The 55661-nt window shown below is 43.1% G+C and overlaps 3 protein-coding genes across 4 annotated transcripts; all 3 read right to left on the bottom strand.

Moving 5' to 3' along the window:
• Nucleotides 1-1799: 1799 nt before the first annotated feature.
• Nucleotides 1800-8197, bottom strand: LOC307242340 (uncharacterized protein). 2 transcript variants are annotated; one of them, XM_080016766.1, is made up of 8 exons: nucleotides 7870-8197; nucleotides 6464-6612; nucleotides 5612-6221; nucleotides 4122-4809; nucleotides 3560-3633; nucleotides 3350-3449; nucleotides 3104-3222; nucleotides 1800-2842 (listed from the first exon to the last, which is right to left on the bottom strand). In XM_080016766.1, the coding sequence occupies exons 1-8, from the start codon at nucleotides 8077-8079 to the stop codon at nucleotides 2297-2299; spliced, it is 2496 nt and encodes an 831-aa protein (XP_079872892.1). In that variant the 5' UTR covers nucleotides 8080-8197; the 3' UTR covers nucleotides 1800-2296. The 2 variants fall into 2 exon arrangements, with proteins under 2 accessions (XP_079872892.1, XP_079872893.1); XM_080016767.1 differs by having other exon boundaries at nucleotides 4584-4809.
• Nucleotides 8198-9826: 1629 nt separating this feature from the next.
• Nucleotides 9827-15223, bottom strand: fam98a (family with sequence similarity 98 member A). Its single transcript, XM_080016979.1, has 8 exons — nucleotides 15084-15223; nucleotides 14302-14450; nucleotides 13422-13556; nucleotides 12826-13016; nucleotides 12609-12689; nucleotides 11861-11977; nucleotides 11545-11712; nucleotides 9827-11287 (listed from the first exon to the last, which is right to left on the bottom strand). The coding sequence occupies exons 1-8, from the start codon at nucleotides 15119-15121 to the stop codon at nucleotides 10538-10540; spliced, it is 1629 nt and encodes a 542-aa protein (XP_079873105.1). The 5' UTR covers nucleotides 15122-15223; the 3' UTR covers nucleotides 9827-10537.
• Nucleotides 15224-19942: 4719 nt separating this feature from the next.
• rasgrp3 (RAS guanyl releasing protein 3 (calcium and DAG-regulated)) lies at nucleotides 19943-35984 on the bottom strand. Its single transcript, XM_080016377.1, has 16 exons — nucleotides 35886-35984; nucleotides 35375-35525; nucleotides 35038-35106; nucleotides 31991-32122; nucleotides 29081-29228; nucleotides 28040-28213; nucleotides 26196-26312; nucleotides 24615-24893; nucleotides 24307-24387; nucleotides 23732-23845; nucleotides 23372-23487; nucleotides 22671-22818; nucleotides 21717-21753; nucleotides 21113-21262; nucleotides 20431-20783; nucleotides 19943-20044 (listed from the first exon to the last, which is right to left on the bottom strand). Exons 1-16 carry the CDS (start codon nucleotides 35953-35955, stop codon nucleotides 20036-20038), a joined length of 2148 nt encoding a protein of 715 aa, XP_079872503.1. The 5' UTR covers nucleotides 35956-35984; the 3' UTR covers nucleotides 19943-20035.
• Between the last annotated feature and the right edge of the window lie 19677 nt (nucleotides 35985-55661).

The raw sequence follows: 55661 nt of genomic DNA, 5'->3' as shown, positions 1-55661 counted from the left end.
TTTTTCACATTTTTCTCCCTTATTTGTGTAGGAATGTGAACATTAATCTTTGCAAAAAAAAAATATAATAATAAATAAAGGCAGACATCGTATTGTAGTATTGTATAGTATTTCAAAACGGAGTGTACTGCACCTTTATTTTCTCATCCATAAGGCCTGTGGCTCCTGGTGCCAGCTGGACTTTCAATTTGTTTTCTTCTGAGCTACAGTTCTGCATTCCCCCCAATAGATAGTACAGTTACAGTATAGTTAGTAGAACAACATTTTTGTACTTTCTGCATTTTTACATTAGTATCATTGACGTTCTGATAGCATCGCTGCAAGAAGAGAACATTCTACACCATTAAAAGGTCTAAAATATGATATGGCATACTCTGACAAGCCTTTCCTGTCGTCGTCCTAATTTTTCACAATTTCCTCATTCAAGCCAATAGAACTGCACTGAATCAAGCAAGCAGCATGCTTTCAGAAAAGCAGTTCAACATACAGTTCACAGTGGAGTGCTATTTTATCAACCATGAAACAGCACAGACAGTATTGCCTCTTGGCTGAGAATACATTTTATCGTAGCTAAGGTGTTACTTTTTACACACGTATGATGACAAATCCTGCTTACATGCTCTGTTGGGAATAGGTCCAGGACCACAGCTGGTACTGTTAGACAAGCCCTTAGGATGGGGAGGGGAGCTTATCTTCCACTTGGTATGATGGAACTTGCTAACGCATCTCAGCTTCAAATGCAGTTTTCCCATCTAAAACACAGCTCTCCAAAACTATTACAAATATACTGTCTATTGCAATCCACACTTCAAAAATACTCTCAAAGACGGGATCCATTTTCCTGCCGTGGATTAATCAAGTACTGCTGTACAGCCAGGTCAGCCCTTCCTCGACACAGAATTGAGTTACTTTAGATCAGTAGCATACTGTGTGTGGACCGGAAAATGACAACTAATGTTCAGATAATAATAATGTTGGGTCACATATTTTGCATTTATTGAACCAACGTTACGCAATCTAACATTATAGTTGAGTTGAAAACTCTGAATATTTCCATGAATATGGCAAGACATTTATTTTGCCTACAACTGAGGGGGCCACTGTTTTTCAATTCCAGATTGAACTTTTCATGGTTTTTCCCTCTTAAAGCACAATTCAAGTAAAGGATTGATGTGAACAAACTCCACAGCGGCTTTACTTCACAATCAACTCGATTGCGATGCCGTTTAAATTTGTAAAATTCGGTGTGAAATGTCACGGACGCTGGTAGGACCGGTGCCAGGTCGAGCCGCGTGGTCCTCATAACCACCGGAAAACATCCTGTGCCGAGGTCTTGCAGAGCATTTGATTACCAACTGTGCCTTTCAACGATCAGTTGGACCAATTTTAATGTTTTCTGAGCACTACATGAGTAAATCACTAAGCTCCTCTTTCCCTTTAGTGGATTAAGAACACTCAAACATTCAAAACTGATTTTATTGACCGGTCCTTTTTCAGTTCTGGCACGTCTTAACCCGACCGGAGACTCGACTTTTCAATCTCATGAACACGCTGTGTTGATTTGGGAGAAATGGCCAGGAAAAATAAATGGATTCAAGCTTTGCCTTGAACTAAATAAGGGTTTGCAAACAGAAGCATTCCGTTTGCAACTCCTCCACCGAAATATCCTGCTGGGGAAAAAAAACAACAAAAAACAAAGAAACAACAGTGGTAAGCAATATTTATGATTTTTATATAAACTCTCAGGTTTAGGGCTGTAGAACTATACAAATGGAAAAGACCGGGAGTCTGTCAGAGTTTAAGATGCTGCAGCACAGGACAGAATGGAAGCAAAATCCTAATTGACATCCCCTCCCACACAAGTCCAAGTCCCAAACAAAGCCTTGTTTGGGACTTGGACATAGAAGACATCTGCCAAATTTGATTAAACATTAAATTCAAGCTGTGAGGACATGTGGGAAACCTGCAACTAATGAAATATTTGTAACTTCTCTAAAAAAAATAAATAAAAATGTTGGACATCGTTCTACCAATCTTAGGCATTGGCAAGATTATTGCATTTTTACATTTCTTAAAATACAGACCATCATCTTTTCTCGAGATCTACCCTTCAATCTGATATCATGTCAAATGGATTTGGACAAAAAAATAATAATAAAAGGAAGATTTTTGGGGAGAGAAAATTAGAAATGTATCATCTTTAGCTCAAGTTCCATAACCTCATTGACAGCAAGGACTTTTAGAAGGACAAAATACACCAGAGAAGTAAACTGGTTTATCGTTTTGTAACTGACTGCTACGCCTTATTCACCTTCTTCTTCACTTTCTTCTCTTTCTTTTTCTTGTCCCTTTTCTTCTTCTTTTTATGGGACTTTGTCTTGTTAGATTTATCATAGTCATTGCCGGAGCTGCTCTCGTCCCGGGAATATCTCGTCTTGCCGTCCATATCTTCCTGTTTGACCTTCCTTTGTTTCCCTAACGTCTGTTCCACGTTCACCTCCTCCTTGACCAGAGGCTTCGGCCCCTGGGACACGGTGATCAGCAGCCTCTCCTTCTTCATCTCCTCTTTCAGGGAGATGTTCTCCACCTGGTTGACGTGGCCTCTGGGTGGCATGCTGTGCTGGGGCTCTGAGGGCCGGTGGTCCCTCTTCTCCAGCCTGTCCCTGTGGTGATCCCTGTGGCTTCCCGTGTCTCTGTGGTGGCTGGATTCTCTCAAGTCCCTCCGGTCTGCCGGGTGGTAGTGGTGGGAGTAGGGTCTGCTGGCAGCACCGATGCTAGTGCTGGCCTGATGGCACAAACGTCCTTTGTCCTCACCGACACACTGGCTGTCTGTATATTTAAGCTAGAAATAAACAAATGAAAATTATATTCTAACATCATGACAGTCAATTTGACAGTTGAAACAGTAAAAAACAAGAACGTTATCTCAATTTATCTATAATCTTGTCTCCATCTCGGTCTTATGATGATATGATGATGCTAACCTGTCAAATTGTAAGCAATAAACCTTATAGCAAGGATACTAATTTGAATTGAGATAAATAGCCATTTATACATAACAGCAACAACATTCGAAGCAAAGTAATGTTGCAGGGGTACTCACACTGCCAGAGTCTTTGCGGCGATGGCTCTCTATGTGCCTTTGGGCAGTTTTTAAGTCTCCAATGAATTCCTCACATTTCTTGCAGTAAAACCCAATCACTGGAGTCAAAAAATCGGATCCTGCAAATACATTTTTCTTTTCAAAAATGATCCATCAGCTGTCCAGGTTTTTTTGCACTGTGCCAGAGCAAAAACAAGACAAAAACCGGGAGCAGGGGGGAGAGTCACAACATTGAGAATATGGTACCTTCCTCTTTGAGCAACCCCTCCAGTTCCTTCGTTAAGCTCGCCATCTGTTTTAGTCTGGCTTGTTTATCGCTTTGTTTGTTTTCATCGTCCGTATTTGCCTGGGAAATGCACGTAAGCACAATTTCAGTAAAAAAAGGGTTTGGGTTTCTGAGTTTGGATGGCATATCAGCTATTAAGAAAAGGATCATTTCATTTGGGAAAGCATTACCTTGTGCTTGTCAGACGATTGCTGAGATAAGACGGTGACATGTGGATCACTTTTTGTCTGCTTCTCCTTTGTTGCTAGTGGGAGAAAGTAATGAGCAAAATCCAGTACTCAATATAAAAACCTTTGAACGTCACAGAAATCTTCCCCAAGGCAGAGGTTGTCATTCAGTCTCCCAACTAAATGGACAGCACATCTTGGGACAATTGGCATTCACCTAATCTTACCTTTAAGAAATGGGGGGGGAAAATGCACAGCAGATTGCGAGGTAACCATTAAGGAACTAAATCTGTTACAGCAATAAAGGTAGCATTAAAGCAGCACTATGTAACTTTTGGTATTTGACGCCCCTATAGTTTGAGTGCAGTTGCACGCAGTGTTACCAACGCAGACATAATGTCCAACTAGGTTACAAGCGCCCCTTGTACAGATTTCGCTGCTTCCCGGAGCCGTGGGGAGGGCCGGGGACCCCCTTCTACCGGTGTCGGTACCAGATGTTAAGGTAAACGAGTTACATAATGTTGCTTTAAGTGTTTCATATTTTGTTTTACACCTTTAATCTCACCTTTAATCAAGGACTGTAGTGTGTCCAGTGTGTGTCGTGCGTTGGCGTTTCCAAGTGCTGGAAAAGCTGCATTCATAGGCTCAGTCCTAGAGTCAAAAAGCTGGACAGGAGACTGTGTCTTCCCTTCATTCCCCTGCATATTTGCAATGGCCTTGCGGATGTCTGCAGTCCCCAAATTCAGGCCCATGTTTTTTAGCATGGCTTGGATCATTTGACAGTCCTTGATGTCAGAGGTGCAAGAGGAACCCTCCTGTTTGAAATTGTGCTCTGGTTTGGCCGTCCCCAAACTCTGGGAAGCAAACTGAAGGGGCTCCTTTAGATCCAGGAGATCACTGAGACTACTAAACATCGGCATCTTCGGAAAATACTGCTGGCTGCCAGCAGCAGAACTCTCTGAATGGGCATGCTGGTTTGTGGAAGGCTTTTCAGATTGTGGAGCCGTTGATCGGCTTATTTTGGTACCTCCATCTCCATAGAGGAATGACTCTTCATCATCTTCATCTTCTCCTTTTTTCTTGACAGCAGTAGACTGCTCTTGGGCGCTGGCTTGGAGCCAGGAGAAGTCACTTCCCACTCGATCATGGGGAAGAAGCACAGTGTCGCTTTCTGGTTGTTGGTCGTCTTGACTGAGACTGGGGGAGCTCTGGTCCGGTTCACTAAGGACTCTGTTCTTGAATTGATTTGAGGCCTACGCAGATAACAAACAGATAATTTTAAACATTTTCAAGCTCAATCCAGCATTTGCAAATGTCTTGCCTTTTCAGTTATTTTGTGGGGTCAAAAAAAAGGTCAAGTTTTATTCAAACATTTGAAACAGAATAGCTTCAGTTGTCATTTATTTGAATGTCCTTAAAATAATACAATTTTTAAACACCATGGTTTCTTGTGAAGCAAATAAAATCAACCTTGCCATCCAGTTTTAATTTGTTTCTTGAAAGAAAATATTTTAACTTTAAGTATTAAATTTATAACAATTAGCCTGTCATAATAAGACCAAATGAAAAAGAAAGAAAAAAAAAAAAAAATATATATATATATATATATATATATATATATATATAAAAATTTCAAAAAATTATATTTGATGCAACTGTAAATAGAGCTGTATTTTATCAGATTTTGAAATTGTGCCTGTCTTAAGGAATATTAGGACAATTCCCTCAATTTCAAATCAAACCAATTTTTGTCCCTTCACCGACACCACTTCCCAGTTGATCTAACTCCCTTGTGCAGCTTATATCACAGTTTCAGTAGAATGGAATTTCAATGGAGAATCCAAGGTTTTTCCAATATCTGGCTCTCTGTGGGGGCAATATCTCACAGGTTTAATACTATTGTATGGTATCCTGCTATTTTATATGAAATAATCTAAGGTCCCCCTACACACAGAAGCACTTAAATGTGTTGGCTCCCCCGCTTTCCAAGCAGAAATTATCCTAATGTCTACCCAATCATGTTAGGGATGATTATCGTGATAAATGAGACGTTACCTGTATATTAAGAAGGGCATCCTTGAGGGTGGGCAACCGGTCCTCCAAGTCTTTGCTATTCATTACAAGCTTCAGGCCTTGGATCAGAGCAGCAGCCCCTGTAGATGCATTGTCGCTGCAGCTCTGACCAGGACTCGTCTTTATCGGAGACTCCTGGATCCGACTTCCCGGACTACAACGTTTTCCTACACTGGGGCTTCTACTTCTGGCACGACTTTTGCTCCGTGGCCGTTTTTTCCCACGGCTCCGGCTTGTACTGCGCGCCCGGCTCTTACTTCTTCCTCGCCTTTTCACAGGACTGCGGCTCCGAGCCCGACTTTTACTCCTTGCTCTGCCTTTGCTCCGGGCCCTGCTTCTGCTCCTTGCCCTACTTCGACTCCTGCTGCGTACACAACTTTTACTTCGGGCCCGACTCTTGGCCCGGGTGCGACTGCGGCTTCTGCTCCTTGTCCTTTGCTTTTTGAACACAAGGTCACTTGAAACTGCTGCCCTCAGGGCACTTGCAGACTTAAATGCCTCAGCCAGGTTGTACGCCATATTGCCTTTGAGATGCATCGGCAATGGCTTGTTTGCTGCAATACATCTCAGGAATTCTTCACCAGCCCTCTCACTGTTGAATGAAATTCACAGATTAAAAAAATTAAATTCAAAATTAAATTTAAAAAAAACTGCACAGGGACTAGATTGCAGACATGGTTTATGAAATCATGGAGAAGAACGTTTATTTGTTAAAAATAGCGGATCACCCCTACTTAGCCAATTCAATTTTTAGGCCTATTACTATCCTCAAGTTATGTCAGGGGGTTTTCCTCAGTGAGGGTAAACAGAATACACAAACTTAAACATACACACCTGCTATCTTTGGCAAAATCTTCCAGAGTCTTTGGATTCCAGTGTGTGATTGGTAGGTTCTGTGCGTTTTGAGTAGGAAGAATCTGTTGGCTGCCCAATGAAATCACTGTACTACGGTCTATGGAGAAGCTGCTACAGTGTGGCTGAGTCTGGAAGTATTGGACGGAAGTATTAACATTCTTACACAGCATTATAGAAGGCAGACTTTTCTGACTTCTTTTGGTCAATTAGAAGTGTCTTTGTGAGGTTTTGCACCATGTCAGAGCAGTAAAGAAGCATCACACAAATCAGCAATTTCTCAAACATAGTTGACTTCGGAGGAGTACTAATTCACAACAAACAAGAAGATTTACAGATGTTTGTAAGCACTAGTTTCTGATTTAGCCAAGTGTCTCTTACAGAAGCAATGAAACAAGAGGGTCGATAAGAGATAATTGATGGGGTTCGAACTGAAAAATTAAATGCAAAAAAGTGGCACCAAATCACCTTTTTGCACAAACTGAAGCACGATCAATGTACACAACATTGCTGAGGTCAAACCCAATCAAGGCTAAAATACAGTAACAATTAAATAGCTCCATTGAAAGCGTATTTTTCTTGGATGATTTAAAACACCATAAAATGTCAAATAGAGTAAGCGCATGCGTTTAAATTCTTCAATATTGGCTAAATTCACAGAAACCGCTTGTACGGAATGTGATGCATTGTCATCGCATTTTTATAAAGGAAAAAGAGGGTAGTAAAGATGGCAGAAATTTGCTGTAGACACCAGTAACAGTGAAATGGATTCCTGATGACCATTTAACTTAAACATAAAGAAAAGGTCAAGGAATCCACTGTACGTACAGGTGTAAACAGTGGCATAAAGCAGGTTTAGTAGGAATGATACTGATACTGGTTTTGGGTCTGAAACTGTGCTCAGGTAGTAGTAAAATTGCTTTGACACATAAATCACAAATCCAAATTACTGGACACGTAAAATACATACTATGAGCTACATTTAGTTTAAACAACTTTGCTATTAAATAAGCCACTACAAACGTTGCGTGGAACAATATGTTTCTCAAACAAATAACAGTAATGGACGTTTAAAATGCTTCGACGTGTTGAACGCTTGTTTGCGACAAGCAGACTTCGACTTGACCGGTACAGTGCCGTGAAAAATAAGGTGTTGTCCTGATCGCCTCTATTATTATATATGTTTACCATTCCGTGTGAGAAATGTGTAATAATAGAGGTTGTCAGGAGGCACCAAGGCACAGTAGTTGATCGAAGCCTGGTGTGATCCATGCGTCTAGCGCACTCATCTACTGTAATGACATGTCGCGCTTGTTTTTGCTAGCTTGCCAACTCTGACTTTTAGTCGCATATATCTTCCACCAGGTAGTTGGTTGGTTGGTACGTACTCTGATGAAATGCTCACGGACGGGTCTGCTGTGCTGGAAGTTACTGTTCAGCTCCGCAGATGGATACGGTCCACAGGGCGGCGGTAGAAAGCTCCCGGGCGGAGGAACCCTCGGCAGCGGGCCGTAGGCGGTCCCGAAGAGGGAGCCGCTCGGCGCAAACTGTCCGTCGTTCGGAGGCATCTGTCCTGGGATTGGAAAACCGCGATACATTTCTTTTTTTTTTTTTTAACGGTCAGATCAACATGTTAATAACAGAATCACCGTTGGGGAATTAATAAAGCACCGCTTTTGGTAATGGTCACCGTGGCAACCGGGGACACGTTAGCCTAGCATGCAGAGTACTGCTCGTCAGCCAGACGCGGCGGAAAGCCTGGGAGGAAGTACAACTTTTACCTCACAGTCGGAGATTTTCAAAGTTAAAGCTCGTTTGTTTGTCTACGTGCATATGGATGGACACACACACACACACACACTCATATATATATATATATATTTTTTTTTCCCCATATACACAAACACATATACACCGATCAGCCACAACATTAAAACCACTGACAGGTGAAGTGAACAACATTGCTCATCTCGTTCCACTGGCACTTGTCAAGGGGTGGGATGTATTAGGCAGCAAGTCATCACTCATTGCTTGAAGTTGATGTGTTTAAAGCAGGAAAAATGGGCAAAGCGTAAAGATCCGAGCCACTTTGACAAGGACCAAATTGCGATGGCTGGACTACCGGGGTGAAAGCATCCCCAAAACTATAGGTCTTTTGGGGTGTTCCCAGTATGCAGTGGTTAACCAAGAGTGGTCCAAGGAAGGACAACCGGTGACAGGGTTATGGGCGTGGGGAGCGAAGTCCAGCCCGTCTGGTCCAATACCACAGAATAGCTACTGTAGCACAAATTGTTGATAAAGTTAATGCTGCTATGATAGAAAGGTGTCATAACACACAGTGCATCACAGCTTGCCGTGTATGGGGCTGTGTAGCTGCAGACCGGTCAGTGTCCATGCTGACCCCTGTCCACTGCTGAAAGCGCCTACAATGGGCACGTGAGCGTCAGAACTGGACCATGGAGCAATGGAGGAAGGTGGCCTCGTCTGATGAATCATGTTTTCTTCTACATCATGTGGCTGGTCGGGGTTAGGGTCCGATGCATCTGTGGGATGTGCTGGAACAACAAGCCTGATCCATGGGGGCCCCACCTCGCAACTTACGGGACTTTAAGGATCTGCTGCCAGATACCACAGGACACCTTCAGAGGCCTTGATGGGTGGTGGCCAAGTGCATGTGCGTCACTTACCTTATTAAGAGATGGCACCAGGATGCACTATGGGAAGGAGACAAGTTGGAGGAGGCAGTGTGATGCTCTGGGCAATGTTATGCTGGGAAAACCTTGGGTCCTGGCATTCATGTGAATGTTACATTGACACGTTCCACCTACCAATACATTGTTGCAGACCAAGTACACCCCTTCATGGCAACGGTATTCCCTGATTGCAGTGGCCTCTTTCAGCATGATAATGCAACCTGCCACACTGTAACAAATGTTCAGGAATTGTTTGAGGAACATAACAAAAAGTTCAAAGGTGTTGACTCTAAATTCCACAGATCTCAGTCCAATCAAGCATCTGTGGGATGTGTTGGAACAAGCCTGATCCATGGGGACCCCACCTCGCAGGAGGGATCTGATGCTAATGTCTTGGTGCCAGATACCACAGGACACCTTGAGAGCTCTTGTGGAGTCCATGCCTCGACAGGGTGTGTATGTGTATACATACATACTCTGTGTGTGCGCGCGCGCGTGCGTGCGCGCGCGCACACACACACACACACACACACACACACACACACACACACACACACACACACACACACACAGCAAAAAGTGAAGGCTTTAATTTACAATAAGATAGCAAATGTGACTAAACAAGAATAAATCTTAACAAAAACTGGTAGTATATACTTATTTTGAAGTTTATTGCTCATCTCATTTAATCTTCCCAGCAGTCTTTCAGACATCCAAATATTATTTACATTTTTTTTTTCCCCATCTATGAGCAGTAACGGAACAGAAAACCTAGTCAAATCAAATCCACTGAAACAAAATGTGAAACTGGTGACCTAAAGCTGTTTGTCTTTTTCAAGTACTTATCAAATTAAATAAACCTATGGGATTGACTGCCAGAATTGCACATGTACTGAAGATGTTAAACACAGGTCATACAAAAGGTGCACACACCCGGGAAGTTGTGAACATGCCGCTTCCATTCCCTTTCAAATAATCTCCAAGATAAGGCTGATTTAGTGTGAGAATGAGGTCAAGGCAGCAGAGGGCATCTAGCTGTTTCCAGCAAAACACTGTGGGTCTTAGTTGTGTTTACAAAGCTGAGCAAAAACATACACACATTAACACCCACATATCCTATGTAAAAAGACCACATTAGAAGGACCTTCTTAATTCAGTCATATTTCACAAAAAAAGGTTGTAGGCAGTGTAAAATTACCATGCATGTAACTCTGTATTCAAACTCTTGGGGTTGGTTTTCAAACCATGGTGAATTTATATTCATTCTGAAATGGTAAGGCATTTGAACTTATTTTCATGGAAAAAAAAAAAAAAAATAGAGCCCGTTGCTATGTAAACTGCTGCAATACGTTACACTTTGTTCTCAACTGGTGTAATGTCTGCCTTGACCAAAACCTGCCTGATTGTATTGCTGGCCGCCCTGTTGGAAGAACTGTTCGAACTGTCCTCCTTGGTTAAAATTCTGTCCCCCTCTCCCTCCCCAGCCTCCTCCTTGCCCGCTTCCTCGACCTCCCCTTCCTCTGCTACCTCGCCCACCCCTGCCGCCGCCACCTCCTCCTCCTCCTCCTCCTCCACCACCACCACCACCACCACCTCCTCCCCCTCCCCTCTCCTGGTGCCGACCACCGTCTTGATGGTAGTTGTCAAGGTAGCCGCCACCACCACCACCACCACCTCCTCGGTGCCCTCCGCCATGATAGCCAGAGTCCTGGAAGCCTCCTTGGTAGCTTGCTCCTCCGTAACCTCCTCTACTGGCTCCCCCGGCATGGCATCCGTCTTGATAGTGACCCTGGTTGTAGCCGCCCCTGCCTCCTCCCCCATCAGACCACCCTCCTTGCACCTTACCCCCTCTGCCACCACCTCCCCTCCCCCCTCTGTCTCCATACCCACCCCCTCTGTCTCCATACCCACCCCCTCCTCTCTCGTAACCTCCACGACCCCCCTGGTAGGATTGATCGTATCCTCCCCTGTTGCCAGTTCCACGCCCACCGCCCCCATAGTGCCCTCCTCCTTGGGGACCATCCTGACGCTTCTGCCAGGAGGGCATTTCAGGAGGAGGGGGCTCGATCTCGCAGGGTCGACCACCTCTGTCTGGCACACGGCCCATGAGGACCTAGTTTAAAAAAACAAAACAAAAATCCAAGTCCAAGATTTACCTTGTAAATTCTACAAAATGTCTTAAATTCAAACATAATCCCAATGTTTATAAACATAAATGTGTGAGATGGGATGGAAGAATGTTCATAAAACTTATTTGATCTGTAATTATGTGGCTTGATAAACCATGGTGAATCAACTGATCAATAAGAGCACAACGGCTCTTATATATTTGAAAATCACCAAAAAAACATTTTATATATTAGTATTAACCTTATTAATTGCACAAGCAGTCTTCTCCCTCATCTTGCCACTGCTTGTACGCAGAATTTTGGATAGGTCTTCTCGAGCTGCAAACAGGTGGGCAACAGAAACTTTCGTTTTCAGGCCTAGAGCACCACGCAAGGGGTGGTAAATTTTGGTCATCTTTTCCCTACGGGCCTGTGGAGAAGACAAAATATATCTTTTTAACCAAACAACATTTAAAAAAATATTATAGCAAGTAAGCATATTAGCTTATAATAAGAAAATGCTCAACAGATCAATAAGTCAACATCCATTAACCATAATGACATATTTTCAGGAGTACCTTGGCTTTGTCGGACCAACCGAATGACTGTATGGTCACATCCAGACGTTTCAGCAGCATCTCCCTTCTTACTTCATACTCATTCACAAGAGCTTGGTTAATGGCTTCAATTTTCTCCTGAAGGGAAGTACACAAAATCATTTCCAGCAATGCTTTCTTGCAAATTTGAGTATAACTCCAAACCCTTGGAAGTCATGGAATCGTAAAAATAAATCTTTCTGGTTGATTGATCAAGTCTTAATGTTTGAACAGTAAGACTTGAAATTTAATTTAGTAGCGAAGCAGCACATAAGAGATCCGATCGTAGGCTTGTGTCGATTGGCGAAAGGATTGTATATCGACGACTGGTTTTTCCTACGCCGATATTAAAGCTTCCACCACAAATTAGTTTTCAGAGTTCCCGTGAATGCAGCATCACTTCCGACACAAATAACAGTTTTCGGAGTGACTGTGAATGCAGCATTACTTCCTGCTGTCTCTCACCCCGATACAAACTTGGGAGTGCCTTCTAATCCACCTGAACCAAAGAGCCGTGTCCACTAGTTAATTGATCGCGGATGGCATCGCTCTCTTGAACGGATCTAACAAAAAAAAAAAAAAAAAAAGCTAAAATGGGTTGCCAAATAAATTTTGAACTCCCCACACCCTGGCAATCGGATTGCCTTTCGGCGATCTCGAGTAGCCATGATTGGAGGATATGAAAATAGAACCGCTCGCCTAACCCGATCCGAGCATTAAGTGTGTTTACCCAGTGAACGGGTCCAAGAGGCTTCTTCATAAGAGGTTCTCCTACATGGTTTGGTGAGACTCTGGATATGGCTTCCTTTAACTATGATAAGAAACGGAAAGAAAACAATCTCAAACATTTTCTTTTTTTTTTTTATAGACACTCAGAGTAGAATAACACCTTGTCAAAATACATTTTTGCATATATGTCCCACTTTTTCCACAACAGAACACATCACCTTCTTCTCAATTCCACTGAAGAACTGAAACATGGTGATGTTGGCAGGGGGCTTGGACATGCCCAGGGCGAGACAGATGCCTTTCAGCTCCATAAACACAGGGCTGCCCTCAGCCTCCTGGACCTGGGCCTCCTTCTGTGGCCTGTTTACCAGGATCATCCTGGATGCCTCCAGCTCTGACACCAAGAAAGCTTGTAGGGGAAAAAAAAAAACAAACATTAAAAAATAATATTATTATTATTTTAATTTATTTTATTTTATTTTTATTTATTTATTTTTTTTTTAAATAAATAAATAAATAAATAAATAGATAGATAGATAAATTACAGGTTTTACATTTCAATTAATTTTAGGTGAAAAACCCAAACTATTCCGCCGGGTACACCATGGCTTACACATTTGATACATGGTAATGGGCTCTAGCAAATCCATCATCATGGTTTATTTAAACCAAATAAATTCTGTGAGATCGAATGATAGAGTCGTATCATGGCCCTTCTTCTGCAGTATTATCTAAAAATGACTATCTAAAATCTCCTTGGTCTAGCCCCAAGGCTAGGTTCAAAACAAGTGTGTGCAATATGCTAGTGCCATACTTAGGAGAAGACAGCAGTTGGTCTTGTTCAGAAGCCTTTGGGTGACATCTCCGGTGGTGAGGATGGAGTAAGGGCAGACCAACTCCGACAGCAGACCACTCATTTCCAGCTGGAAGCCCTCGGCCTCACTTGGACCTGTGTTAGACAGTGACAAATAATTTGAAACTTTCAGCCAAGTAGCAAACATTTGGAGAGGAAATCAAATACAGCAACACACACACACACAAAACCTTTTTTGTAACATGTGCTGTAATATTCAGAGTAGTGTTTTAGTTGGTTAGCAAGCTAGTAACCATGCAATCAAACTATAAACTTTGCAACTGTGAACACCTACTTTGCAAAGACATGAGGAATATCTCACTGCCAGTTTTCAGTGTAACTAGGGCTTCTCCAGTCAGAGCTTTCTTAGTCATTCCAATAAGTGTACATGTTGTGGTTTCAGAACACTCTCCCTTTAACTTGTTTTGTTAGAAATACCAATATGGAAGTGATAATATGCGCTTTTGATACAATATTCTTTACACCAGCATGACTTGATGCCTGTGCAGCAGCCTCAACTGCTGTAATATAGTGGATTACCTGGAATTTAAGTCTCATAAGGCATTTGGACATGCACACATTTAGAATACCAAAATAAATCAGCATTTGCATGCCAAAATAAAAAATGTGTAAAAATCTAGTTGTGAGACATTGTATAATGAGATACAGATTAAAAAAAAAAATCGGAATAGAGCAAAGAAACACTAATTTACTAGACCATGAACATTTATTTGAGCTCCGTTAAATGTCTGGACCAAAGTGGTCTATGAGCATACTGGGAGATTATATCAACTGTGACCTTTTGATACAGACTTAAAGACCATAAATTGGTGTCTCTTACAGTTGGTTGCATGGACATTCTCCTCGAGTTTGCAGTAGAGTCGGAGTTCCGAGACGATCCAGGCACAAAGCTTAGTAAATTCAGGTGAAGCTGCGCCCTTCACCACAGCAGCATCTAGTGCCCCGTCCTCCAACAGAGGGCCCTGGTACCTGCAATGACAGCGCCACACTTAGGCATTGTAATAATAATAATAATAATAATATGCGCAGTCTAATAGTTGATGCCTTATCGCAGGATCCGGTTGGACCGCTGACACGTGTCCGTTTTGAAGGGGACTTAACGTAACACTTGCGTGGAGAACGATAAGCTTCCCGGCGACGCTTCCCAGTGTAGGCTTCACAGCCCATCACCACAGTCACCATTGTTAAGGCGGAGCCCACGATTATTACTTCTAAATCACTATCAATATTATAAATAATTCCGATGTATTATATTGTTGAATAATTCTAAAATATGCATTCAAATACGCATTACCCCTGGTTATAAATGTTAGTCAGAGGGTTTCTGGCACGCAGTACTCTCGGCTCAGGGCTGAACCCCAGCCTACCTCTTTAATTCATACTATTTCTACGGCGTCCGGACGATTCGTCCTGGTCAGGTTGACCAGGACGAATACGACAATATATTGTTTCAACAAAATAAGCAATTTAAGTTGCCAATGGACTGATCGAGTGCCCACCGTCAATCAATGCGAGTGAAAAACGTCGGAAAAATCAAAGTTACCGCTGATGGCGAACATTAAATCCCAACCAAAGCGAGATCAGACGTAGTTGCTTGCTCACCCCAGATCTTCGAGGGAGTCCAGAATATCATTCTCCATCCCAGTCTCTGTATATATATGAATATGTAAATAAACGTTACCGCAGCAGCTCAGGATTTCTTCAGATAAACAGTGATCACTGAAGCCAGCTCAGCTGCTGCCGCTGCTGCCGCTGCTGCTGCTGCTCGGCTGGCACGCCGGGGTCCTCGCGGCTCGTTCTGCAGTCTGCGCACGCGCAGGCGCTTGGGGCTGCCCGAAATGATGCCTACACAAATCGATTTCCTTTTTTTTTTTTTTCGTACGCCATCAGGCATTGAGCTGGATTATTACTGAATTACTCGGTCACATGTGAATAAAAATATATTGAAATGGCAATGAAAGTTAAAAAAAAAAATATATTTCTGGTTATAGTGGAAGGCACAAGTATAATGTCTGTATAATTTTAACCACTAGAGGTTAGTGTCCAACAACACATCTGCAAACGCTGACGTTTGGTTTGAACTGTTTATCCACCTTATTTAAATAAATGTTGTACATACAGCAACAAGAGAACTAGAATGGGAGAATTTGATTTGAATTCTATTTGGGCTACGCTCAAATACGGTGCCAGTGGCTGTACTGTGCCGCTCGCGTTAGTTGAATACAGGCCAGTTCAATTCAGTAATTTGAAGTATGCTTATTTCAAATGTTGACGCCATACTGACGCCACGACAACCAATGACAGGACTGATTTGTGGATCTGTGTCTGCAGAGACACGGAACCTATATGGCTTCACGGAGGGGTCAACGTAATGAACGTTCAGATCAAGCAACAGCGATCACAAAAAAGATGGCCCGGCACATGAGTCAGTTATAAAAAAACAAACCTGCCACAAAGGAAATACAGTGCATGGTTTATGCACTGTCTCACGTAGGGAGGCGGCCATTCCAATAAGAGCGGATCAAAACGTATTTAATCATTTGTTAAAAGATGATGTCGTGAATATATTGACAGGTGAGTGTAAAATGCCCGCATGGTATTTCTTCTGAGTAGGCAGGAGAGCCAAAATGTCCGGCTGTTTTGTTGTACACTTAGCTCGATAACGTCAGATAAACATTGAACAATTTAACTGGATTGTCCAGAGGGCGGTCCGTGTTTATATTCATCTGTGGAATTCCTTGGCGCGATCATGCAGCAACAAAAAAAAATTGGGCTTTGGAAACAATTTCTTTGAAAGCACATTGTCTGCTAAGTTAAACATTTTCGGGTTTATTTAAAAAAAATACACCATAGGATTTTAAATACTCTAGCTCGTTGAAATAAAACTATTTCCACTTATAGATAATTACATTATTTAAGAGGGGTCAAAGCAAAGGAAGTGTCTTTTCTGATATATTACAAGTACATATAACAAGTAGAAGAAGTCCTGCAAAGAGGTTCTGAGAAACACTGATGTTGTTCGGCAGAGACGATGACCCACATTTATCACAATGTGGATATTTCATTATGAGATATCTCACCGTTAACATAAAATAAAATCTGTCCCTTTTCAAATAAATACAGGTACATTTTGCACAAAAATACATCCCGGTGCTACTGTGACGACAGGGAGACTTGACCGCGTGTAATGCACTGAGGAGATTCCCTTTTATCCATGTGTGAAGGGATGGTAGGATGGCTACGGGGAATCCAGCACACAGCAAAGTCAATGCATTTCATTTGTAAAGACCTGAATCAAATGCAGAAGACCAAAAATAACGTCAAGGAATGCTATACAAGGCTTGTCATAAATAGAAATTGTGATGAACTGATCTACTTTAGTAAATACAGTATGATCTTCGGAGTAATGTTGACAGTAAAGGCCTTAAATATTTGTGTTTGAGGTTAAAAACTACTTTAAACTTGACTATGAGAGAAGAGAGAATTAGGTGTGTGTGTGTGTGTATTTCTATGTATGATGTATGAACATTTTGTATTGGCAAAGTGGTATTGTCGTGTAAAAACATGTGCAACATTTTTTCCTACTGAACGTTTAATTTTGATCAAAAATAAATTTCCATGTGTATAATGTAACGAGAAAGCAACACATAACTTAAGATAACTCAATAAGGCCTTGGGTGAAAATAGGCGAAGCTATCGTTCTTCTTTCTTTTAAAGATCAGAACTCTGGTCACAGCAGCGGTTTGGTAAACACACGTTGAGCCAAAGAATGCCTGCGGCTGATCCATTCTCCATCAGAAACCTAAAAACAAGAACCTTCGTAAACTGTGTTCTTATCTATTGTCCCCTGCACCCAAAAACTCTGCCATCCAGGACTTTCTCACCTCCCTATGCTCTGTATCTTCTCTCATGACCATTCTTGGAGACTTCAATATTCACACTGACAACTCATCTTGTCATTTCAATGTAAGTTTCTTAGTTTGAGCGTCCTGGTCTAAAGCAAGATGTTGCTGTCCTGTCTCACACCTAGTTGCACAGGTTTCGCCCTGGTCATCACAGACCCTATCCCAAGATACTAATAACAATTCTGGTAACCTCAAAGCATCTTTTCTACTATTGAAAACGAATAAGCCACAGCCATTTTCACGGATTGACATCACTGTGGAGCGGTGAGATGATTTCCCTGACTTTTCGTAACTAAGGCTGGCAAACCTTGCTCTTCGACTTCCAACGCTTTCTTCATGTTTCCTCGACCTTCATCCCCGGGGCAGTCACAGCCCCAGCGTCTCCCCTTTAATCCGGACCCCATTCTCTAAGCCTTGATGAAGTCAACACCTCCACTGTGAGTCCCCTGAGAACAAAAGTTGTCGTTCGCTCCCTTCGGTCTGGTACTGCATTGTATTCATTCCTCAAGGTAACTGTCGATATCTGAAGAGGTCCACCCTGGACTTATCAGCCACCTTCCTATCTCCAATATTTGTCCCACACCTTGGACAGGGCACTTTGCCCACCTCCTGTTTCCATCAAAACACTGGCCCTGGTCCAATGCTTAGTAGATATAGGAAGTCATAGCCTAGTTTTGATGATGATGATGACGACCGCTCCTGTTGATGAGTTGAAGACCTGACCTTTCCTACAGCAGAATGGAAGCAATACTGAGGTTGTCTTTGTCATCTATCTTCTCACCTCACTGGGTGACCGGAATATCCACTGGACAACCGCTTGTCACTCATCTGGATGGTAGAACTGGCCCTTGTCTGACTTTCAACAAACCACATTAAACGACTTTCCAAGGTTTTTGCGTAAATATCTTAAATATCTCCAAACCACTACAGATGCCACAACAAACCTTCTCCGTCTCCTCAGAACTGGACTACTGCAACACAACCAGCATTCAAACCACAGTCTGCCCCTCCGGAACCCTCCTTATTGACCTCGTCATTTTTGTGGTTCATCTTCTGACGTGAAATGGCAATCCTTCTTTGTTTTTAATTTAATCTATGAATTTTTTGTCATTTTTCGACCAAAGAACTCTAAAAATTCTTACAAATATATTTTTTTGTATGCTCACATTTCACTGTGTGGCATACGTATTGTCTGCTGTGTGACAACAGACATGCTCCTATTGGCACAAACATCAACAGGCGAGCCACAGAGTTTAATACAATCATTAATGTTAGATTATAGATTGTTCGACATGTTTTTGACTCTGCCCTCACTGTCCATGACTGCTGAAATCCAGACTTCAAGATAGATCTCTCCACGTCAAACTCACCTGCTACAATCCCTTTCCCTCTGTGTGTGTGTGTGTGTGTGTGTGTGTGTGTGTGTGTGTGTGTGTGTGTGTGTGTGTGTGTGTGTGTGTGTGTGTGTGTGTGTGTGTGTGTGTGTGTGTGTGTGTGTGTGTGTGTGTGTGTGTGTGTGGTGGTTTCGTCCATTTATATCCTCTCTCCAGTTAAAAATAAACACCCCTTTTCTCGTGTGATCTGCCATTTCCTTGGTGACCAAAGTGGAATTTACTCCAGTGGTGCTTGGCAACTGTAACAAAATGAGCCACCTGATCTCACACCTGGTGCTGCCGCATCCAACCCCGGTGTCGCCGCCTGGCATGTGGGCTGAATCACTTACTGTCTTCAAGAATAATTAGGTTGCAGATTTAACCGCAAGGCTTTGTGGTGAGCGTGTTAAACCCCGTCCTCCGTTTGTTCTGGTGGTGAAACGGCTAAAACATATTTGGCCCAAAATACACAAAAAAATGCTCATACTGCACATTTAAAACGCCTATCTTTCTATTATGCTTTTTTTTACTAATAGACTCATTACTACTACCATTCATTATCTTAAAGTCTCTCGACAATAATAGCTCTCAGTCAATCTTTGTCAGTATCAATACTAAATATTGAATAATGTGTTTCTGTGCGCTTGTGTGATGGGGGCCATTTGAAACACGGCTCTATAGAACGTACCTGTTAATTGGTTCCAGACAGACACGTAACTGGCATGTATGAAATTATTTGTAGTTGGAGGCTAACCCCTGTATATTCTTTGAAAAATAAATAATCAAAATACAGTAAATACCCATTACACATGTTACAGTTTAAACACACCTCTCAGGCATGCTCTCAACCCGGCTCGTTCCAGATAGACACGTGCGTGCACCTTTGAGATATGTTTCTTTTCCGGCACTGAAAAGGTGATGCATCCTCCATCAAAACCCAACCCAAAACCCCTCAGAGATCTACGAAGCTCGGTTATCCAAACAGATCCCGGCTCAGCTTGACTGCTGAAGGACGCCGGGGGTGGAGTCCACTGCCCGAGCTATTTATAGGAGGCCTCCCAGCCCCTGTTGTCTCCTTGAGTCTTTTAAGTTGTCACAAGTGACCAGCCGGAGCGCTGCTCGCCTTAAAGTCCGGGGAGGGCAGCAAGCGCTACTATGGGTCACCGAACGGGGGCCGCAAGCACCCGAGCACCTCCCCCAGCGACGAGAGTTTTCTTGTACCAGCACTGAAAATCCTTTCAGAATGTCGGGTCCGGCCAAAGCGACAGTGGCCAAGTCAGCTGTCCTGTAACAAAAATATATGTTGAAAATCAACAATTGACCATTTAAAATAAATTCAAATGTATTTAATCAAACTGCTTTAGTTGGACAAATCTCTAGTCGACTCCACCCATGTCCTGGAAAAAGGAGTAACATAGAATATGCAATATATATTTGGCCAATTTGCATCATGCCTTTAACAATTGTGATGGTGACATGTAGTAGATTGAAGACAAAAAGGTAACTCTCCGCTAGATCTCAGATGACATTACCGTGTAAGTTTGTCAGGCTTTTGTTTTAGCTCTGATAATCAAACCTTGAATGTAATTGTTTGTGGCTGTTTGATTAATATCAAATCTACTATAATACAGTACAGTTAAACCATCAATCTGCCCCCATACTTTGCATTACCTTCCCTCTGTGTGTCGTGGTCCCGTTCTGTGCAACCTCTCCCATTTTCTCCTGGGAGTCTGCTCTTCCCTGCTTTCCAGCGTCATGGTTATCCCAGCGGGCAAATCCTTTGTTTTTAGACGTCTTCCGGTGGGGGCGGTACCTCATTTTGGGGAAGGTGTGGGAGCCACTGTCGGCAACCCCCCAGCCGTGCTCGGGCCACAGGGGGTCGGTCTGGGTGGCCTGGCTGGTCGTGGCCCTCTGCAGGCGCACGGAGATCCGCTGGGCCGTGCCCGTCATCAGGGTGATGGACTGGCTGTCCAGCGCCGGAGGAACCGGAGCGACCGCTGGGAACTCAAACACCTCATCTTCATCTGTGTGAGACGGGAGTTCAGAAGAATACAGTATTTCCAAGGATATGCATTCGACAGACCTGGATAGAAACATAACTTTTTCATGTTTAATTCCTCACGAAATGGAAGTTTGCCCGGAAGCTGCAAGTATACATATTAAAAAAAGACGCATCAAAAGGTGAGCGGGAGGTGGTGAGCTGGTGAGCGGGAGTGCCCGGTTCGAGGCCCGGGCGCGTACAGTTGGGTGCCGACCACAAAGTGCTTGCCGGTACCTAGTGACCTACCACTGTTACTGTTACATACTGTTTATCAATGTGGAGCTAATGTCACTAACAGCGGGCGGAAGGTACCTTCACATGTGCCCATGGCCGGGCTGCTGGGCAGGGAGCTGTGGGTCAGCACGCCAGGAGAAACGCTGCCCAGAGACGTGGAGCGCAGCAGCTTCCGACACGCCAGCACCAGCAGCTCCCGGCACTGCTTGTGGCAGTTTACGCCGCAGTCTGAAGTAAAAAAAAAAGATTACACTTCATTTCTCAAATCAAATCAGAAATTTGAGGAATCAGACAGAATGTTTGATGTTATTCATTGAACATCGTTGAACATGGAGGTAATTTCAACCTTGTGATTAAAACCTGAGAGGACTCGTCTTTCCTTAATTTGTTTTCTTAAAGGTCTAATTCAATATTTGCCCTAGATTTCCACAGAAAAACCAAACTACCTTTGCCATAGCATTGCAAATCATGATTCAGGCAAGTAGCACAGCAGATTATGACACATATAAAAGCACAAATCAGACGTGGGTGGAAGATACTGTATATTTTAATGACGAAGATAAACCCAACAGAAATAATAAACTTAAGAACTGCGTGAGCTAAAGTGTGCATCATGAGATTATTGTTATTGTGTTTTGATTCTTGAGATGATTACGTTTCTTCCACTCTGAGAATACTGTACCTTTGCACTTGTAACCCTGTTTGATGATTCCCCAGAGCTGTAGCAGCAGATAGAGAGAAAAGAATGCGTAGACAAAGAAGAATAAAAGCATGTTATATGATATATATGAAATATATATGAAATATATAAAATATATGATATATGATAAAAGTTAAAATATGAAATCACATCATCACATGCATTTGTCGTAAATGTTCTTTACTGTTTATTTACGCAAATAATGTTGTCAAGTCTTTTGTGGTTGTGATCAGTGCACAATATTCTTCAGACAAAAAATACTTTTATTAGCTGAAGGGAATTGCCTAATGATAGTGCACTGCCATATGTTGTCAGTTGTTGCCTCCAACACTGAGGCACACCGAAACCACCATGGTGTCCTGGGGGGGATCCACAGTCTGTGCGGTTACATAAATGTGTGTCACACCTGGCGGTGAGAGACAGAGGGGACTGTCCTGTCTTCCTTTCTGCTCGCACTTCAGACGCAACACAGAATCATGTCATCTGCAGATGTTTTCTGACAATTCTGTAGCTTTTGGACGTGCCTGGTTCTTAATGTTGCGTTACACCACCTTTCCGATAAGTGTCGGTAAGACGAAGGTAACGGTGGGCTGTGGCAAGAGCGGGACTGCACCAAATATAAAGCCATCTGTAGCCTCACGATCCCAACACACTGGTCAAACTGGTCAGGAAGGTCTGGTTTGTTACGGCGTGTTACCAGTCTCGACTGCATAGAGACCCCCATCCACTCCACCGATAGTTAATTAATCTCTCTCAATCACAGACTAATCCCCCCAGATGCACCAAGGATTGTTTTAGGCCAGCGGCCATATATACTGAATAAACTCAAATAAATCACCTGATATACTGTAAATTGCAAAGCTAACTTCGGTTCAAAGGGTAAAAAAAAATCTGAGACAAGTGAATATTGTGACGAGGATTTCGGTTTCTACGTACAAATCCAGCACAATGTTCACAGAAGGTGGGCTTCAAATACGTCATCTCCTGGAAGTTGTGGATGAAGCCGGGGCCCATTTTACACTGGAGCAGCGGATTGGCCCTCAGGAAATACGCTATCATCTCGTCTTTACTGATCAAGCCATCCCTGGACAGAGAGCATGGGACAGAGACAGAGAGGGTGGGGGATAAGAACGAAGGACAGCAGAAGAGGGATGTCATTAATAAAAGTTTTGGCCTCAACATTTTGGTAAGAAATCAATCGCCTTGACACATTCAATGACAATCAAGCACAACAGGGACCTGGGAGGGGAAGGACGCCGGATAAAAGTCTGTTGAACATACGGGGGATTTATTTTGTGTGTGTCCGATTGCTATTAATTATTTATAGGGGTGAACCCGACGATGTTCGTCCTGCGAAATTGGGCTGCTTTTTAAGTGGGTTTTTTTGTCAGCGGGTTGACGGATGGCTGGGTTTGTCATGGTCACTGCTGTCATGACTTTTACTCAAGTGTGAATTTCAAGTCCTTTTTCCACCACTGACTGCACCCAAGGAAAATACTTTTAATTTTGAGCCCAAGTTTTGCTCATTATGAGAGAGTCTTGGTCTCAGGCCTTGAGCTCGACCGGATGGAGGGTTTTTTCGATTTGAGTTCGACCGACATACATTTTTAATAATTAGGATGTGTGCACACACTCACTGGTCTTTGTCCAGAACACAGAAGGAGTCCAGGAAGGGAAAGTTTGCAGCAATGCTCTCAAAATCTTCCTGAGAGATATAGCCATCACGATCGTGGTCATAATTTCTGAACACAGACTTCCCAGAAACAAAGAAAAAAAACAAAAAACTTTTATAATATTTTCCAAAGATCTCTTAATTTGTTAAACAGCAGAACTGGTTTCTACACAAGTGTGAAAATGTGTAAATATGCTGTATCTAAATATTTGCTGAAGAATGGGTTGTGATGTAAAATATATATAAACAATGTATATACACACACCGAAAAGCCATAATTCATTTTTCATACATCCATAATTCAAAGAAAAAAAAAACAACTTACATCCACCACCTTCCTGATGTGTTTGTTGACGACAGAGGGGTCCGGTTTGGTGGTCACACCCGAAGCCCAGTCAAGGGGAGCCAGAGTCTTATTGGGAGTCGTAGGAGAGGTTGGCTGTCAAACACATGAGAAACACGCAGAATATATGAAATAGGAAAGCAGGTCTGGAGTCCAGAATTCCTTTTTTAATTAATTTTTTATTCGCTAAATGTTAATGTACAGTGTTTATCCAATGGGCAGGCTGTTTTGCACCTTTTCAGACCAATCCTTTCTGTTAATTGAGTATCTCATGTCCTGTGACCTAGTGAACACTTTGTTATGCCCTCTTTGTTATTAAAATGTTGGCAAAAAACAAACACCAAAAAAAAACCTCACAAAAAAACTCTATTAAACTCACTGCAACGACAAATCTTCCAAACAGGGTAAAAATGATTAGTTAAAAACATATAAACAATAAAGAAAAAAAATGTGAACAGAGAAATAGACTGGGTAGCATGAATGGGTAGATATGACTAGAGAACAGTGTGCAGACTATTTCAAGTTCTCCTAAAAAAGAAAAAAAAAAAAAGACTTACCAAGGATTTGGGATTACGTGGCTCCCTTAGCAATGAAAGCTCGTAAATCTCATCTTCTGTATAGTAAAGGTCTAAAGAAAGCTGACAAACGGAGAGGACCGGGTCATGATTAACTTAAACATCATCAGGATAAAAGCATCAATGTATTGTGCTAGACTGGAGGGGCAGGTCTTTTGGTAGTAACCTTTGCAAAAAAAAAAAGCAGGACAGAAAATAATCTATCAACAGTTCATTTTGCCTTTCATGTCCCCGCCACTTGCATCTTGTGTGTGTATGGCCTTGCAGTTGCTGGTTGTGTCTCCGCTCACCGTCAGCAGGTAGATGAGGTCCATGTTGGGCTCCACCTGAGCCGTGGCGCTCTGCAGGGACACCAGCTCGTTGAACGTCCCGTAGAGCTGCTGCATCTTCACCAGGTTCACCTTGGAGCCGTCGTCCACCCAGTCCGGAAAGACCACGTGCACGGCTATGAGGTCCTTGAGGTGCACGCCCAGGATGGGGATCTTGAAGCCCTGGCATTCGCCGAAGGCCTTCCGGTAGCTGGAGTAGTTGGCGTTGGAAGAGACCAGCTCGGTCATCTCGCTCCAGGTCTGTATGGAAGGACCATTTGTGTGTGTGTGTGTGTGTGTGTGTGTGTGTGTGTGTGTGTGTGTGTGTGTGTGTGTGTGTGTGTGTGTGTGTGTGTGTGTGTGTGTGTGTGTGTGTATGTGTGTGTGTGTGTGTGTGTGTGTGTAAGCATCCATGAGGGAAGGAGTGATAGAGAGGCAGAGGAAAAGGGGGGCAAAGAAAGAGATGGGGATGTGGAGTCGGGGGAATTTGATGATAAAAAAAACAACAAAAAAATCAATATTAGATTATCATCCAACATGCTGTTCAGCTTTGAGTCATTGATCGCAAAGAGATGTATGGCGCTAAACGCTCAGGATGTAGGAGGATTCCACGTGACTTAAGAGCGCTCCATCATTTTGTAGCACTGACTCAGTATGGATGCTCAGCCAGTAGAACAACATAGCAAGCCTTTGTGACCTTCTAATTTAATTTCTCTTTTATTCTCTCTTTTAGATGCTTCGACTGGTTTCTGCAAATCCAATTCCTGCAGCCAAGCTACGTAAAGTCTTGTAAGACGACGAACTAGAGAAGTTAGAAACCAGCAGAGTTCAACTATGCTAATCCATTTGAATCATTCTAAGACTGAGAAATTTGATGGATAAATTTGTCATAAGATAATATTTAATAAAAAAAAAAAAAAAATATATATATATATATAAAATAATATTTTATAAAATAATTATAAAATTATATTTTATGACAAATATATCCGTCTTTATGACAAATATATCCATCAAATTTCTCAGTCTTTTAATCATTTCTCAGAATGATTAAAATGGATTAAGAATTAAAATGTGTGGTTTAAAAAACGGCTTTAATAACTCTGCTGGTTTCTTCCCTAGTTCGTAGTCTTACAAGACTCTACGGAGCGTCGCTGCAGGAATTGGATTCGCAGAAACCAGTCGAAGCATCTAAAAGAGAGAATAAAAGAGAAATTAAATTAGAAAGTCACAAAGGCTTGCTATATTGTTCTACTGGCTGAGCATCCGTACTGAGTCAGTGCTACAAAATGATGGAGCGCTCTCAAGTCACATAAATATTATTTAATTAAATACCTATCATCATTTCTACGCAATTCTCAAATGCACGTCATGCAATGTCACATGCAATGTGGAATATCCGCACTTTGACCGGTCCATTCCAACCAGAGAAAGATTGTTATTTATCCTCAATCTGTTGCTTAGAGGCCTAAATGTAAAATTTAAAGCATAAACGTAAGGTGTTTGAATCCCCCCTTTTGTGCGCCTATTTTTTTTTCTATTTACAACACTGTTGGCACACACCTTTGTGACTTCCGGGGCCAGGTGGGAGTGCGTCTCCTTCAGTCGAGAGATGGAGCTGTGGCTCAGCCCCCCCACCACGGCCGTGAGGGTGTTGAAGTTCTGCAGCTGCAGTAGTTTCTAACGTGAGGAAACCAGATCAAAGCAAGCGAGGGAGAGAGAGAGAGAGAGAGAGAGAGAGAGAGAGAGGGGAAATAATTAGATCTGATAATTATCTATAACTGCTGTGGAACAGCTATGGAGGCATTCTGAGCTTGTGGTTTCTAACACTTTGCAATTCGTTCAAAAGTGCGTCATCACGTTGTTCTTTTACGGCAGCTTTTCCCTTGGCGGTAATTGTTGTTGTTCTTTGTCTGGGTGTTTATCATGAAGAACTTGACAAAAAATGGAAATGTCATGTTCCCAGTGAAAAGTCTAGAGTCCGGAGTTTGGAGCACCAACTTGAAACCAAACGTGTTTCTACCGTTACCAAAACACCAATAACCGTGAAATATTCTAAACGTGTTGGAATGAATGCTATTAACCATGTGTAGGGATGCTTCCATGATACTGAGTTCATCCCAATAGTGAGTCCAGAATTGGAACTTTGAATATCAACCAATACAGAGTCAGACAACTTTTTGGGGCTTTAACTTTAAGACATACAGTATAAGCACATTTCACCCATTAGGGATATCTAACATGGTTTTATACGTGAAAGAAGCAGAAAATCCAATCGCTTTGATATATTATCTGACAAGTTTGATCAAGCTCTTGGGATCACATTTTGCATCGGGGGCATTTTCTCACCCCACGTTATGCGGCAACTGGACTGATGTCAACTCCGGCTCCACTCTGTGATGCAGAAGACACGCGCCCACCGAATCGATCGATAGCGGCGTTCTAAAGGCTCTCAACCTTGAACCTCATCCTTCACCTTCTCATTAACTAACAAAATTCCTTTCAAGCGCTTGTCCGTTGCTTTCAGACGAGACGTTTACATTAGCGAGGAGACGGGCCGTCCCGACAAAGGAGGCCGACCCATCGTGAGTGGTTCTCCGTTCTCATTAGGGCCATTGTGCCGCCCCTTTTAAGAGGCTCGGTGGAAGAGCAACGATGGAGCTCCTCGCCCATCTGAACGCCTGATACAATCGCTGTTAATGTGTGCGGTGAAGGCTTGTCATATTTCGAGCGTGAATGGAAACATTTACACAAATACCTTTAAAATGTAAATGCCCGTTGGAAAAAAACCAGTAAAACAAGAACAGGACTCACACTGCTAAGCTATCGCTGAGGGGGCAACCTGAGGTGCATCCTTTCATGTACCATAATGGAGGCTCCTGCACTTATTTCTCTGCTGTGCATTCATCTTTCTTTCTCACTGTTGGAATACTGCCATATGCTATACCTCCATCAGGGAAAGATCCACACTTTGAATTTGTGTTGTCCATTGTGACTTCTTTGCCAGTTAAAGTCTCCACAATCCATTCATAAATACTGTAAATTATTCGAGGATAATGTACTTCCTCTAACATGAGTTTTGCTTTTTCGAAACTTCAGTCTGTGGGTTCACAGTAACAGTATATGAACGAAAAACGATCTCTCCCTTTCTGCGAATTCCAAACTGGTATCATCGGGTAAAGTTGTACCGTAGTTATAAGAGTTACGGTCTCAGGGCTGAATACCTGCCGCTTGTTCAGTTCACCTGGACTTCCTAGAAAAACCCTGTTGGGGAGATGTTGGGAAGAGTCTGAAGCTGGATCCACCTTCAAGGATCATCGGATGTGAGAAGGTGCTGCGTGGGCAAGTGATTTCAACGCCAATCACACCGATGCATGAGTCATTTCTGTGGTAACCTTCTCTCTTACCTGGGCCACGTTGATGTATTTTGTGATGACCTCGGCGCGGTGCTGCGGCGTCAGCTTGCTGAGCACCATGAGCTGAACCCACTGGGAGACCCCATTGAAGAGGGCGATGGAACGCTCCAAGGTCGGGTTTTCCACCAGGCAACCGTGGATCACATAGCTCTGGTAATCGGTGAACTGAGGAAAACATTGCAATTACAACATAAGCACATGTCAAGTGTATCCATACAGAAATAAAATGAACACACTCAGTATGGAAAGTAACTTTCTGTGAATCCAAACGTTCACAAAGTGAAGAACCAATGCCAGAATAGACACACCTACACTTAAAATTGATATAGGAACAAACTGTGGCTCAGTAAATCTGTCCTGACAGTGGCAGAGACCTTGGTTCAACTCCTAACTCCTAATTTCCATACATTTTCCGTGCAGCATTAATGTCCGAATTCTATGTGCATGTATTTGGGATAAGGTGTGAGAACATGGAATGCTCTCCTTGTTCTGCTGCTGCACACACAAAGCTGGCAGCTGTCACCTGACTACCTGTCTACTGTAACAGCAGAGACAAAAACAGCTTAAGAAGCTTTTAATATAGGGTTATGTTTTTTTTCGTTTCCTTCAGTTAGCATTTCAGTTCCTGTATTTGGGACACAAAAGGTGTAACTCCACCGGTGGCAAGCAATTTAAATTAAATGCTCTTAAGGTTCTATACCAGGAGATGGTGTGGTGCTGCTTTGTGTCAAGGAACCCAATATCTAATGTCTAGTGTTCTCACAAATAAAATACTCCTGTGTGCCATTATCTATGTCTACGCAATACACATGAAATATGACAATGGCCATCAATCTGCAAATTATATAAAAGAGACTAAAGTAATCGGCACCACTAAGAGGACTCCAATCCGTTTGAGAGTAAAAAATGAATACTAAAAGTAATACAACATACTTTATTTGTTTATTGACAGTGACATATCTGCACAGGAAAGGTAAAAAACCCCAAAATGAGATCAAATCACGGGAGGAGTAATGAGCTCTCCGTACGTACTGATATCCTCCTGATTGACTTGAACTCCAGGAAGGTGAGGTGCTCGGCCAGCTCCATGGGCTCCAGGTGGTCGAACAGGAGAGACGCCTTGCCTTTCTTGGCCTGCTTCTTCCTCTGTGTCAGCTTCCGCATCCAGTCATATGATGGACTAGGGAGGTAATCGAGACATTTTAAATCTATGTAGCGTTTAAATATGAGCTCATGTATGAGTGTATTAGGGATGCAACGGGAGAGTGGGCTCACGGTTCGGTATGTATCACGGTTTTTGGGGCTGCAGCAACGGTACGGTTTCAGTATTTTTATATTTAAGAGAAAATATTTATTAAAAAGTTGAAAGGGGTAAAATGTTTTTATAGTAGTCTGCCACAAATAAATATTGTAACGCTCTGCGTGTATGACTGTGGGTTCAAGTTTATTGGGGTTGTTATAATATAAGTGGTTTGTTATAATTTGCATAATTTCATCTGATTGGAGGGGAGGTGTCCAGGATAGTGGATAATTTAAATATTAATTGTCATTAATATTTATTTATTTATTTATATATAATCTTTTTTTAAAACATTTCACTATAAAGAATAAATAAAACCAGTACTATAGTACTGACTATTTCTCCCCCCGGTAGGTCGGGGGGAGAAAAAACGTCACAGAACATATGCACGGAACACACAAGGGGGGGCGGGCGGGGTGCGCTGCGATGCGTGACGCGGCACGGGGACGCACTGGGCTTTTTTTGTTTTAAATATAAAATAATAGCGCTGCCCCGTGAAGGTCGACGATTCAAATCATCAGTCGGAAACTCGTCAGTCGACTGAGATTCTTCAAGTCGAAAGTTTAAACCGATAGAAGCTTACAAAATGCACAGGGATAACATTTCAATGAGGATTTATAAACAAGGGGAATCATATATTTTTATATGTGTGAATCGAACACGACTCTGCGTGCGCCCACTTCCTCCACATAAAACAACTAAAAATAGTGTGGGGGCGGGGCACGGAAGAACGGGGCAAGACTCGTAGACTCGTTAAGATTCATTTCTGCGCATAACGCATAGAGAGGGGGGTGATCCATGACAGAGTCACGGAGAAAGTGTCCCTTGTGCGCACGGTTTCTTTCTACACCCACATGTTTCTACTGTAAGGCGACGTGAGATAAAAACATTGTTCTGCAGATCGCCAGCCCCCTCCATTGCTAGGGCGCGCATCGTCTGTACCTTCGGAGAGGGAGACAGGCGCAAATCCGAATAGACTGACAAAATTCTGTGTGAGATACAGCCCTAAAAAATAATAATCTAAAAACACGCTATTTCTACTTGTTTTGTTGGGAGAAACGGGGAACTCGGAGCTCACAGCTCGAGCCACAGCTCCACATTTTGTGTGGAGGTGCCAGGTCCGATCAAATAGGTGCCGGTCCCAATCGAAGAGGTCCCGGAACATGTTCCGGCAGGATCTGGCACAAGTTCAGCCCTGGGTGCGCTCCTTTTCAAAAAGTGATCATATGCCTAAAAACTGATTTCCGTCCACGTGCGACCTGCGACCTGTAAAATCTGTATCGCCCAGTTTATACGGCTGCTTTTATCTGGATCAAACAGTCATAACCTGCAAATACACAGAATGTTATGCTCTGGTTACAGCAAAGGTATGTGTTTGTGAAACTTAAACGTCTCTTGTAACAGAATTATCACAACTGTGGCCAAGGAAGTGTTTGCTGTTTATATGTCATATTTACGTGATTATAGGCAATACTATAGTATTGTTTCCGATGTTTATATGTGTTTGGTATGTCTTATATCCTTGTTTAGGGCTACATTTGTAAACTAGACTTGAATTTACATGGTTAATGGATGGGTTAAATATAAAATAAAGAAATTATTTATTTTGCAATTATCCTTATGACTCTCCATTATTTTACCTACTCTGTGCCCTAGACCTGTTGAAATACTTTTAAAGGGCCAATACAACCCATAAACTGCAGTTTTCCACTTTACAAAAAGCGATTTGCACCATTTGTCCTTAACTTTGTCACTGAAAGGTTACTTGTGCTTCAAAATGACTTGGTTTCATTCATGGGGATTATATTTTAAAGGTTATAGACCACCCGAGCCCTTTTTACCTGTTGAAATACCTTAAAAAGGGCCAATACAACACTACATGGAGGGGGAAACATTTTCCAGCGGCAGGAGACGGCAACTTAAACAAACAACACAACATAACACTGTAAAACTTGACAAAAAAAGAAAGAACAGCTCATCACGCAAGCGAGACTCAATCCCACAAAAGAGCCGTTCAGAAGAATGGGATCGTTCGTGAACGCCTCGACACTACCTGGTGCGAGTGGAAGCGAGTGTCCAAAGACAAGTTCGTAATAAAGAGGGACAGGGCCATCACAGAGGGTTGGTTTTCCCACCTCTTTACTTCTCTTTACTAAAACATTTCTGTGTACTTTTATCTCATGTCACTATTGAAAAATAAAAATAAAAAGGCCTCTCGCGCAAAAATATGATGGCCAGTGGAGCTGCAACAGTGGATTCAATAGGAAGCAGCACTCACGGCAGGCCACGCCGCGTCCGGTCGACTTCTACCGTGATACCGTAATACCACGGTTCACGCGTGTGTATTGAACCGTAGGGGGCGCACCGAACGGTTCGATAACATACCGTGTACCATTGCATCCCTAGAGTGTATCTCCTGGCCTAGTTGTGTGTATCCATCTTTGGGTATGATTGAGGGTCAGATGATTTGCACAGTTTGAATTGCGTGTGTTTTAGTTGTGTATGCTTTCAGTGTTATATTAAGGTGCTTCAACAACTAAGTATCTTCCCATGCACTGGCATATGCTTTCTAGCCCTGTTACACTTGGTCTTGTGTGTTTCAGTTGCATGCAGCTTTTGAAGAATGATCCTTTCCCACTCACATGGTGGAGATATCGATGAGTTTGAAGTGCTCTTCAAAGCCGAGCTGAGTGGCCGCGTCCCTGAACTCCTCTGTCATCCTGATCAGACCCAGGTCCAGGTTGAACTCGGCAGGAAACGTCACTATCCAGTATCTGGATGCAGAAACAAGCCTTTAAAATGACCGTCACTTTTTTGTTGTTGTTGTTTTTGTTTTGTTTCATTTAGTGTGCAGCCCTGGTGTCGGTGACATCAGGCAAGCAGAAAGGAATTCAGTTTCTCACCTGAAGACATTTGATGAGTTGACTTTTTTTTTTTTTTTTTTTTAATAGAAACAATCATTTCTCTAACTCCTTTTGGTAATTTGCTCATACCTGTCACGAGTAGCACTGCGTATGTAACGTACCACAACCATCTGCGTCTGTAACTCATAGGAGGAGGATCGTGCAAGGTTGGAAAGCACTGACCCAGAAAAAGAAAACGTTCAAGCAGTGGTTTTTTACCAAATGTGGGTCATCTGACTGAGGGGAGTGTGGTGACGAGGGCCAAGGTCATAAACAGGGAAAGTTTACAGCGTACTGGAAGGCCAACAATAAACAATGCTAAAAGTGTGGTTGCTCAACAAAAATAGAGTCGACGATATAGCTGCGTGACCGCAATGTGAGAATTTCCCCAGATAACACTGTCGTTACGGCCAGTAATTTCTACACGGGACGAACTCCCTGCACACAAGCAAACCGGCTCCGAAGAACGCCCAAACAAATGGGACGAGGACTTTTTTCCCCCTTAACAACTTTGCATGAGAGCGACAACGTTGCTTCATGGCACAGAGCAGACATGCTGTATGGGGAAGTGAGGGAGGCCACGGGAATGCAGGATGAGCTATTCTTCACAGCGCCGGGGACCGTCTCTGGTTCCCAACATCTCTGATTCACTGAACACTATCACTTCCCTTCAGCCCAGCCCCTGTCAACGACATCTGCCTAACGTACAGTACACTTGACATGGCTCCAAAGTGTCCTTTAAGGACACCGCTAGAAGGGAGAATGTCAGGCAACGGTTAGTCACTAGGAGTGATGAACAGTGAAGTCACTGGGTCGAGATTTCAAGGGCATGGACTGAACATCCTGTAGAACCAAAAATCATTTCCCCCTGATCATTTCCCATATCTTCACAGTGCAGGGTTCCCACTCTTTTTCCAGAGATCATTTTCCAGGACTTTTCCAGGGCATTTTCAGTGACGCTGTCTAGCTGCGTTAGACAGGGATGCCGCCATAAACTAACGTGTTCCCCTCTGCGGAAGTCTGATTCAAAAGACATGCAGTCTATGTCTATACCTTGTCTGCAAAATCATCTCTTACATGCTGAGAAGTGATGACAAATTGATCATAGAGTAAAGCCAACACACCTTCAGATGCACAGCACTTTCAGTTACAATGATGGTTTGGGCAACTCTCACCTCAGCTTTCTCTTTTCTCTCTTACTAAATTATTAAAGAGCCAGTAAAAGAATCTGGCACCTACCTTACTCAAAAAAAAAATAATAATAATAATAAATATATATATATATATATATATATACAGTATATATACAATGAAAAACAGGAATATCAGTGCATACCCTAACATAAATTGGCCTAAATATAACTGAATAACATCCACATCTCCACGGCCACAAACGTTGATTTTTAAGCAACTCTTACCGCTTACTATTGTTTTCACTCACTTTATTTCTTGCCTTGTTTTAATGCTCTGTTTTAATATTGTTATTATATTTTTAGTTTAAGGTATTCTGTCATTGTATTTTATTTTATTTATTTTGGGAAGCCCTTTGTGCTCCATGCTTGGCAAGTGCTAAATAAATAACATTTTCATTATCATTATTATTACTATATAACCTGAATCCCTTTTTTTCCCTTATAAATGATCAACCATTGCTGCCTGAACAGCAATAACACAACTAGTAGCCTACAATGCCTAATGACAAATCTAGACTGAACTCTACATAACTAAATGTATGATTCAAAGCTAGAGCGGAGTTTGCTGGGATTATTAACTGCCACTGACTCTTACGAGTTCATCACACCATCCTTCAGCCCCTACTAGTAATATTAAATGTTAAATGTGAACTGTTAATTAGTGCATAGTTAACTGTCAATAAATGCATAATAAAGTACTGTATGTATCAATCTTAATAAAACAACAAAAAAAAGCTTACTAAAGGTTTAACAATGACATCATAGGTAAGTTAGTTAATCTCAATAAATGTTTGTAATGCTATTATTAACACTTGTAAGACAGTCATTAAGCGTTTATTAACAAGTGCTTATAAATGTCTTATACTCCAACAATAAACATGTTTTGGTGCACTTATATAGTGTTATTAACACATAATAATGTTAATAAGCATCTTATAAGGACTTGGGGTACAAGAAACAAGCTATTAACTATTTTTTTTTTTTACTATTACAAGGGCCTTAATAGAACCAATTTAACATTATTCAGCCGTTTAAAACCACTTGGGAAGAAAGCAATGTAAATCTATAAACCTAATAAAAAGTACCACAGTTCCCTGGCAGCAGAGACTTATATTTACATTTGAAGGATAATGTTACTTACATTATTCAGAGTTTCAGCCCCGTAAGTTGAAATGTCATCCAACCTGCATGTGTTACCATGTGATGGGACTTGGGGGTGTGTTCACAGCGTTTCCACAACATAACCGGGAGCAGCCTATTCAAAATACCCTCGTCCGTAAACGACAATTTGAACGTTAATATGATCCTGAGCATAGCTTAGCCCTTTCAGATGGCAATCCGTTTTAGGAAGGGGGGCTCTGATATAGATAGCCAAGTAGTTTATTTTCAGCTAAATGAAAATAGGAGAGTGTTGAAATAATTTTCCAGGACAATACAACATTTTCCAGGACATTTTACATGTTTCTCTCATTTTCCATGGGTTTTCCACGGCTGGAAACATTGGTCAGCTGTTTTCCAGGTTTTCCAGGTGGGAACCCTGACAGTGCCTACTGAACATAGACGAGGATAGTGAACATGAATAAAGGGTCTTACCTCATTAAATAGCAAATCTTTGGTCGGGTCCGTTGGCAGTTGTCCCCTTGACAGTCCCTGTACGTGGAGCTGGGTTAAGGACAACTCTGAGATCACTCGACGGGAAAACACAACTAATAGAACTGATTCTAGGTTGTTAAAGTGGATCAAATTGTACAATAACTGGTGTCACTATACTGATGACACCCCTAACAACCTTTGCTCACAGGTTATTTCATCCAGGGAAACCAATAAACACACATCGTCTCTAACCCCATATTTTGATTGCGCGGGTGACTCCAGGAGACAGAGTGTACAAATATAAACCCACGCAGGAATAAACCCAATATAGTTTCACGTCATGACCTTGAGCTGCAGTGTTTTTCTCTGCCCGGGAAAAGGATATATCATCAGGAGCTTCCCTGCCAGCTCGGTGGACGTGACGTACCAGCGGTGCATCAGTAGCAACGTGCGAGGAAGCTGGTTGTTTTGCAGCTCCCCATTGTCATCTAATCAAAGCAGAGACAAAGCAGCATTAGTCATGCGCGACTCTCTGACAAAGCGGTAGGAGTCTTCACTGTAAAGGGAGGAAGAACTTTGACCCGTATTGCTTAACATGCCTTCAGGTCTGGAGCTTTGGAATCGTGTGGAATATTTGTAGGATAGATGTCTGGTCATAGACTTAGTCATGACCACACATGGATAGTAAGACAGCACACAGTAGATGGTCTTGCAATTTTAAAATATCTTACCGTCATGAATTATGAATATAAAATCTTATTCCGCACACAAGATTAATTCACACGCCAGACTCATTGAAACACCTTAACCATTAACCATTTCCAAAGGCAGAGCGACTCGACACTCACCAAAGGCATTGATGCATTCATCTAAGAGAACATCCATCGGTGCTGCCTTCCCCAAGGTGGACGACCCCATGACGGCGGGCTGGAGGACGCTGGGGCGGCGGAGGGTGTCGGGTTCGGGGCCTTGAGGGCAGCGGAGGCGAGACAGGCGTCAGGCGGCCCCCGGGGCCAGTAAACACATGGCACACCTTCACAGCTGGAGGTCTGGGAACAACCTTCCCACTTCAACGCACTGCACTCAAACTGAGGGATCTCCCTGCGTAGGAAACAGAAAGAGTTATCAATTACAGTAAGTGTCCTCTGTACGAATGGAAAGCATCACTTTCTAATAAAATCGCAGTACCCCCCACAGCCTCTTTTCTAAAGAGGTTTTTTTTTTTGCATATATAGACAAGCCGCCACAAATAATCGAGGACACATCTGGATGGTGTCATCATGATAGTAAATGTATGGATGTATTGCGCTTTGGAATTTCCAGAAACATGTGTATAATGTATATGTATATAATCTTTCATTAAACATGAATGTTATCAGCTCGCCCCATAATGAGCTATCGTTATCAGCTTTCCGCCATGTAACTTTCTGCAGTTTTTCTCACTATCTGCGCTCATGACATTGCAGAGAGACTGGTCTATTGTGTCCCTCCCTAAAGACACATGCTACTTCAGTGCGTGTCTTTCTATGAACACTTTGGGTACAGACAAATTCAATAACTTTCTACCGCTATGCGCTATTTTACCACTATACTAAGCGTTCAATTTACAGTATATACGCACAATAAACGAGCATCTCTCTTCAGTTCACACGTTGAAGAAACGCGTTCAAATATTTCAAAAGTTCCCTCAACCAGGAGTAACTCCCCACCCAGGGCCACCACAATAAATCTGAAACCCAAGACAGAATGAAAAGGGCAAACTGGGAGCTGACTTCACAGATGATGTCATGCCCGGGCTGTGTTTGGGTTGTCAGAGCGGCGGGCTTGTATGGGATTGGCCGGTGGATTGGCCTGCGCTGATCCTCTGGAGCTAAACAAATCTATCAGGCTGTTGAATGAGGATTAGGAGCACATTGTGGGAGCAGGGGACCCAGCCCCCGGTGATTTCGAACTTGTTAATGGCTCTGTGCGTAATCAGTCGCTGTCACCTTGGTGAAGCAGCAAAGACGTCACAGGCCGGGCCTTATAATTTGTTTCCCGACACTTGTGTCAATATCAGCGATTGATCTTTTGGCGTGCGCCTGTGTGTCCTCACGCGTGGCCGCGTGTTCCGGAGCGTGTGCGCCATCGCTGTAAATACCGCAATCTATTGTTTTCTTTACCGTCTCGAAAGAGTACGAATATTTATAGCATCGTACAAAACATTATACTGTACTGTATAGTGGCCTCAATACATCACATAGGTTCAATCAATCTTCAGCCGTGTAATGAAACCAGACCGTGTGCTTGAATGATGGCATGCATTTTAATTAGGCCTCGCCCACAACAATTCATCAAATCATTTTCTCTGATTGGATTAAAAAAAAAAAAAAAAGACGTACTATGTCAAGGACCACAATGTCAGGCCTGATGAGGAGTTCGCTTGTAAACAGCAGTTGATACAGGCATTAGTGTGTATAGGTACATGGGCAGAAGATGAGCTAAATGCAGTGGAAGAATGAATACACCTCTTTGACCTTCGCCACTGTCGAAATTCTGTGTGGGTCCGCTGCTTTATTCCCCACGTGTTCTTCTCAAGCCACTGAGAAGATGCAAATAATGCCCCAGGCAGAGACCGACACCGTGGTATATAATAAAAAAATAAAAAAATAAAAAAATAAAAAAATTAATAGATAGATATATGTACAGAGATATATACAGTATATGTTTTATCTCTTTTTTGATTTGCTGTGTTCTGTCAACTTCTGCTGCTGTAACACTTGATATTCCCCCTGAAGGTTCATCAAATATTATCTTGACTCAAAAAACATTATCGCAATAATTGTTTTCACCTAAAACCCTTCCAAATGTGTCTTAGTAACAACACCCAATAAGCCAAATCAGCAGATTCAAGACATATTTGCGGTCCGCTCGCAGGTCGCACCGCCGCCTTATCGCCTATGGAAAATGTGGCACGCCATCTGTTTGTCTAAGGTAGCCGCAGCACCGATAAACTATCTTATCCCGTTCGCACACAACGGGAAGACTTGAAGCAGCACATTCATTTCATATCCCGGCCATGCTGGAGTCAAGTGCTTTGCAGGGTTGACGTAACACCTCACTCTCTCTGGTCGACGTGGACTGATAATCAAGCCTTTCGCAGACGTCATATGCCGACCTCAGGGGTCCCTCCGCAATAAACTGTGCAGCAACACAATTCAATTAACAGCCACGCAGGGCCAACAGCTAATAACATCATATAACAGGAACTCTCCGTATGGCAGAATACTTATTCAGGGGATTCGGCGGCTAATGCGCTCCACCATGGTGCTAATTTCACAAACCTCTATCGTCCTAAATTATCAATGGGCCTTACCTCATATTTTTCACGTGGCAAAGGTAAATTCCACAGATAAAAATGAAAGCTATGATAAACCTCAATGTAGGTCACTGTTATTTCACTTAAAGCTGGCGCCAGCACAGATTAAACAATGGGTTTAAAAATGACCGTCATGCATTTTCACAATTTCCAATTTTAATCAGAATATGGATTGCTGTTCTTGTGATTTATTCCTTATTTTTAGGGTTATTGTATATTGGCAAGTCTTTCTTGTTTCTTGTTTATTTTTATTTGTCTTGTATACTGTAAGCTTTTAGGTTTATTATTTTTTGTTAACCTTTATGTTTTTGCGTATTGCCAATTTCTTTCTATTTTTACTCGTTTTTAATTCTGCCATTTCCCTCCATGGATGAATAAGTTTTCCGTCTTTTTATCCATCTATCACATCTTTGATCAGGTGATGTGAGAGCTAGTCAGGGATATATCAGCAACACTTGCTAAACAGGAGAGACATCATCCGCGTAGGGTCCAAAAAAACAAAACACAGATTTCATCGCCGGTGTCCACTGTGGCGCGGACGGGCCGCGGGCACGGCGTGGGCCGGCACTCCCTGTGGGCCGTGTGGGTCAGTGTGTGTGGGCTGCCAGGTGAACAGGGTCAGGGTCCGTGAGCTGTTATTATTGCTGTTGTTGCTGCAGTGTTTTCTATTGATACGAACAACCCTAGGCTGTGGGTTTGGGTTTGGCGAGGCTGGGAACAGCATCTCTCACGGCACACCGGTCGCCTGCTCACTGATGCCAAGGTGACGGTCACCTGGCATCAGTGAGATGTTAGATATGTGAGATAGTCAGAACACAGAGTCGGGGTGTTGGGTAGCTTGGTGTTATGGGCTTCGGAGAATGACATTATATGGACGGGAAAAGCAAACATTCGGAGTGGGCGGGAGTCGGGAGGTATTTAGAGCTGTCGTATATTACTTTCAGCTGGATCAGTACAGGTACAATGCAGAAGGCTGAATAAACACAATTTCAACATTGAAATGCGTTTTCAGGATCTTGCCGTGGATGTTTTGCAATCGTAAACATGGGAAGCAATGGAGGTCCCACTGCTTGAGATCTTACTGTACATTTGTTTATTTGGCATTTCATTTTTGGGATTGGCTTCATCGCTACAATTCTGGTTGTTGATATATTGATTACTCATTTTGATTATTTATTTTCATGACCTGACTAAATTGCTGTGTTTCATCACTGTTTTTTATTAAAAAAAAAAGATCAAACTTTGTGAACCTTGTTTTGGGCAAAGTACTTTATAAATAGCATTATTATTAATATTATTATTTTTATTATTATGATTATCATCATTTAATTATCTGAATTTTGGCAGGATATAGTGTAGCAGTTTTGTCTGTGTAAATGTCAGACATAATCATTAAAAGCTTATTTTCTCAACTCAACGTCATTACGTCATCATTATGCCGAAAACATTTCCACTTCAACTTTCATGACATTGTTCAGATTTTAACCTGACTTCTCGGAATAGTTTTTATCCGCGGTATTTTCGGAATTGTCAGTACAGAGTATGCGACTATCATATTCTGAATTTTATGATGATTTTCAACTGCAAAAAACTGTGCTATCCATGGCTTGTTGTTTTTGTTGTCTGTGAATACTCTGCAGTTTCCTCTGGTTCTATCTCTCCTTTATTCTATAAATCCCCTGCGTAAGCAGCCAAGTCAACTGAAAACAAGCTGTAATTTCCAGCACCCGGGATTGGGAGGTGGGGCGGGGAAGGGATAGACAAGGAAGCACCTTTTAATAACATCCCCGCCAATATTTTGTGTTACTGTATCATAAACTGCGATAACAAAGAATAGCCGTCTGAATAAAACGGCACCTTTATGTTTAAAAAGCGGTTACTTGTTTTCCCAGTGACTCACGACAACAACAAGGCTATTCTCCTAAACTTTTAATCAGTGTTCTGTTTTGACACTTTTTGCTTAGAGACAAGGCTGTTATCGCCTTGGTATGTCAAGCATTAATGTGTTACACCTCAGCAGCCACAGGAAAAGACACACTGATACACTCTTATGCTTCCTCCTCCTTGTTAAACCAAGTCGTGCATGTTGGGGTCAGCTGTGCCCTTTAGCATGACTTGTGCTTTCTGCTTCCACAATGGGTCACTGTGTCTCTGCCTTTGGCTCCCAGTTGCATCCATGTGTGCGTGTGTCTACGCAAATGCTCAAGTGACATAAACCGTCTATGTTTGAACACAAACACAATACAGACACTCAGACCAGGCACACACATCTACACGCACATGAATAACGCTGTGATACTACGCACGACAACGCACAAATCTCTGCACATGTATTAAAAAAAAGCCGCCGACACTCCGACCTTGTGCTCTAACGCATGACAACAACTACTAGATAACGGGCGTTTAGGTAAAAAAAACAAAAAAAACAACCGAAAGAAAGACACACCTCTAACACACCCACTTTCATATCCTGGCTGCTTCAGCTCCAAAAGCAACATACACCCTCACCGAGAGAGCGATTGAACACGATAAACCATCAGCACAAAACAACACTTGACAATCGGGTGAGAAGTTGCACAAACATCATCCGCAACTCCAGCGGAAACAGGCACGCAGCTTCCAGCGACAACGTCACGACAACGTGGACAGTATCTCATTAGCTCCACGCATGGGCTGAAGACACGCAAAAACTCTACAAAATTCAGATTTTAACAAATACTAAAAATCTACTAAAAACTACCCCCCCCCCCAGTGGAAGTGCATCACCGACCATCCAGGGCAAAGATCACTCCTCCTCCTCCTCCTCCCCGAGGCAGCGGCGGGTGAGATGCAGCTGCTAGATGTTGCAGGCTGCTACTGGCTGCTTGGTGTCGAGGCTACGCTGCGTGGAGTCCCCTCCTCCTCCTCCTCCTCTTCCTCCTCTCCTCCCCTCGGTCTATCCTGCCGTCCTCCTCCTCTCTCTCTCTCCCTCTCTCGCCCTCTCCCTCTCTCTCTCCCCCCTCCCCGACTTCTCAACCTTCCACTGTTTCCAAACACTGCAGCCGACAGCCCAGAGCCAGCGCAATCCTGACATGTGACCTCTCGCTCTCCTGGCAAATCAAAGGCGGGACCTGGTCTGAGGCACACACTAGGACAAAAAACACACACACACACACACACACACACACACACACCAACACACATGCAGGCATGACTACCGCACGCACGGGCGTAGAAACACAACCGTCGACCGCGACATCCAGACGAGAATGCAGCGTCTGCGGCTGTAAGCAGATGCAGAGTGACACGTTTACGCGGACAGATGTTGCAGAGACTCTGGGTAAAGACAATTGGCAGCAGAAGTGAAGCAGATGGCTACTGCGTCCGTGCGCATGTGTGTGTGTGTGCCTGCGAGTGCCAGCGCGGCTTTGCGTGCGTCTGTGTGCGTGCGCGCACGAGTGTCTGCGATTTGTTATTGCCAGACTTTGCATGGGGGTTTCAGTCGGTCGCCGCTGCCCTGTACATTGTTGCGCTGAGTGTTATTGCCTTTTGAATCAGTGAGCAGATATTGTTCCCATTTTTTTTTTTTACAGTGTCCTGCAGCACAGGTCATTCTACCGACTACGAAGCTTACATCGGCGCAAAATGAATCAAAGACACACAGAGACAGATAGATAAACCTGATATGAGTTAGTTATCGCCACAAACCTGGTTTGCCTGACGTGCGGGTGTCAGCTCAAGCTGCTGCACTTGGGAAGCCCCGGAGCAGCGTTGTTACCACCGTTATACAACACATTACGCACAGACCCGAGCAGTCAGCGTCCACCGTGATTTTCCCAATCGTCGCCGCCCATTGAAAATCACACGGCCAAATCAACCCAAAGAAAAACAAACAAAAGTATTCTGTAGGCTAAATGCTTGCACCACATCTTTGAGAAAATGTGTCTTATATTGCGATGCTTTATACTCGGTTCTGTGACATCTACTACAACAGCCATGAGCCGCACAAGAGCTCACAAGAACGCAGAGGTTGATACCGCTTTTGATTTAATTCCAACTACTATTTCAACCCAGCCTCCGCAGAGCACTGTCATCCAACTGTGGCTCACGTTGCTCAACTCACTTCGAGCCACTTTGAGGCCAGATGGATGACCTTCCATGAGGATTGTGAGACCGCTGTTGTTGACAGGGCATAGAACAGAACCTTCAGCTCCAGACCGGTCTTCCGGTCTAGGTTTTGTGCAATTAGGGAGCAGCCTTTCCTATTCATTTCCTTGTTTTTGCCTCAGTTTTCAAGGCACCAATCCTCACCTAACTTTTCTCGAATCTGCTCCAATTTCCCACCGAAATCGGAGCAGATTTGATTCCCGTCAGATTTCCGACCGATCCGATAAGTGAAACCACATCATAAGCCCACGCTGGAAGAATCTCTGCCGTAGAGAACATCTGCAAAACCGTCCGTGACCACATGTATTCCAGAGTCATCACGTGACCCAGGTCTACGGCTGCTGTCAGTACAATACAGTACAGTACCAGTATTTTTTTTATTTTACTTTGAATAGACACTTTGTTGAACCATTCAATGATAAAATGTACCCAACACTCAGTTAAAAGTTAAAATACCAACATAAAATACATTTGAAAGCAGTGGAAAAAGGCAGAGAGCGCCTTAACAGCGCGGCTTTTGTCGGAGCGCCCGGTCTTTAATTGATTTCTATAGCCGTGAAAGACGTTGTTGAACCGACGAACAATGAAGCGCAGTGTCTCCTCCTCTACCTGCTCGGGGTGCACGAGACTCGTGCCGGAGACCTGCGGCCGCCCCTCCTCCCCGGTCCCCCTCGCCGCCCGTCAGTTAACGGTCGAGATCGCTGCGGAATAACAAACGCCTTAACCTGTCACTGCGCTTCATGAACACAGAGGATGTTTGTCTGTGATTCTGTCCCCCAAGGCCTGGCCAAGACCATATGACATTAACGAAAAAAAAAAAAAAAAAAGGCTATTCAGAGGGGACAACGGGATGAAATGTGATTCCTGACTCAGACTAAAGCCCCTTTCCCACTCGCGCTGAAAGCCGCAAATCCGTCGGCAATGTCCCGTATTGGCGTCATGTGGGAAGGGGAGCCGGTGTCGATGTTCCGTAAACGTCGTTCTGCCAGTTTCCCCACTCACGACCGAGTACCACTTCCAGGAAAATGCCGGCACGGCTGTGAATGGTAGTGTGTGTGAATGGAAGCATCGGATTTCTGTTGAGTAGGGGTGGAGCCGACTCTTAATAAAGCACAAATAGTGGGTTTTGATGATTATTTATTTTGGACAAATATTTCAAGAGTTATTTGTTTTCGGGAAGAAAACAAAAAACATTCGGAAAAATGGCGAGTCCGTTCCGAACCGTGGAGCTCGGCTGCAAAGACGAGAAACCGAAACACGTCCAGTCTCTACGGAGACGGGTCTTTTTTATTCTTAAAATGTATTATTTTTCTTTTGAAAAGACCCTAGACGTGTCTTTTAGAGCCGGCTGCACCGCAGCAAGGAGCCTGAGGGAGGGGGCGGACAGGGAGAGGAAGAACGGGTGGAGAACATTCCTTCTAGGACGGGTCGAAAATGATCACACTGGTTTAATAACATTGGGTTTAGGGTTATTGCGCCTGGGGGCAAGCAACAGCAATCTATTTGGGAACAGACTCCATACGGAACTTTTTTTGATTTTTGATTTGTCAAATAAAATGCAGGAAAACGTATTTGGAATGTCAATAACAGGGTGCTTTATATGAAATTAAAAGTTCTTCATATTGTCAAATATAGGTTTTCTTCGTAACTTTTCACACACGTCACACAATAACTAATCACACGCACACACACACACACACACACACACACACACAAACAGTTCTCAACTCATGGATCTCGATCCAAAACTCTTATGTTTGAGTTGCGACTTAATGACAAGGACAAATATGGATGATGAGGCTCGACCAGTTGAGAAGCTCTGCTTTATATTGTGCAGCTATAGCTATTTTAAATGGAAAAACAACCTAAGGCACTCAAAATATTAAGTTGTGTTTAAAATTGAATGATTACGCACATATTGTGTGGCGCATTTCACACACACACAACTTTGTGGACTTTGACCGTGACTCAACAGTGTGCGAAAAATTGGGACAAAACAGGGATGATTGTGATTAAAGTGCTCTAACTGTTTGTCATTTGAACATTTTAGGGTTCAGACGACGGTTATTCACGGGCACTGTGAAAGGTGGAGTTTACAAGCAGACCAGACAGTTTTTCTCTAGGACTCATTTTTACACCCTAGACTGTGAAACACTCCACTCGTTATCACGGCAACTTTCTCATCTTCAGTGTCACTCTGATTTTGTGTGCAAGTGTGTGTTTTTTGTTTTTTTACCTCTCAACCTATGCGTGCGTGTCTTTTCGTTCATGTGGGCCTGCACAGCAGGGGTGGGTGGGGTGGGGTGGCGGGGCTGTCTTCATCTGACGTATGACAGTATTACTCCACTTTCTCACTCCGCACGTGGCCAAACTATCGGAGTCATTTTCCACGATTATATCGGTGTTAGTGACATTATGTGCAATGATGTTAGTGTGGCACAGATGTAACAGCAGGAGACAAAACGCACACGGTGCCGAAAATGAGTCACCTCCAGGTCAGAGAGACATCAAGAAATCAAACGAAATTTTATCCAACTCAATTTGATATTTACACACACACACACACACACACACACACACACACACACACACACACACACACACACACACACACACACACACACACACCTATTTTACTCATACAATGATGATGATTATATCATTAGTAATAATTCATTATTATAGTTTATTAACATTCAATTAATTCATCGGGTTGATCTGATGGAGCAACATTTGCAAATAAGAAAGAAAAAGCAGCTTGGTGCACGGTGCCGTCAGCACCAGTCTAACCTTTACTTGCGTGGGAGTGTGACAGACTGTGATTGTGTTTTGCCCAGATGCCTTTGTGTGAACCCTCCAGGGCCGGCTGAACTACGCTCTTCTGCAGGTGTGCATTTGGGGTGGGTGGCTGGCAGCCGTTCGGATGGTTATCGCTGGTTGGAATATCAATGAGGAGCATCTCTTTCTTTTATCTCAGCCCGTTCCCCTCGTGTCACACACTTCCTGCACATTCTAAACTACAGTCTGAACAACTCAAAACAAAGCGCAAAAAATTCTCTAATTCACAGCAACATGCAAATGCTTGAAATCGTAACTTTTGACTGCAATTAGTATGTACATTGGCGTGGCCAAGCCTCACTGAAGCAATATTTACAGTATAATGCTTTTTGGGACCCCATTAAATTGCTCATTCTTGTATTGGTACACCGGATAGTACACTACAGGAAATAATACTTCCACACAGGAATGGAAGCTGTTTATTTATTGCAAATATCAGGGAAGATTTTACTACAGTAGAGACACTGCAAAGTCTGCTTCTGCAGAAGACATCAAAAGCTCCTCCGTAAAAGGCCTGTTTAAAACATGAAAGTTAATAAAAATAAAATATGAATCGCTATGATTTTGGCCCATGGAAGGAGTTGAAATATTCGAGGCAACATGCTGATATGGAAATTGTTTGAACTGCAGTAAAACAAGCAGTCAGAATGTCTTGCAGAGTGGGGGACCGCCAACACACTAAGTTAACCTGTTCACCTTGAAACATTCTCAACCAGGTCATGCATGTGCACGCAATCTTGGCTGTTATCAAATGGGTTCAGGTTTAAATTGCAGATTTGTCATTGTTTAGCAATGAATACTTGCAGTCGGTTGCTAGTACGTGCAATGCAAAATGTACTGGCCCGGGAAGGTTTGCATGTTGTGAAGCATGCTTTTATCTTCGTCTATCTGCTAGATTTTGAGCGATTCCTCCGGGGTGACGGCCTTTATAGTAACCATGAAATTGGGTCATGAAAAACAGCGCCTTGGAAGAATCAACACAATTATTCAGGTTTGGTGTAGATGAGGGTGATCCACTACACTGGCCTCTTTCTCCATGGATATTAAAGTCTACTCTTCTATGAAACTAATAAACGGCCACATATATACATACAGCTACTCACACAGTTTATATCAAACGCTTTTATATGAACCTCTCCAAAACTACGTCACCGACCAAATCGTAAATTGATCGTACACAACCAAACTTAAACAGCCCGTGGCGGACCTCCACCCCGACTCCCACATCTGCACCTTACCTCAAACAAAAGGTTCTGTCAGCCCAAGGTTTCCAGGCCACATCAGCAGGACGGACAAGGTTTCATACATTACAATCCACTCTTCATCCGTCTATTTTAAGGCCCGCGTCAAAACCAAAATCTACTCAGCGCGATCGATGCCTGTCTGCGACAAACCTAGCATTGTCTCATGATCCACGGTAATAGATCCTAACGGTCCTTCAGCTTTTCTTTCTGTACGAGTCCCTGTCTCTCCTTCTCGATCCATTCCCAAAATCCCTTTGTCTCTCGCCACACACACATTTAGCCGTCAACTAGCGCTAGATCCAATGTGTGGGTTGTTTGTCTAAATGGCAAGTAGACTTCCTCCAATTCTTTCCCAACTTAGTTTTCCTGCCTGGGCTGCACGGTTTCCCTGAGCCAGGCTAAAAATAGGGACCACACAAGGTAGAGTGGAAAAGAGCAGGGCAGGAAATGTGTCACAATACATTTGTTTGCGTATTGGCATGTTTGCTTTTGTGTACCCTCCCCATCTAAAATCCAAGCCGTGGCGTGGCTCATATATATATATATATATATATATATATATATATATATAGCCTTCGCCCGTGTAAAATCTGACCATCTAATGCCATCTAATGCAATATATATTTTGCTTTATATTTTGGTACGGCATTATAAAACCTTAAGCTGCCAGTCAAAACTTATCAGACAAAAGTGAAATGATCGAGAGTAGGTAAGTAGAAATACTGCTTTAAAATATGAACTTTTAAAAAAATTTTTTTAAGGAATATTCAGTTAACATTAAAAGGAGACCAATCGCTTAACTTCTTTTTGAAGGTGATACACTAATTATGTGTGAGTTTGTTTTGTTCGCGGGTGCATTCCTTGCATTTGCTTCTGTGTGGCTGTGTGCGGGGGTCAACCCATCCCCTTGTTCAGCTCCAGTGACGTCCCACACATTGTTTTGTCTCCTTTGGCTCCTAAAAAAAAAAAAACCCCTCCTAAACAAAAAACAATTACAGCATATCCTGCTACCTGATGATTTGAGGGCAGATGGATGTGCACCACAAAGACTTACTCATCTAATTAGGGTCGAGCATTGCACTGCAGGCATTTACAGCAAAAGATGTAAATTTGTTAATTAGCCATTAGAAATTTTCTAATGGCTAGCACACACACTAACAAGAATGCATAAAACTATTTTCAAGGGCATGGAGTCCCAGATAAGCTGCAAGTTAAATGATTAGTTCATGCCCCTGGGATACCACATCATAGTGTTTCTCAAAATCAAAAGGCTGCAACCGCTGTAACAGACTTTAAAGAGTTGTGGACGGAGTTATTCAACAGTTGCTGGAAATTACGTACTGTATCGCCAAGAAACCAAATGAATTAAATAGAAAAACCAAATCAATGGATGAGTTGAAAACAATGTTTCATCAAATCAACCAAATCCATAGTCAGCTGAAAAGGAATGACATAAAAAAAACAAAAACAAAACAGAGGAACAGGTCAGCTTATGCAGCCACTCCGCCCGTGGGAGGTTGGCAGCGGGGGAGAAAAGAGACGGGAGATGATGTACCACAAAATGCTTTTATTAACTGCGGGGATGGGAAAAGGGGAGCAAAAGGGAACTGAAGCTCTGCGACGTGTCAATCAGCTTCCGTCTTCGCGGGGGACGGGCAGAAGGGGAAAGAGAGACGAAAAAGGCTTCCAAGAGTCACTCTGCAGGCTCACAATGGTGTTTTTGCTTTGGTTTCTGGGTCAAGAAGCAGGAGGCTGTCTTCCTTGTTGGTCAATCTCTACTGTGGCAGTTGCTCCCGTTTTATAAAGGCAGGCCTGGAACACAGGGGTACCTCGAGGTCTCAGTGAGTTGGCAGTTGACACCCTCCCACCCCCCATCCACGTTGTCAGCTCAGGCATTTACTGCATGGGATTCCTATATGTGCCAGGACAAGGGGTGACATCTGAGTCATCCACTGGTATATTTTCTTCATGTGAGCGGTTGGGTCACGGCTCGTGTTCTCAGGTTGAGGATTCCTTGGAATCGCCAGCCACGCAGGCGCTCAAACAACGAGAACACTTTAACTCTGAGCCGCTTCGCAAATCACACACAAAACACGAGGCGACGATTGGTCAAAATGTTCAGCATCCACCTTGGGGACCTTGTGGAGCATGTTTTTCCAGTATCTATCTAGGTAACCTACTTGACCTATGACGAGTAGCTGGACACCTTCAGGCAACAACGTGGCAGGATTGTGAGTATTGAGCAGCGGAGGGGGGGTCCAACAAGATTTCACATTAACGGTTGGAAGTGTGCGCCCATGTAAGGAAGTGGTATTAGTGGACTCCTAAAGTGTGGTTTGGAAGCCGGTCCTGCATCTCACTGCTTACACCAGGCCAGTACAATCGGGCGACCAGCCTTACCAAGGTGTTCCCCATGACAACACCAGCTGCTAACAGGTATGCATGAGCAAGGTACAGGACCTTATTTAACACAATTCAGCACGACATTCTGGATGTGTTGGCAGGAGATATTATTCACCTCAGGTCGGGGCTTCCCGTCTATGACCTGGACGTATCTTCAGGCCCGGTACTCAAGCACATTCTTACTCAGAGAGCACTTCACTGGATGACATCTTCTTTGGATGAGGGTTGCTTGGCAGAGTCCTCCAAGGCATCAGTGCTCTATCTCATCTCATTATGGTGTGTTAAGTCATACGTACAATTGCGACTTGTAGGTCTTCATGGCTCTTAAGGGATGGGAGGAATAAGGTAGCCTTCTTCGTCTCAAAATTTAGGGATCAACGTAGGGCTGGGCGATAAAACAATCTGGATCATTTTCACAATAAAATCTTCGACGATAACGATGATAAATTGATGAGATTGATTTTCGATGCAGTTTTTTTTTGTTTTTTTTCCTCTTCCTACAAAGACACGACACAAACAGGCAATCGTACAGCAGAGAAACAACCATATGATATGAACGGTCAGTCGTTCTGCAGCGAAACAAGCAAAACAATTTTAGTCGACTTAAAGGAAGCTTCTCCAGGGGTTTCCATGTTTGAATCCCATAAAGAGTCGTCGCACGGATCCGTTATGCACATGTTATATGACACATGTTATTATCAAACATGAAGTCTGGCCAGTTTTGGGGTCCAGGAGCGCTGGGGCTTCCTCTGCTCTCTCCCCGGCCGTGGCGCTCTCTGGCTGGGCAGCACGCAGCGGGGATGGGGCCCTCCGGAGCTGACGGGTCTTTCTCAAACACCAGCTTGAACTGGAACTCGCCCTCCTCCCAACCCGAGCCCGGCGCGGCACCCATCCCCGCTAAAGGAGAGCGATTAAAGAAAGAATCTGCGATTTTCAGTAGCATTTGGTAACGGTCAGATGAGAGTCCCTCGGTCCGTTTCAGACGTCCCCGCATATAATGTCAGAGCGCAGACTCGGGAACTTTTCGGACTGTTCTCAGACGACAATGATGATTATATATTTAAATGTATATAATAGGCATTTATATATAATTTATTATTAAATGAAATTGAGCATTTTTATTATGATCAAATATATATTGTGATTATTATCAACATTGATCAATATAAAAAAGCATATTGTGATAACATTTTTGGCCATATCGTCCAACTCTATGTTCCGTGCCCACATTCTCCACCTTATGCAGGCTTTCTGCACCACCTTGGCACAGCTGAGATACCACCAGGTCTGAGAAAGTCTGCCGTAGATGCAATCATGTCGAACAACTATCCCAGAGGGTGGGGAAGTCAGGGCAACCCCACCCTCCTAGGCAAACCTTACTTTGTTTTCTATTATTTCTTGTCATTCCACATGAAAAATATTGCTTGTCACACTGTGTTTTCATGCATCTCAAAGTATATATTATTTATTGACTTTTACTTCCAATTCAGTGACTAAAACATGCAACTCTTAATAATGCATTGGTGCAGTGTATAAACATCTGCATAATTTGCCACCATCTCTCTGTCAGAGCTCTGACGTTGGATGATGTACTGTCAAAATAGTATGTAATGCTCAAGTGAGCGCCAGTTTGTGGTGAAATCAGTTGCATTGTCAAATATAGGTATGTCACACCTGTTGGGCTCAGTCCCATGATGATACACACATGAAAACACACATACTGTATGTTTGCAATGCATTCCTGCATCTCAAGTGTTTTTGAGCTCATGCCACCACATGCAAAGACAGATATATGGATTGGAATAAAGTGTTTAAAAAGAAGCAAATGCAACATTTGTTATATGGATGATGTATTGTAATGGGGTGGATCTGTATTTCCAGACAGATATTAGAGTTGGAAGGAAGGTAGATAGGTAGGTCAGGTGGGTAAGAGTAGGAAGGTCGTAGGAGTAGATATGGCATGGGGGTGTCAGGGGACATTCGATAAGTGCTTTTTGATGTCGAAGCCAGTTCTTTTACATGCAAAGATAGAATGATAAATTTGCTTTTCTATTTTTCACCATAGCATACCAGCAGGGCCCCCCTACATGTATCGGGAGACACACACGCACGCACACACACAAATCACAAGAAAAAAAGTACAATGTGAAACACGTCAGGCGTTCCAGTCCTTAAAGTTGGACATGGAAATCTATACTGTATTTACACAAACCTATGAATTTTCCCCCTTTGAAATAATGTTTTAGGAAATGCTTTTATCAAAATTTGTTTCCAAAAAATACATTTGTACATAGTTAAACTACCTGCGGCTCACAGTAGTCATTGTCAGCAAAGCCTTAATTAAGAAAGAAAGAGAGAGAGAGAGAGAGAGAGGGTGAAATGATGAAAGGGTTTGAGGATCCGATACTACCGATACCACCTACCTGAACCCTAAACTTTAAGTATGGGCTGATACAGCTTATCCATACTTAGTTTTGGGTAATTATAATGTAATTATATATTAAGTGTGACCTACCTCTGTCTCTCTTCTACGATTACAGTCATCTAACATAAACATATAATCAATGGCTTTGATATCTATCACTACGATAGATAGTACGATAGATACGTACACAATTCAAGTTTTCGTTTTCACGTATTGAGAGTGATCAGCTGTTTTATGCATAAAAATCCTTCCATCATTTACTTTGTCAATGTAGGTGTAGGTTGAGGAAGTGGGTGGCCACTAGAGGCATATGCATTTGAGATTTGTCAATCTCAAAAAAAGGTTAATCATCACAAAAAAAAAAAAATATATATATAATATATATATATATATATATATAAACATGTAATCACTTTATCCACTGTTCAAATATGTGCTTTAATTTATAAAATGTGATTCCCAGTCCATTAACCCGTGGCTGTATAGTATGGCAGCTCATAAATCTCTGCAGTCCCTGGAGACAAACAGCTGTCTGGGATACGCAACATCATCACCACCATGGTTCTCTATACTCTGGCCCTGTGTTGTTCCCAACTGGCCTTGTGTACCCAAAACAGCCGCCCCCACCCCCGCCCCCGCCACACACACACACACACACACACACACACACACACACACACACACACACACACACACACACACCTCATCCCTGGACCCTCGTCGTTCCTCCCTCTGCGAATGTTGTTAAGTTCATCAGCACAGTCAATGAAGCGGCTTCGTTTAAAGCAGCGTGGGTAAACATCGTCATGTCCGCCAATCTACACAAAAACACGTTGGCTTTTTCACAAGCTCAGACACACGCACACCTGCATGCGCAAACTGTGTGATACACACACTTGCGCGCTCTATAAATAGCCTCCACAGTTTACTGGAAACAGGAGCTGAAGTGCATGGCCGCTCGGCACATAACAATGTGTGTGTAGTGGCGCTGCAGATAGACAGAAGGAGGAGGGTGAGATAAAGAGAGAATTGGGGAGTAAGTAATACGCTCAGTTGCTGAAATTAGGGAGTCACCATTTGTCACCTTTTGTTCTGTGTGTGTGTGTGTGTGTGTGTGTGTGTGTGTGTGTGTGTGTGTGTGTGTGTGTGTGTGCATGCGTCAGATTTTTCTGAGAAAAACAGGGGAGAGACAAGAGGGAGAGCACTCTAAAATAACGTGTGCGATCAAAAGCAACAATGAAAAGTGTATTTCAAAATAAAAGCTCCATTAAGCCAATGATTACGAGTGGAAAAGAGGACGACGGTCAACTGCTGTAAAGGGACAGCGTCTTAAAGTGAGAAGGAGTAAAAGGAGGAGGCGATGGAGAGTGGAAAGGATGTAACTGGGAGAAAAATTGAAGTACAGGTCAGTTAGAAAGAAGTTTGTTAGAAAAGACATTGAGTCATATAGAAAGAGAGAATGTTAATGGAGAAAGAGGTGAAAAGAAAAGAAAGGGACACGGGGGAGAATAAAATAAAGCATATATGGAGAGCAAAGATTTTAAACAAAGCACCTGTCGTGCCATCTTCTCTGGTCCAGAAACAGAAAGACAAGAATGTCAGAAGCCAAGAACCAAGAACAAACTGAAAGCGAAACGTTGGAGCCGCATCGTTGTTTTGGGTGCCGAACCAAATAACACTATCAGGGGGGACTTTCCCTTACGCGTTACAAAAAAAAAAAAATCTAAAACATTACCACCAAAACCATCGTGGAACCAATTGCGTCCCCAGTCGTTGCGTGGTGACAAATGACTAACAAATAAAACGAGCGGGGCAGAACATTTTAATAGCCACGGTGCTTTCCCAGCCCGCAGGCCTCAAAAGACAGCGCTTTTGTTGTGGTTGGGGTGGGGTGGGCGCTGAAACGTTGTCGCCATTTTCATTTGCGATGAGAGAGGGATGATAAGGATGGCATGCGACCTTGTGACTAGTCGAGAGCTTCCGCCACTTCTTCTCACCGCTCACATGCCTGCGTGAAACAAGGCCGCGTGCTCGCTGGGGATGTCGCCATCACCAACCCACAACACCTCCGCGACGACGAGGTTTCTTTAAAGAGCAAATCTCACAGGAACTAAAACCCCATTCAGTGAAAATTCGAAAAACAGACTAACCCAATGATAACTGGTCTACAATCGGCTCACCTTTAAGAACAAGTTTTCCGGTGATGCTGAAAAGTATCAACAGTGACAATCTGATAATGCCATTTCGATTTTTTATTATTATTATTTTTTTTAAGTTGAATTGCTCAGCCCTACTTTTCTCACGTATCACACGCGGCCAAACGATCCGTTCCGTTGCGACTCTCGGACCGCATCAAATGCCCTTTCCAGACGGATTTCTGAGCATCTACGATCATCCCTTCCTCTCCCTCAAAGGTAACTTATGCACAAAACTTTGCACACACACACACGCTGATGAAGTACATGAACACGCACAAACACCCCGATGAACACACCTGGTTAAAACAATAATAATACCAAACGGCTGCGCAACACAACGCATAAACATACACACGCGGCTTAGTGATGTTTATCAGTGTGACCTTTGACGCTCTGCTGAAGACGTCAGCGTGATGCCGGGAGGTGCTGTTCAGATGACGTCGCGTTGTTGTGGAGTTTGGTTTTAGCGAAAAGTCAGTGACAACGGCAACACAAAACAAAGCCCACGGTGAAGTCACATCGGCACCTCGGCAAAGGTCACAATACAGACGAGAGACGTCAACGGTCGGCGACAAAAATATGACACCGGTCATTTGGTGGACGCTTGGAAAAAAAAACCATTCAATATGTTTATTGAATGTCGAATGTGTTTTTTTCCCCAGTAAAACGAGGGACGGTGGAAACTCATCCGACTGGTGTTTGCACCGGCACCAATCAGCCGCACACGACCGAAAAACACAACTTCTACCAGGACGACCATGTTCCATGTTTCAAGTGTCCCTTCATTCTTCTGAAGTAAATACGATTTCAGCCAGTACACTCGCTGTATAATGTCATTTCAGCGGTTATTTACATCTAGTTCCACTATACACAGAACCATAGTCTCAAAACACATTATTTTGTGATAAAATACGAGACAAACAGGTGATGTCTCCTTGAATAAAAATGAACAGATATTGGCATTGTTTTGCAAAACATATGTGAACTCCTTCCACAGATTCAAATGTGCTTATCAATATGTTTGTTCTGTAAAGAGAGTTCTTACTTCTATTACATTATGATATGATTAGAAATCATCCTGACAGCATTGGTTTAACCGTTCAATTTTAACCGGAAATACATGGTCACGACGTACAACATCAAAACTCCATCGCTGTTTTGTACACACCAGGATGAATTTGACTATTAGAATTAACAAAAAATGTCAGATTTGTAAGATTGATATGATCGCCACGCCTCTCGGGACATTCCTTTTCAACCGTACCTTCTGGTCGCTTCTGGCCTTTCCCTTCAGAAAGCCTCCTGCATGCAGAGGTTCCAGCCGCTGGGAGCTGTGGTCAGCTGGACAGTTTCACCGGTTCAGCGGTTGAGCACACTGAGCTGAATGACAGCGCACTGTTCTGAGAGACAGAGAGGGAGAGAGAGAGCGAGAGAGAGAGAGAGAGAGAGAGAGAGAGAGAGATGGAGGGGGCAGGTGGGTGGGGTGGGTGGCTGGAGAAGACGGTGGATGGTAATTACAGCCCTCAGTGAAGGCCTGTGTCCTTTTTCGTCTCTTCTTCTGTCCCTGTCACCCTGCGTCAACTCTCTTTACGCCTCTCCGCTTAAAGTTACATGTGATGGCTGCGCGTCGGAGGCAGCTTGACCCTGCGCCCGCTCTGCTCTGGTGGGAGAGGCTGCGTGGTTGCATTGTCCCGTCCGCACGCACGCACGCACGCACGCCGATGCACATCGTCGACAGAGAGACGCGGGGCAAATCGTTTGCGGCGACGATGAACCTCTTGGGTTTCTGTTTTTGAGAGACGGCGCAAAAAAAACCTAGACAAAACCTGGAAACTTTTCAACCGTGTCCTCGGGGGCCGACATCACTCCAAAATGATTAATGAGGAAAGAGTGGTAACGGTGATCCCTCTCTTCTTTGTAACGCCTGTTCCCAACATTTGGGGATAATCGAAAAGCTGAGAAAAAACACATTAGATAGTAAATGCAAAGATTTCGAAATGTTGCAAAAACCA

Source organism: Zeus faber (assembly GCF_960531495.2).
Source record: "Zeus faber genome assembly, chromosome: 16".
In the NCBI taxonomy this organism is placed as follows: domain Eukaryota; kingdom Metazoa; phylum Chordata; class Actinopteri; order Zeiformes; family Zeidae; genus Zeus; species Zeus faber.
The sequence above is the reverse complement of the archived record's forward strand: the minus strand, read 5'-3'. Positions and strand labels throughout refer to the sequence as shown.

Coding starts and splice junctions, on each gene's coding strand:
- LOC307242340 (XM_080016766.1), bottom strand. CDS start 8,079: ATGTATCGCGGTTTTCCAATCCCAGGACAGATGCCTCCGAACGACGGA. Junction 3,634..4,121: donor ACTACAGTCCTTGATTAAAG/GTGAGATTAAAG, acceptor TTCTCCCACTAG/CAACAAAGGAGAAGCAGACA. Junction 3,450..3,559: donor AATCGTCTGACAAGCACAAG/GTAATGCTTTCC, acceptor TGCATTTCCCAG/GCAAATACGGACGATGAAAA.
- fam98a (XM_080016979.1), bottom strand. CDS start 15,121: ATGGAGAATGATATTCTGGACTCCCTCGAAGATCTGGG. Junction 14,451..15,083: donor GACTCCCTCGAAGATCTGGG/GTGAGCAAGCAA, acceptor CTGTCATTGCAG/GTACCAGGGCCCTCTGTTGG. Junction 11,288..11,544: donor CTGCTTGTGCAATTAATAAG/GTTAATACTAAT, acceptor TTTTTAAACTAG/GTCCTCATGGGCCGTGTGCC.
- rasgrp3 (XM_080016377.1), bottom strand. CDS start 35,955: ATGGGGTCGTCCACCTTGGGGAAGGCAGCACCGATGGATGTTCTCTTA. Junction 32,123..35,037: donor AAGATTTGCTATTTAATGAG/GTAAGACCCTTT, acceptor TTCTGCATCCAG/ATACTGGATAGTGACGTTTC. Junction 22,819..23,371: donor TGTGTTCTGGACAAAGACCA/GTGAGTGTGTGC, acceptor CTCTCTGTCCAG/GGATGGCTTGATCAGTAAAG.